The following is a 72,089-nucleotide window of genomic DNA, read 5'->3' as shown; positions in this document are numbered from 1 at the left end:
TTCTGGCTTCTCCATTCATTTTTTTTTTATTGTGCATTTCCAAAATTAGCATTAAAGAGGTTGGAAACCCTTCACACACAGGCAGAGAGAGAGAGAGAGAGAGAGGGAGTTGAGGTTGAGATATTTGGCTTTAGCCCTGGTTGCCCGGCAGACGCTCTTCTATCTTCCATGAGCGTGGAGAAAAAAAAATCTGCCACTTTCTCTCTCTCTCCTAATTATCCAACCGGTCTCAATTAAAACTCCCATTCTCGATGCAGATGAAAAGCTTTTTTTATTATTTTATTTGAAAATGCTTCTCTTTTCACCTCCCTGCCTTTATGTTTCAGATGGGACTCCCTGTCTAGAAACTGATCAGGCATTTTTTAACCCCTCCTTCTCTTATTCTCTCATTCTCTGATACATTTTTCTCTCTCTCTCCAGGAGTTGTGAATGGTGTGGTTTTTAATTGTGCCTCTGTGATACAGTGTTTTTTTTCTGCAGTGACCGATAGTCTCTCGCTCTTTCTCTGTCTCTTTTTGCCGCTGTTTCAGAGCCACTGGAGCGTCCTCGCCTGGAGCAGAGCGACAGTCAGTAATTAAAATTCTGTTCAGCTTGACAACGCCGTTTCATGGCTCATTTTTCACATGCAGGAAGAATACACAATCAGCAGCACGAACGGGAGGGGGAGACACACACACACACACACACACACACACAGATATACACACGCTCGCTGCTGTCAGACAGTACGTGTAAATGTGCAGTGTTAGGAATTAGGGACGTACACTGTGACCTGACATACTGCTGATGTGAAATTTTACAAGGCTTTTATTCCCACTGATTTTATTCCATCTGTGTGTGTGTGTGTGTGTGTGTGTGTGTGTGTGTGTGTTCGCTGCATCTATGAAATGAAGACTGTTTGTGTGTTTATGGGTGTATTTAGTTCTTTATGAGCCCACTATAGACCCTTTTCACAGTTTTGTATTCGATACAGTCAGAAGCAGGAAGCCATCCTATAGTCAGATGCTACATTTTGAAAACCCCTTGGTCAAATTATGTTTTGTTGACTTTCTATAATAATAATTACAATATTTTTTATTAATATAGCACTTTTCATACCAGTGGCAGCTCAAAGTGCTTTACAGACAGGACATAAAGCTTAGCAGCAATACAAGAAATGCTAAGTTTGACACAGATCAAGTTAAAAGAACAAGTGTGAATATGTTAACACATCCTCTACAGACAAATTAAATATTTTTCTGCAAATCTTAGTGCACTATTTCTATTTATTTGTTGATTTTAATGTATTGGTAAAAATGAAATATAAAATGTGCCATGACTTTTACACAGGCTATAATTCATGCTTTATTTTTTTCCCTCAATATATTAAATTCAGCAAATAAACAAATAAACAAAAATGTGCAGAAGTGTGTTCTCTGTAGGATGTGTTGACTTATTTTCACAAAATCAACAAAACATGTCATTTAACCAGGGACGTTCTTGCACACAACTGTAAGTACTATTCAGATGGTATTAGTTTTAGATGAGGAGGTGGAGTAATGTAATTGAAGGGGATTTATTTTCAGGAATTTGGAAAGTGCATGATATAGTATCATGCATGGTATAGTATACATGGTATATCACTGTTGTCAGAAGAAAACCTCATATCTCCAAAATGATAACTTTACAGGAAAAGGAAAAAAGTTTGGGCGCTCCTGGTCACTGTAACAGTGTTACAAGTAAAAGAAATCAAATACCTTTATCAAGCTCCAAATGTCTGTCTTAGACTAGCTCAAGATGTTCATGGGAATTGTTATTTTAGCACAAAAACATACTACCAGAATCCCATAGAGGTACTAGTAGAAATTAGCATTATTGTAGAGGTGTTTTGTTTTCCTCGAGTTTTGAAATATGTGGCCCAAACTGAAAGTTTCATCTGTTGCTTCAGCACTGGGTGGGCGAGTAGTGAGAACTTAAAGAAAGTAAAAAGCTATCTGTGCATAGGAGAGAGAACATGTGATATTATCTATAAATTAAATAAAAAATAGTGATGCTACCTTAATTAGCTAATGTTAGGTGGAATGTACAGTGAACTGTGGGGAGGGTTATATGTAGCGATTGTGCATCATATTCTGTTTTGATGCTTTTGCCTAGTAAATGTTCACGTTAGTGATATAACTGCTCAAACGCTGAAATATTATGTGTTATAGTGTTGATTAGCTTATATAAGAACATTGACTATGTAAACCTCAGACAGACAGTGTTAGCTGACCTCGTTGGGTAAGTTGTCATTTACTTTTTACCTTTGTAGTCAGGCAGGTAAATCATACTGTGCTGTAAACCCATTTACAAATCTATGCATCCTTAATGAAGACCTGGGGCCAGACTGACAAAAGATTTCCTTAGAAAAAACCTACGAAGGATGTTATGACAAACACTAAGAAGCTCGTAAGAATGGGTCTCATTCACCAATATCTTTCTAAGTTTTTTCTTAAATGAGTTCTTGAGACAGGCCCTAAGAAGAAGTCTACATCAGATTCATGATGTGATCTTAAACCGCAGAACTGTTCACACCTTTGTGCTCTTGAGTGTGTGTAGATTCTGTTTTTACCTAAGAACAAATCCCAAATAAGAAAACATTGATGAATGTCAGAATCATCGTGAAAACTGCGTAAGTGGATTTTAAGAAGAAATTTCTTCCTAAGAACGTTTGCTGAATGAGGCCCACTGTTCTTAAATTCTCTAAATTGTCTAAAGAAAGTTTTCATTATTGTTTTAAGAAAATCTTAATTGTTTTTGTCATATAGACTCTCAATATCATGCTATATTTTACAGATGTTACCAGATATTATGCCATATTTTAGTTAACCACTTATTCAGTTTAACCACATCAGCGCCTGAGAACAGCAAAACGAATCCCCCAGGATGTGGTTAGAACAGTTTGAGAGAAACATGTCACAGGTTTGGGTGACTACTGAATCCTAGTGTTAGCCACTGAATTTCATCACCGCAAAATTTTGGACACCAAACATGTTTTGGCTGTAAATTAGATTTTTCACTGAATCATTTCTCTCATAGAGTGGTCATCAACCCTCCACCTGCAGGTCTGCTTTCCTAGAGAGTTTGGTTTGAACGTGCATCTTACACCACCCCTCCTCTCTCACCCGACACTAGTGCATCTGATTCACCCAATCAAGGGCTTCAGAAGAAGTTAACTAGCTGGAGAAGGTGTGGCAGATTGTGGTTGGATCCAAACTCTCCAGGAAGGTAGATCTCCAGAACTAGAGCTGGAGACCACAGCATTCATAGATGTGCTACAGTGGCGTACAGAGCACAATGGAAATGTCTCAGAAAGACAGGAATGACAAAAATGACTGTGTGTGTGTGTGTGTGTGTGTTTATGTGTGTGTGTGTGTCCTCTGTGCTGATCTGGCTCTGTGTTTATTTGACTGAAGGGGGGGGTCTCTGGGGACGGTGTCCACAGGGTCTGTCAATTACTGTCACTCAGCTGAGCATGTGTTCTCTCCCCGTGTGTGTGTGTGTGTGTGTGTCTCACAGGAACACACTCTGCAGCGTGAGGAGCTTCGCACTGTTTAACCTGATCACACACACACACACACACACACACACACACACACACACACACACACACACACACACTCTCACTCACTCTGTTCCTGCTTCAAAGTCTCGCCGCACCATCGAGAGTTATTACTCACAACAACGACCACAATACAGCCCCCCAGACCTGCTCTTTCTCTCTTCTTTCTCTCTCTTCTCTTTCACTACATCTTTCTCAATTTTGTTTTCTCTCTTTCTGTTCTTTTTTCTTTCTCTCTCTCACTCTCTCCCTTTCTTTCTCTCTTAAACTCTCATTCTCTCTCCCCTTCTCTTCTATTCCTGTTTCTCTCTTTCACTCGTCTTTCCCTCTTTTTCACCCTCCATTGGCTCTGTCTTCTCATTCTTTTCCCTCTTCCACTTTTCTCTTTCTTCTTTCCTTCTCTTTCTCACTGTCTTCCCTTTCTTTCTTTCTTTCTTTCTTCCTTTCTTTACAGTCTATCTTTCTCTTCTCTTCTCTTTCTCACTGTCTCTCCTTTCTTTCTTTCTTTCTTTCTTTCTCTTTGATCTATTTTCTCTCTTCTTTTTTATTTCTCTTCTTTCTCTCTACCTCTATCTTTCTCAGTTCTTTCCAATCTTCTGTTTCTTTCTCTTTCTTCCTCTCCTTTTCCTCTCTCCCCCTCTATCTTTCTCTGTTTCTTTCTTATGCTCTCTCCCTTCTCTCTCTTTTCTCTCTCTCTTTTCTCTCTCTCTCTCTCTCTCTCTCTCTCTCTCTCTCTCTCTCTCTCTCCCTCTATCTTTTGCCTCTCTCTCTCTCTTTCTTTCTTTCTTCTCTCTCTCTGTTGACTGCAAGCTTGTTGGGTTTGTATTACTCTGTGATATTGGAGCTCATGGTATTAAATATGCATGAACCCTGGAGATGAAATTAATTTTGGGGAATGCTCTCTCTTTGAATGTTCAAATGTGCCTTCATCTGCCTTTGTATCAAACCTTGAATATGTAATTTAATTTGGAGCGATAGTGCTCGACTAAAGCATAGAACCATTTGGCTACCGAGCTCGGAGGAAAACAAACGCAACTGAGGGCAGGAATATATGAAGTGTTTTTTATTTGAAAATATGTACATTTTTTGGCCCAAGGTTCTTTCAGTAGATATTAAGGATGTGAAATCTGAAAGACTGAGCTGAATTATGTGTGTTTATAGTGGTTTAACTCCTAGTTAAATCATTTTAAGAGTTTTGACTGTAATTCCCTCTTCACTCAACACAGTGTCCTTAACTACATACACTGTAAGTGCCATGGGCACTTCACTCTAGTGCAGTTGAAAAGTTGAAAGTCTATGTAGAGGGCATTAAGGGCTGTTAGGGACTAGTGTGCTTCTAGTGGAATTTCCACCAGTCCATTATCAGGTTAAAGGAATAATATATAAAAATTGTCACTCACTACACAGTTAATGAAGGTTTTCGTGGCCAAGCAACTTCACACAGGCTTAAGATCATTTTTGTGCAAAGCCAAGCGCTGGCTGGTTTGAAGTTGCAGAGGTCTATAAAGACATCTGATTGGGCACCGCTCAGGTCATTTGCATAAAGTTCACCCAGAACGAGACAGCAAGGACAGGATATGAGTCAGTGATCTCATATGACAGTTATATGTTCTGTTTGATGTAAATTACAAAAAATAAAAAAAAATGAACAAAATAAGCGAATAATTTTGCATGATGCCATCGGTTACGTCACATATACGCTGATTAAAACTTTAGCACCCCCAACTTCAAACACCTTCCCACATCCCTGGTGGCCTGTAAAGAGCTCTGACCTCAACCTACTCATCACCTTTGGTATGAATTAGAATGTCAGTTATGAGTCAGGCCCTCTCGTCCAGCATCAGTGCTTGACCACACAAGTGCTCTTTTGACTGAATGGGCACAAATTCCCACAGACACACTGCAAAAAGTTCCCCTTCCCAAAAAAGTTCGAAGCTGTTACAGCCACAAAGGAGGGCCAACTCCATATTAATGCCCATGGTTTTGGAATGGGACATCCAACAAACTATAGGTGTGATGATCAAGTGTGCACATGCACCACATTCTGGTGTAGATGAGATTGACAGAGCTCAAGACAAACATACATTTTAAGACCTTTGTTTAGCTTTGAGATTTCATTGTCAGCTTAGCAGGTCTACTGAATGAACAGCCAAGTTCACATTCCATTGCTAGTGGCCCAAGTTCAAGGTCTATCACATATTATCAAAATTTATGTTGTTTGTCTACTATATGTCTCACTTAAACCAATTATCTCACCTGATGAATGAAATTTTTCCAAGAATGCGCCGCATATGGCTGCCGTGTTGCGAGCTCCCTTCAGTCCTTTTAGTTTTTTTGTTAATTGTGTGTTTATATGTATATATATACTTTTTTATGTATTTAAGTCCTACAAGGGGGCTTCGCACCTAAGATTTTCACTCACCTTTGCACCTGTATAATGTGATGTGACAATAAACATGATTTGGTTTCATTTGATTTGATGTTTATCTCTGTCTCTCAGCACTGTGGTGGCAAGTCAAAGTCAAAAAATTATTTATGTCGTGCTTTTTACAACAGGCACTGTCACAAAGAAGCTTTACAGAAAAATCCAGGTCCGAGCCTCCATGAGTGCCGCCAATGGTGACAGTGGCAAGGAAAAACTTCCTAAGAGTAAAAGGAAGAAACCTTGAGAGGAACCAAGACTCAACAGGGGAACCCATCCTCCTCTGGTTTACATAGCTAAATGAGTGACTGAGGACGCATTTACTGTAGTTACTTCACTTGAATGTTGTTTAGCAGACAAAATAAAAAAACAAAATAAAAATTGTATTTGGTCAAATGATGCTTATATTTTAACATATTTCACTAACTTGTTTCTGTCTTTCAAAGACAAGATGATGTGCAAAATCTTAGGGATGGACTTTGGCTGTGTTCAGCCTTTACCTAACATTACAGGGGTATGCCATGATTTCCTATAGTATAATATCACATTCATCATTAAGTGATCTTGAACATCATTTTTGTAGTCTGCTTACTTCATGTCCCTATTCATTATTTCTAGAATTATTATTTTTGTCTCTACATTGTGTTTTGAACATGGTAGTTACATTACCTATCGTTTTCTCCCTCAGTCTTGAGTTGTTTGATCTGGTTTTATGTTAGTGAAGGTCACCTATATTAAATTAATAAGTAATTGCCATAGTCACTACTCCACATAAGTGTTCTAGGCCTCTGCTGGGGTCTAAAGGACCACTTCTTTCCTCTGTGCTATATTTTATGTTTGCTTATCCGCTCTGACTCGACCACAGCCACAACATCAATGCACTTCAGCATGTGAAATGTCTTGTAGGTTGAGCGACTGCATGGAGGAACAGGGCCCTAATGGGGCTCACACATACACACACACCAGCAACTACATCTACATAATTGCAGTGGGTAAGAGAGGGAAGTCTCGCCGGAGCCATATTGTGTGGAGACCAGTCAAATCCCCTTTCAAGTAGATAAACTGCACAGGCTGAAAGGCGGCTGAACTCAGAGAGCCCCTTTTGCCTCTGAGTTATAATTGGAAAGGCCTTCCACTCCATATCTTCATCTGGACTGAGATTGCGTGTCTAAACTGGCACCTTGTTCAAGACGGGTCAGTAACAGTGCGAGAAGTAAATGTATGTGTGTGTTGGGGGGGCTCGAAGGCGACCCCTCAGCTCTTATCAGACAAAGTGGTTTTTGATTAGTGTTAATGAGCATTGGTAATGGCCTTTGGCTGTTACATGGATGGTCATGCTTCAAGGCAGAGAGCGATGGGGGGTGTTGTTTGTTGTTGTGAATGCACACACTTAATTGCTTTTCTCAAGGGCACGAAAGCAATGCTTTGTGTGTGTGTGTGTGTGTGTGTGTGTGTGTGTTTACATGTGTGTATGTCTTTGTGTCTGTGTTCTATGACAGTCCCAAGTCCCAAACTCTCATACCTATCGGCAAATTTCCACTGCACAAAGTACAGAAACCTTTAGTACCTGAAAACTGGAACTGTTTTTTTTCACTGGCCGCTGATCCAGTAGTGGCGGTTCAAGTTTTATAGTTTTTGTTAGTGATTGATATAAAAATTTGCACTGGCCACTTGGACCACAAAGCTAATGAATCTTGTGGCCAGAATTATAGAAACATACTTATTTTATGTACAATATTTCCTGTGCCACTGGCTGCCACACATTGCCAAAGCATAATAGATCCACCCCCCCAACTGGTTAAGAATTATGACAAGGTTTTCTTTTCATCAAATGCTCCTCCTTCTTTATATAAATATACCTTTGACGATTATTTGGTGATTAAAAGGTCAATTTTTATCAGTCCACAAATGTCCCTGGCTTATCTATACGTAGATTTGCATACTTCAGACACTTCTGTGATGAGGTTGCAATTAAGCTTCCTTCTAATGACTCTTGTTTAGTTGCCATATGGGGGTTTTGCTTTGCCTTTCTGGCAATGTATTTGAATGTGCAGTTGAAGCTTAGTTCACCATTGAACACAGCTTTACACAAACTAGCTCTTTCTTAGCAACTGCTGCTAGGTTGGACAGGCCAAAAATCCCAATCAGCTAATAGGAAATCATAGCACATTTTTGTCAGAATACCTAAAATTAGACTGTGATATTAATTTGAAATGATATTTGGTATGGATGTGAAAGGTCTATCTAATAGAATGGATTCGATGTAGTTTGTTGTGTACTTGAGCTCTCATTAGCATGGTGGCATTCATTGTCACTTCCAACTTGACTAGTTTTGATTAGTTGCAACACACTTCAGCTCAGTAGCGTACCATCTTACACTGTGACGCTCACAGTATAGCGGTCCAGTTTGAATGATTCAGGCCTACATGTTTAGAGTTGTTCACTGCACATTCATTAGGTTGAATAGAAGCTTTTCGGTAAAGCATGTCCAACCTAGCAACAATTGCGACAAAAAACACATTTGTGAGTGGAGGTCAATTTGGAGTTATTCTGAGTATTCATTCTGAATGCTTCTGGCATTGGAAAACATCTTGGCTATGAAGACTATTCTAGGTTTAGTTGCCAATGCTAAGATTGTGCTTACAATCAGAGGAAGGAAGGCCACTTTCTCCTCATACAGCAGCCTTGAGCCTCAATCCCCCCCCCACCCCACCGTTACATTCCCGCATTTCTGCCTCTCTCTCTTCCAAAAATGCTCAAGCATCTGCGGTGAGATGCGCTCTTGCATGTTAATGCCCTGCTTAATATTATTCTTATGAACTGCCAGTGACTTCACATGTTAGCCAGCACTCTGTCAAATTAATGTCAATTCCATTAATGCTGCCGTCCATTTGCCCCTGCTCTCCCCCGCCGGCCGCTGAAAGTTTTTCTCGGCGGTGCAGTCGCAGCGGGTCTCCTCTCCTCCACTGAAGATGAAAGAGCCGGAGAGAAATGGATGTCCAGGGTCATTTATCAAAAAGCACGACCTAAAAGTGCGGATGAAACCGCAGATGAAAATCGGCCCTGGGATGCGTCTGTGACATATTAACTCCAATATATCAAATCACAGGCCTGCGCTGCACTGTCCTGAACTGGCCACCCTCTACAGGCCTCAGGAGCCAAGTGTAATGGAGCAAAGCTTCTAAGGGCTGGCATTGTAAAGAAGTTACTGACCAAGACTAAGACAAGAGCACCACTGTGCATAGCCTTAGAGGCACAGCTGCCTTTAGGTCACTGAATATCATGTTATAAATGCAGTAGCTCATGAATAGTGTGAGAGAAAGAAATATTGGTAGTCAAACTGGCCATTGTAGCCACTACATGTTGAGGGCATTAACAGTGACCAAGCTAGCACTGAGATAACTCTTACCTCCTTTGTCATGAAACATTATAAAGTAAACAGTAATTCTATCTGTATACAGAACAAAAAGGATGCAAGAGATACTTTTTAAAATTATTTTAGCCAGAGAAAAGAAGCCAAACTGAGGTGAAGTATCTAGATTACAGAGCCCTGCTAATTTCCTGTATAAATTAAAATAATGCGTGGCCACGCTGTATTAATGCATGGGAACGAGATCCTAATGCATGGCCACGACTTAGTAAGTTGTGGGAACAAGATAATTAAGTCGTGGCCATGACTTAGTTAGGCGTAGGAACGAGATTGTGCCTTACTAAGCTGTGGTCAAGGCTTAATTATCTCATTCCCATGGCTTACCAAGTCGTAGTCATGACTTAATTATCTCATTTCATCCGCACTATGTTGTGGCCACGCATTAGCATCTGGTCCTCACACCTTGCTAAGTTGTGGCCATGACTTAATTATCTCATTCCCACACCTTACTAAGCTGTGGCCACAAATTATTTTTATTATTTTATTATAAAGATATCTTCAAAAATGTTTACAAGAGAAGACAAAAACGTTCTTTATTTTGCATGTAATTTAATGTGAAGAGAGATTTTTTATAAGCAATTTTCGAGCACTTCTGTTCATAAAATCTTCACACAATGTATAGGACAGCTGCTGTGCTCCAATGATAAAAAAAAAAATGGAAATACTTGTTTTTTTGGACAGTGATGATATTCACATTCAAAGCAGTAACATTAGCTGTCTGCCTTCTTTCTGCACTCACCAGGTAATAATAATAAAATAAATAAATAAATAAATAAAAACAACCTGCCCCCCAAAATTCACCCCAAAGCAGAGGTAGTTTACCCAAAAGTTCCTCCTACCTTCAAGATACATCATCAGAAGGGACCTTTCCTAGTCTTTAAACCACTCTAGATACTACTGTGACCCCACTGTAGGATGAAGATAAGCATGTCCACAACAATTTAGCCACAGTGTCCCTTTCAGTTATTGCAAACCAGCGAAGAAAACACATTCCATTACAAACATTTTAAAAAGCTATGAGTCTCCAAACTTTTGACAGGAAGCGCTACCCGTTCTAACAGAGTCTAACAATTCTAACATATTCTAACAGATGTCCAAACTTCATTCTAAAATCTGTTTCACGGTCCACAGCCCTGCTGAGTCTCTGCTTCTATGAAACTGCACCTCAAGCACCTCAGCAAGAGCCCAGATTTGATATGTATATCAAATGAAGCCTCTCATCTTTGCCTTGCATGCACTGTTAAATGTAATGAGAAGAAGGCAGACTTAACTGGCTGGTAGATGGCAAAAGGCTAGATAACTGCAACTCCCCTGCGCTCTAGGCCATTATACGCCACATTTGCTAAATTCCGAGAGATAAATTCGGTGCTGAATATGAAGGATGCAGTTCATTGTCCCTCGCACTCACAGGCCGCTGTACCTGGGTGGGGGTGAAGCAGTGTTTCTGATACCATCTCCAATTCCAGTGAGCGAAGCCGAGAGAATCTGCAAGCTTTAATCAATGAGGGGAATCGAGGCTCGGATACTGCACATGCTGTACAATACTGTACAGATTTGTTCAATCAGTCAAGGGGGAAACAGAGGAACTCACATCCATCAGTGCTGTTGCTATTGAGCAGCTATGGCTGTACCATTATGATTGTTTATTTCTGCATCAATATACTCATCCATTATATATGCATACATTGCCTGGCCACTTTACCTCATATCTACACTCATTGTTCATTTTATTAGCTCCACTTTCCATGTAGGTGCAGCTGGTTTTTACCTCATTTGTCAAAGGTCAGGACCACCAGAGGACCACTTTGGAGTAGGTATTATTTGGGTGGTGGGTCATTCTCAGCACTGCCGTAACACTGACATGGTGGCGGTGTGTTAGTGTGTGTTGTGCTGGTATGAGTGGATCAGACACAGCAGTGCTGCTGGAATTTTTAAACATGTCAGTGTCGCTGCTAAAGTGAGAATAGTCCACTACAAATACGCAGCCAACAGTGTCCAGTGACCACCGATTAAATATTAGACCATGACTAACAAATCCTGCGCTGCAACAGATGAGCTATCAAGGCCTTGTCTACACAAATACAGCTATTTTTAAAAAACACAGCTTTCAAAAATAACTTCACTCACACCGACAGTGTTTTTGTGAATCTCTCCATCCACATGAGAAGGAAAAAATGACTGAAAAATGCTCACGTATGAGCATGCCAGCCCAGTAGGGGGTGATAATACCTCATTCAACTAGACGCAATACACCACAAGAAGGACACTGTGAGCATGCATACTGGGAAAAATATAGAAGCTGAAGGTTAGATATTCAACAGTGGCAAACACAGAAAATATACAGAATCAGACCCTCATAATTTGATATTTCACAGTTTCAAAATCCAATTCCTGACAGAAAATAAAAGCTTGCAAAAAGCCTGTTGCATGGTTTCACGGGGCTGTTTATGTTGCCATAGATAGAGAAAGCAGAGAAGTGGAGTTTCTCTTGCTTTTCTAACACCTTTTAATCAAGTCATATATCTTTACAATAATTTAGGTAAGGGGTGTTAAATCATATCCACAAAGGACCCGTGTCGTTTTAGACTGATTAAACAAGTGGAATCAGGTCTGCTCCAGCTTGTTCGGAATGAAAACCTGCAGCCTCACTGGCCCTTTGTAGATAAGATTGGTAACCCCTGATTTATACACCAACCAGCCACTTCATTAAGTACACCTCCTTGTTTCTACACTCATTGTCCATTTTATTGACTCCACTTACCATAAAGGAGCACTTTGTAGTTGTACAATTACAGACTGTAGCCCATTTGTTTCCCATTTGTTAGCCCCCTTTTACCCTGTTCTTCAATGGTCAGGACCCCCACAGGACCACCACTGAGCAGGTATTATTTGTGTGGTGGATCATTCTCAGCACTGCTGTGTCTAATCCACACATACCAGCACATCAAACACTAACACGCCACCACCACGTCAGTGTCACTGCAATGCTGAGAATGATCCACCACCCGAATTATACCTGGTCTGTGGTGGTCCTGTGGGGGTCCTGACCATTGAAGAACAGAATAAAAGGGGACCAATAAAGCATGCAGAGAACAGATGGACTACAGTCTGTAATTGTGGAGCTGGCTACGAAGTGCACCTAAATGGTAAGTGGAGTGGTTAAAATGGACAATGACTGCAGACACAAGGGGAGTGCACTTAATGAAGTGACCAGTCAGAGTATTTGATGTTTGCAATCAAGTTGACACCCATTTAAAAGGACAGTGGATTCTGAAGCACTATGGTTTAGTGAAAAAGTCACTGTCACATTACAGAACACTCAATACAACCCAGTCATCAGCTGTATTTCATGCAGATACATGCAGACCAGGTAGATGTCTCATGGACTGGGCACTGGAGTGGACAGAGTGTTTAAAAACTCCAGCACTAACACACCACCACCACATCAGTGCAGTGCTGAGAATGATCCACCACCCAAATAATACCTGCACTGTGGTGGTCCTGTGGGGGTCCCGATCACTAATGAAGAGGGTAAAAATTATACAGAGAAACATAGACTATAATGTGTGATTCTAGACCCACAAAGTGGCACATATGTGGTAGAAAAGACCTGGTAAAATAGACAATGAGGGGAGATACATGGTAGGTTTTCCTAATAAAGTGGCTGGTGGGTGTATATACATAAACATACACACGCACACATGATTTATCTGAAAGAAAAATATTGCTTTTCTAATATCACAGGCGAAGATTTATTGTCTACCGTTACCATTGTTATTGCAATAGCTTTCAAGTAATCTATTTTTACCACTACGGGTATTCAGCATTTACTGCAGTGGTGTTTGGTCCAGGATCATACATCTTTCTCTGAAAATCCATACGTGTGGTATCAAAGGGAGAAATCTGCTACACAAAGCATTTCAGCCCACGCGGTGGCCTCGAATTAAGAGTCTGTTTAATGGAAATAGTCTATTTGCCAGGCCATTTGAATGCTACAGGCTCGAGGTTTAATTGGTGCGGCGCTTAAGGGGACTGAGGTATTAAATGAAGATAAAGTTGGGGGAGCACACATCTGGCTTTTGCTATGTAACTGCGACCGGCTCCTTTATTTACAAGCCCTAATCAGTCCGACGAGATCAGATCAGAGCCTGATTTAAGGGAGGGAAAGAAAAGAACGAAGGAGAGATGAAATGGTAATTACTATTGATTACCTATGTGCATATGACCCTGCAGGCCTCACTTTGCATTCTTAAATCAACTCAAAAGATTGGATTTGCTCATTTTTTTTCCCCTTCATGCACCAGGGTGCCTGCACTCAAATACCTCTGTGGGTGCAGACAGAGAGGAGAATGAGGTGACGGTGTAAAGAATAATGTCACCTAACGGAGGGAAAAAAAAGTACCTGTCAGCTCTTCACATTAATCACATTAGCATAGTGTTTGATCATTTCTTTATTCCTCACACCACCTCACTGCTGAAGGTGATGCCCTCAGGGTCACTGCTCGCAAAGAAATCTGACATTTGTTCACCATTTAGGCCCACCAACACCACACGTGGGGTTAAATCAGAGACAGACAGGACCTCTTCTGATTCTTATCTGTAGTAAATCCATTTAACTGACACAGTGGTGCAATTACATGTACAAGCTGGCTTTTTTAAGGGCTCCTGGGAAGCCTTTGAATCGGTATGATAAAGATGTGTAATGTGCATGATAAAGATGCACAGGCTTCCAGTAAGTTTGTTTCCAAATGCAGTCCAGAGGTTGCGAAATGTGCCAGAAAGAAGGAAATGAGGCACTGCAGATTTTGGAGCATGCTGCAAAAGCATGGGCGACCATGCTGCAGAGCACGTGCTCAGGTTGTTACATTGAAAGGACTCTGGCACCCTCTGCTGGGCACCAGCAATACAGCCATACTATATCATACTGGCACCACTAGGGATCAGTTTTTTTTTCTAAACATCATGATTATAATCATAATAGAATAATAGTGTTATTTAATGAGTAATGAGCATAAAAAAATGGACAATGCACAGCTTAAAACTGTAGTAGCGGTCACCTGAAGGCCTGGATTTTGTTTATTTTGTCCATTCTTACGGATAACTGCGTTTTAGCTATAGGCAAGTCTTTTTTGAGATTACTTAACAGCCCAAAAGTATTTGAGGTAAACATGTAATGATTCAGGAATGCAGTTTGCACAATACTTACACTGCACAACATCTTCCATTACTTACTAGCTACATTAGCCTTGTAGCTCTAGCGTAAAGAAACAAACTTAAGACACCAAATTTGTTGGCTGATTGACTATATATAGACTTTTTTTTACAAAAACTACTCCTGTAACGTGAAGGATATATGATGGGCTGCAATGCTTTTGAGGGGTCCTCTTAAGGTGTTCTTTGGGAAACAATCTGAATCTCAGACATGTTTTCAGATCATGACCATTTTAGTACCGGTGGTTTGTATTTTGTGATTTGGCAATGTAACGTGCTCAGCATTTATCACTGTGGCCTAGTCTTGACGGCAGTATGTTAACTTCTATGAATTCTAAGGCCAGGACTTAAATCCCACAAGACTCTGCAGTTAGTTGATAAGTGGCATAATCACTTAATATATCACTTAATAGAAGTTGCCAGAATGCCACTTTTTGATGTATTCATAAAAGAACAACTCATAATTTAATCAGAAAATGAAGGGAAATACTAATTAGTTTTAGACTGCAAAGCTGTATGCAAAATGAACTACTGAAATATAAACTTCTGTAACTTTTTTAACCAATATTGGCCTGATATTTTCAACTCTGCGTTAGAAGGAAAGGTTTTGAGAGGCATACGGTTCTATTTTTCCAGTTTCACTGTTACTCAACTCAATTCAAATGTATTTGTATTTTAAGGTTGAACAATTTAGGGAAAATATTTCTTCGTGATTTTTTTGGACCAATAAAGCAACTGCAATTTAAATTGCCATCAGTTTCTATAAATCAAGGCCCAGGTTTGTTTTTTGGCCAAGAATATTCAGTTTTTCTGGTTTGAGGCTTGAACACTGAATGTAATGTACCAGACTGCCAGTTACCTGTGGTTGTGATGTCACAGCTCATGAGTGTTTGGATGCTTCTGATTGGTCTAACTCATGTTCAGGCTGGTTAGAAACTCAGTGTTATAAGGTTTCTGCACTTAAACCTTGTTAAGAAAATGTTGTTGATAACAGGTTATAATTCAAATTGTAGTTCTTGTGATTTAAAAATTGCACTCTAAAATGTGATTTGGATGTAAAATCTTTCAGCTCTAACATTTATAGTGAATTTTCTTTTTTTTTTTTTGCTCTTTCTAGTGCCTCTGACTCTGTTTTGACTTTTTATTCTTCAGTAGACAGTGTTGATTTCATGCTCAAATGAGTGTGGAGTATTTGCAAACCAGTTGTCCGTCTAAAAACAAAGTTACACGAAACAGCATCCTCCAGATAGATGTTTATAATCTTTATTGGTCAAGCAAATAAATGTCAGCACATAATGATGTTCACACATCCACACACCAAACTGTGCTTGAGAGACAGGAGCTGGGTTGCATCGCATTTACAGACGCGCTGCATCATCAGCTGGACACTAACAGGTGGAACTACTCTAGCTGCTGCTCCTGGCGACAGGAAGTCAGCGTGTAGTGGCTCGCAGCATGGACAAACACTAAAAGCCTGAGGACTCAGGACGCGGCCAGTCCCTGGACTCTCCTACGTTCCGTACGGCGCTTTAGTTCTCAGGGGAAAACGACGAGGGGGTGACTGGGGTTTCATAACGACGTGACGAAAAGGACGATGAAGTGCCGGTACACGATAAGAGGAAAGGACGAAGCATCTGCGTCAGCACACGCTTTAACAGACCAGCCTGTCTACAGGGTGAGCTCAGAACTCGCCGTGACCCCTGCAACCTCAGATAGCGGAACTTGTGTCCGACTCCTTGGTGCGGTTGCAGACGACGTGCTCCAGCTGACCAGAGTCGGACACGTCGTAGCTTGTCTTGTACTTCGCCAGGATCTTCATCAAGGGACGAAGCTTCAGCCACCACTGCTCCTTTGGAATCCTGTGACTGAACACCCACACAAACATAGAGCAGCATTAGAACAAGAAAATAACTGTTTCATAAGATTTTCCTTGTTTTTTTTAATTACTCGTTAAAAGCAACCCAAAGTCAGCTGTCACCCAGAATCACAGCAGTCTAAGGTTTTGCTCTACCACCATGAGATGGCAGGTTTGATTTCTGGTGATGTCAAAATCGAAACGTTGGTGATTACTGAGGCATTATCAGGAATATTATCACCGATACTGATAAAACCACTAGTCATTAAAATGAGTTGATATTATGAGACTACTACTTTACTTCATATGCAAAAGTCTGAACACCCCTTTCACATTCATTTGTTCATTTAAGTGAAAGTAAAACTCTCTTATTTTTACTTAGAAAATCAACAAGACATGTAATCTGACCAGAGCTGTTAAAACATTTGCAGACTATAGTTCCTAATTCAGATTAGTAACTGTACCACGATGTACTGTACTGCTCTGTGGAAAAACACCATTAGTTTCATAGCAGGTACTTAATAATGTATTTCAGCTACTGAATAGTCAATTTTAAGATTAATAACTTTAATAACTTATTTTACTATAATATCTTTATAAGCCTGCAGTTCAAGGAAATAACTAACTTTTCTGATTTTAGTTACGTTTAAGGATATCAGCAAACAAATATGCAAAAACAGTTTGTTCTGCTATTTTTATCTAACCATCCCTTTACTCTACACTCCTAAAAATAAATTTCAAAAGGAGTTCTTTAAAGTGATGCCAGAGAAGAACCATATTTGTTCCCTAAAGAACTTTTCTTTTAAAATGCCTCTAAAAATTATTTTAAAACCTGTCAAAATCTTAAAATATAAAAATCACTCATTTGAAAGGTTCTTTAGGAAACCAAAGCGGTTCTTCATTGGCACGCATGTATTTTGAATTCATGTGATCAGACAGTGTTTATGAAGCCGTAGTTCTAGTGTGAGGTTTATGGATAAATTATGGGCTAAATACAAACCACACTAATGCACTGTATTTTATACACAGCGCCTCGCTCAGGATAAGCAGATTTTTCCAATCAGCACTTTTACTGTGGGGATTTATTTTCATCTGTCTAAGCTTGGAGCTTCTAGAGCACAAGGGGGTGAATATTTATGCAGTCAGCGCATTTTCATTCATTCAGTTTCATTTCCTTTAACACATCTGCTGACCAGTCATTTATTTTGGCTTTGAAAATTCGGTGTTTCAGTTTATCAGTTCACAATAAAAACATCTGACTGGAAAAATATACAGTTATGTTCATGTTTTGGCACCCTGGTCACATGACATGGTTTGCTGATTTTCTAAGTGAAAAGAAGTTACACTCTACAGAGAACACACTTCTGCACATTTTAATGCACAATTACTGTTTATTTGCAGAATTCAACATATTGGAAAAAGCTTAAAACTTAAAATGCAATCCTGTGCAAAAGTTAGAGCACATTTTATATTTTATGCTTCATTTTTTTCCCCTATATGTCATATAGCACAGCAAATAAATAGAAATTATGCACTAAAATTTGCTAAAGAAAATACAATGTTTAAGTTCGTTCACTCCGGAGCCCCTAAGGTGACACCATGATTATTTTTTAATAAGACATGGCCACAGTTTAATTTGAGGTCACGTCTTCCAAAAAAAAAAATAATTGTCATGTCACTTTAGGGGCTTAGTTGTTCCCTGTAGAGCAGGGGTCTCAAACTCAACCACTAAAGGGGCCATATTAAAAAATCTCAGCAACTCCATGGGACAGAGGGAAAAAAAAAAACTTGTTTTTATTTCATTTTTAATTAATGTGCTATAAACAAAACTGGCCATTTTTTATTCAAAACAGACAAAAACGTCAACAGTAAGATTTATGCACTTGTTGTAGACCTTGAAATGTTACATGAACACTTGTTTTTAAATCTACCTATTTGCTTGAACTACATGCCTGACATCCTTTCTTTACTGCAAGTTCATTAATACCTGGGCTCAATTTCTGAGCTGCTGAGCTGACGTTAAGTATTTATATTGGCTAAACTGCAGCAGAAATGCAGCTAGTGTGTTTTAGGGTGATATGACTGGTGTGGAATTGTCTAGAATTGTGTAGAACTGATGTGAAACCGCTGTCCCACAGTCTGTTGTTGGGGTAGGAGAGTCAGAACACACATTACGTTGCAGTGCATGCTGGGGACTGTAGTGCATTGCATCGTGAAATGAGCTAATATTAGTAGAAAATTAAAATACTTTTGTGGGCTGGATAGGATTGTGTCACGGGCCTGATCTGTGTTTGTCACCTGGGCTGTAGAGGATGTGCGACTTATTTTCACTTAGAAAATCAACAAAACGTCATTTGACCAGAGGTGTTCACACTTTTGCATATGACTGTATATCACTGGTAATCTAGAAAAAGAATATCATTTTCAAAGGGCTTGAACACTTTGACAAGACGCTGAATATTTGTAACACCCTGAATTCCCAAAATCTTTGTTTGGAGTAATGTTAGCCTCAGTACATCCTCAACCTCATGTTGACCTTAATGTTATAAGGGTGTTATAATAGTGTTAAAAGACGCATGTTCAGAAGGTTATATAGTAAATTCTACGCACACAAAGTCTGTCTCCTCCTTCAGCTGAACCACAGGCTGGAAGACGAGGGCACGGCGACGCATCCCCAACAAACATGCTGAATCCTCTGTGTTAGCAAACACTCTCCCTGCAGGACACGCACACACACACACAAGCCATTTTCAGCATGCACACTTCACATACGTTTATATTAGTGAAGTATTAGCGCTTTCTGAGGCTGGAAGACTTAACAACCATGCTGAAGGGATACGTTTGGGACTAGATATTAAGTCTGACATGCTTATGAATTTGTCACATGTGAGTCAATTCTTAGTTGCACAGCAATATTTTCATAATGTAATTTTATAGAGAGAGAAGTTTTGAAATTTAGTGAAATTTTGCTGGTGGACTTTATTAAAAAAAAACAGACTTGACATGCCAACGACTGTATGAACTGTGATTACCAGAAAGAAAACTTTTCTATTTACTCATAGAATGATAAGAGCTGTACCACTAGGGCTGGGACCACTTATTAACTGATCAATAGTCATTGATAACAACCCTGAAATTGGTAGATAGAATTAATTGTTTTCTTCTTTCCATTTTGTAAGCCTGAGTGTTCTGTGCTTTGATTTGTGAGCTGAAGCTCCAATCCTAGTTTTAGTTCATGTATACAAACAGCAGAGATATGTGTGATTTGGTGTGTACTGCCACATGGGACACGCCATCAAGAAAGAGCATTTTTGTGATGGACTGAAATGAAAATTCTTGATTGAAACCAAAACTTATGACACACTCGTCCACAACCTGAAACCAAAAACCAAAGGAAAGGGTTTTATACTACAATTTGTTGTTGTATTTATACTAAACTAATAAATAATATGTATATGTAATATTTTATTCCCTTTTACTGTTGAAATGATTGATCATTATGGGGCATTAATAAACCGTCTGTCTCCAGTAGAGTAAATTCCCCACTGTATCTGCTCAGGGTTTGCCAGAGTGTGACATACAGTCTGAAAAAACTCTCAGCATAATACTTCATGATTTCCCACCAGCATCTGTAGCTGAATCCCAGAGCACCTCCACCACAGCAACGGAAAACGCATACTGTAATATGTCAGGCACATAGACATGACTGTGGCCACTGCTGCTATTAGCTATTACACGCAATAGTGTGCATTTCGTTTAAAAAGGAGAAAAAGCTGTGAACCCAGGATCTAATGAATTTTAGTTTTGTTTATCTGCAGAAACAACTTTCAAACTTTTCAAAGCCACAGATAAAATAGTCTATTACCAAATGACTATTAAATATTTTAAAGACTTATATAATATAATGTGGAATTTCCATCATGTTTCTGACGTTTTGCAGCAGACCTATTAAATCTGCCTATTAAAAGTGCCTCTTTTGACCATTTTCAGCTGAATATTTTCGGTGGCCAAAATTCTGGTGCATCTCTAGCATTTTTTACTCCTAATGTTTGTTCAATGTCATTGTAAGGTCTTTTCACATCAATTTGAGTTTTACTGTTAAAAAAGCACACGTGATTTTAACCAACTATCACTCCATTGTGCATCTTTGTTAAACACTCGTGTGAAGAAAAGTACTACGTAGTAGAGTTTGCAGCTTCAACTAGATATCTGAGCATTAAGAAGAGCGAACGTAAGCAACCATGACCTGTGATGTGAAACTCAGTGTGAGAAACTCCTGGTCTTTGTTGACCCCCTGGCGCAAATGGAAACTGTTCCAGATAAACAGAATTTGTTAATGTAAAAAAACTGTACTATTTAACAATGAAATAATCATAATACTATTTAAATTTGTTTATTGTCCCAGCCCTACATACCACTGTAATTCCTTCTGTGTGGATTAAAACCTTATCAATGTGATTATATTTGAAATGTAAGTAAACAGTTACCTTCATCTTTAGCCAGCCAGATGCAAAGCAAAAGAAGCAAAAATATACACAAAGTGTCAAACTCAACATTTGCACAGATGTAATTAGTAATTTCAGGTGCATGCACACAGGCACACGCAAACACCTTGAAAGACATGAGACCTCTTAGCTATCATACATTTCAGCAAGCTGGTTCATTCAGTAATCTTCTCTGTCTAGTCGTGTTATTAGTGAGTCTGTACTGCTGTACACCAGAGAGACTGTCTCAGTGGTGTTGTTAGTCTAGCTGCGCACACTGTAGTAGCCTACCTTGCCTGTAGCTTTCTTTCAGCTTCTTCGAGATCCACTGCATGGCCTTGGCGGAGATTTTAGTCCCAAAGTTACGGTCAAATGGAGATGGAGCTCCTCCCTAGAGACAGAGAGAAAACGTCATTGTAAATTCACACAGGAATTGGAACTGTCTTTTCAAAAAACACCTAGAAAATGACTTGAAATATTAAATATTCATTAACATTCATTTAAAAGATCATTTAAAAGCCTTTGCAAAACTATCTACATCACATTCAAAGTAGCCCTGCTTTTCCAATAACACCTATAAAACTCATTAAAATATAATTTCAAGTTCATTAAAAAGCTGCAAACTGCTTCAATCAACCTGTTTTACATTTCATACACTGTCCATTTATGACTAATTGTTTTCAGTGTGCTCCCGCACATTACGTCGTACATCAATTAAATCTGGAGTGTCAGAGCAAGGAAAGCACCACACTGCGCTGTGGCTCTCCAGGACTGTCGTTTCAGAGTCCAGTCTGAGCAGAACGTAAGCGACAGAACAGCTTTTATACGGCAGTTTTGCAAAGAAGCTCAAACACTGTTTCATGTATGTTTAACCAATTGACAATTTCTTCTGCCAAGCAAGAAGATTAACCCCAAGTGCCACACAGAGCCACCACTGTTGTTGCTTAGCAACCAGTGGTCAGTGGAACGATAGAGGCAAGGTGAAAAACAAAAATCTGTTATCAGATATAACCAGGAGTGGAAAAAGTACAGATAAACTGTAAACAAGCGGAGGTACTGTGGGGACTGTGTCAAAACATTACTCAATTAACCCTTTTTCACAGTGCCTGTAAAAAGCATTTTCTAGGTTTGCTAGGTCCCTCAGTTTAACTCTGCATTTTATTTCTTCAGTAACACTGATGCCATATATTGTAATTCAAATGATTTTCAAAAGTGTACTAAAATTATAACACTTACAAAAGTGTCTTTACATTGTTGGAATGAAATGAGGTTTTTTATTGTAGCTGTATATGATTTTTTTTTTTAATCTCAGCACATTTTTCTTGGTAGAGAGGTGTGAATTGGTTTCACAGCAGGGGGTTCTCACCCCTCCCCTTTCGTCCCTCATTGCTTGCTAGCAGCTCAACACAACCTTTCTCACACAAAGAGCCAACAGTGTCCTCGGTAATCTGATAACAGAGATGCAGGCAAAATATTCACACACACATTTTCTAAACCACTCATCCTTCTGGAGCCTATCTCAGCAATCACTGGGTGGAAAGCAGGATGCCACCTGGACAAGCTGCTAGTCCAAAGGAAAAAAGCTTTGTCTTTTCAACAAACTATCTGTGTGGTGCGGTGACTAATGTGTGGTCCTGGTGCTTGTATAAAGATGACAGCATAGTTCTGGGCAGTTTTATGATATTGAAAAATAAATAAATGAATAAATGAAACATACGGAACTGCAACTGGAGGTCTAAATGAAAATGTAATGAGTAATTGTTTTTTTTCTCATTGAAATGTGAGTATGAGTGCAATTATCAAATTTAAAAAAAAATACAGTAATGTTTAAGCCTTGCAAAACGTCAGTACAATCACTTATATGTTCCACCCTGGATATAACAAAACTGGGAAATGCTTGTCAACTAATCAGATTGTGTGGGCAGAACTGTTGTACAAAACTATATAATATATCCGAGAGTAATTTTAGAATGTGTAGCAATCTAGCAATGTTTTCCACTAACTAACAATACAAAACAGTTATGAGTTGTACAGCTATAACAGCTCATGAAAGATTGAACTGTTATTTACAGCATTTCCATTTATTCAAATGACTGTCTGAATTCAATTCAAGACATTCAAATGAATGTCTGGGACCATCGTATCATTATCTCCATGTGCTGTGTGTGGGATCTGTGTGTGTACCTGCTGCATGTGACCCAGTACATTCTTCCTGCAGTCAAAAACACCTCTGCCCTCCTCCGAGTAAAGCTGGTAGATGAAGTCCGTTGTGTAATTCTCATTAGAGTTCTCATTCCTGGATAAAGACATACACAAACACAAACAACTGAGGACAGGCCGAGGCTGCGGGTGACTGACAGTGGGGCCTCTGGGCTCTGTTCTAATAGATTCCAATCAAAACTGCCCCAAAAATACCCTCAGATCTGATCTGATCTGATCTGAAAGGACCACAGAGAGTGTGGGCTTTCACACAGCTCTAAGAATCAGAGCAGAAAGTTCAGGTTTGAGTACTGAACACCCTTCGTTCTATAGCCTTTTCTCAAATGCTGTCTAAAGGAGTATTAAAGGAACAAAAGTAAAAACAAAAGAGCTGCTGGACGAAATCTTTCTACAGCTGCTGAATAGCGGCGTATAAAAAAACTTCGGATTTTAGCAATTCAGATGCAGCGGACTATGGAATGTTATAATCAATTATAATTCATTTTAATTTATTCAATGAAAAGGAAACAGCCAAAATTTTGGCATAATTCATTCATCGAGATGCACATAATGTTATTCAGTGCTTTGATGTGAAGTAGTTCATTGTAAAGAAACGTACTGAATCAGATTTCTGGAACAAAGGGGTCAATAAAATCTACAACACAAATATAGCCAATTTATTTGGCATACAAAATGATTAGTTTTTAGTTGTAGTAATGTTGATAATGGCAACTAGTGATGAATCTGAAAAAAAAAAAAGGTTTTCTTTGGGACTTGCTTTACCTTAAAATACCCTGCATGTACCCCTCCACCATGAATGTACTGAAAAATTAGATTTCAGGCCAAAACATTTTCCCCCAAAATATTATGTGTCAGGTATCAGACAACGTATTTGCAGCCATTTTACACACATTTTACATTTCTGTGAGAGAGCTTTTAAACTCTTCAGACATCTCTTTCTGAAACCAGAAATATGGGTTGAATTGTATTTATTTATATATGGTACATATATGGGCAGTCGTGGGCTGGAGGTTAGGAAACCAGCCTTGTGACCGGAAGGTCGCCCGTTCGTTTACCTCAGCTGACAGTACGTGTCTGAAGTGCTCTTGAGCAAGGCACCTAACCCCCAGTTGCTCCCCGGGCGCTGTGGATAGGGCTGCCCACCGCTCCGGGCAAGTGTGCTCACTGCCCCCTAGTGTGTTTGCTAGAGTGTATGTACGTGGGTGTTTCACTGCACGGATGGGTTAAATGCGGAGGTCTAATTCCTATGTGTGCAAACACAGTAGGCTAATGGTTCTGAATTCTGAAATAAATGGTCTCAGAATGTAGGCTTAGTTTATAGTTTTCATTGTCTGTATTCAGGGTTTGATTTGAGAGTTGATGCAATACCCTGGTCAAAAAAACCTTTTCCTTGATATGTCTATTATTGATATTTTAATTTCACTCATATTTGAGATTTCTGATCTACGTCTTGCACCAAGCTGTTGTTTAAACCCACCATGGCCTTCCATTGTTTTTTTCTGTGATCCTCTATTGCACATTGATTATGTTGCACTACAATGCAAATAATTTATTCAGTCACATTTATGTATTCAATGTATTTTTAGCAGTAATTTCAAACTAAACCAAAATAACAACATCAAATCATGAAGAAATTTGAGATTCCATGATGCACTGAATCATTTCCTAAAGATTTATTATTTTATTGACTTATTGTAAGAAATTATAACCAATTGAGAAACTAATGCTTAGCATTGGGGTGTGAGTTGGCTTTACCTCAGAACGAGTCCTCTCTGAATGCTAGTCTTCATCTTCTCTGTTAAGTGCTCCACATTAGACTGTGAAAGAACACAAAACAAATAATTGTCCATGTGACCAGCAGATGGAGCTAGCACTACACTACTCAGCAACATGAAATACTCAGACAAGACCATCTGAACAGCTGATTTAAAATCCCCTGTCTGAATCTACCTTGAAAAAACACAACATACACTACCATTATAATGTTATTATATAACGTTAACGTTATTCCCAATGTTACGCAGCTTTCGCCGCCATATTAAACTAATCTTTGTTCATTATTCTGGACAATTATCTATAATGTCCCAATGTTTTACAGCTTTCTATAGATCATTTGAAAGCTATACAGTATATCAGAATCATTTAATGCACATACTTGCAACCAAATTGATTCTACATTATTGAAAATAGTGATTCCAAATTTTCGAATGGTAAATGTTGTACAGGTGCATCTGTAGTTACCTGCAGGTCCCGGATGTCGAAGGGCTCTTCATAAATGTAAGCAGCGTCAGCCCCAGCGGCAAGTCCACCCACGCTGGCCAGATAACCACAGTAGCCCCCCATGGTTTCAATGATGAACACACGCCGCTTTGTCCCGCTGGCGGACTGCTTGATACGATCACATGTCTAATAAAACACACATACAAATGGATTATGTCAGCAGGTCTAAAGCTCATGTATTTTCCATGTCTAAGATTATCCAACCCTTACTCTGACTGGGCCATTGAGTCATGATAGAAAATAATTACAGATGGGAAATTCTGCCATAACATTCTCCATTTTTAATAACAGTAGTGAAACAGCTTACTGGTACAAGGAAAACAATAAGACAAAGCCAAGCTTTCAAATAAGCTTTAAGAATAGGAGCGCGTATTACAAGGGATAAAATGTAATATGGATTTTGTTTCAAACTGTAAATAGAACTTTGCTTTTTTGTCTTCCTCCTTTTATTTTTACAGTATCGTCGTCTGTGAATTTAGTCAGTAACCGGACAGAGATTTCTCAAGATTCCCCAAGAAAAATGTTTTTGTAGTGGAGTTTTTTGATTACTGATTTTGATTATCTGTATAAGTCAAAGAATTCACTTCAGCATTATTTTAAAAACCCACCTGGTGGCTGTAATACAACACCATTTTGAAGCAAATAACAAACTCTCAGTGCGAGTTAGTACGGCTAAACTGCAGCCTCCACTTAGCAGGGTTAGCTTGGCAGGGTTAGCTCTTACTTGTTAAAACTAAGCTTTCCAATATAAACAATAATAGTATTCAACATCCCCCCATTTAAATTTATAACAGTTATTTTTTTACTTGTTATTAACAGATTCATCAAGAATACTATAGGTGTAAAGTTAATAAAACATTTTGAGGTCAGGTGCTGTTTATACAGTGTCAAAATTTCATGATGGAAGGACAAACAGAAGCGGCCCAAAATCACTGTGAATAAAATATCATTCAATTATCCTACATTGAAAGTTCCGAACGTTCTTCTCTCTTCTGTTTTTTATTTTTTTTTGGAGATACGAGGTTTATATATAGCGTACGCTGTAAATACGACACTAAAGAGATAAAGTTTCTTATACATTCATTCCTTAGTTTGTCAGCTAGCAGAGTTTAATGTAGTCTTGAGCTGAATTTAAAAACACTATAGCAATCAGTAAGGTTAGTTTAAGTCAATTTCAGATTGCTAGCATAAATATCTGAATACTACTAGGGCTCAAAAGATATGCAGTCATGCGTGAAAGTTTTGTCGCCCTGGTCAAATGACGTTTTGTTGATTTTCTAGGTGGAAAAAAAAGAACACTTCTGCACATTTTAATGCACTAATTGTTTTTAACATACAGAAAACATAAAAACGGCCTGTGCAAAACTTTTTATATTTTTTTTAGTTTTTCCAATATGTTAAACTCGGCAAACACACAGAATTAGTGCACTTATAAATAAAAAAAATAAACCTTCCTTGTAGTGAATGTGCTTACTTATTTTCTATTAGAACATCAACAAACTATGTCATTTGACTGGGCGTGTTCAAACTTTTGCCTATGACTTCACAGTTTGTCCCGTAAAATGAACCGTTATTAAGATTCCATGGATTTATTAGCATTAACTGAATTCCAATAGACAACATCTGGTAACAGAAATATGATACAATACCACACAAAAGTTAAGGGAGCGAAAGTGTCACACTAGATTCTGCTATTTTTTAACTATTTAAAATTATATCAGGCCGATAATATTGGTACTGGAATGTATAGCTCCTTAAACTCAGCATCATATAGGTGTACCAGTACTACATCCCTCAAAACAAGGCATAACTCCCAGTAAAATATATAATACCCATATTTTCACAGGTTATAGAAATACAGATTAAGGTTAAAAGAAAATTATTAATATATTATTAATATGAGAAATGACCATAGTGGCGGTTTGTCCCTTACCTCCACGATGGCATTAAGGGCAGTGTCTGCCCCAATACTAAGGTCAGTGCCAGGTACATTGTTACTAATGGTGGCAGGCAGCATACACATCGGGATGCAAAACTCCTCACAGGTGGCCCGAGCATCATACAGCTGCAGCAGACACTCAACAGCCTGAGACGACCCCGTAACACACACACACACACACACACACCAAGCAGACACCACAGGACAGCACAGCACAATGCAGGTCTCGTTAGAGCGGTCGGGGGTGCTCTGCTGTAGGAGTGACCCTGTACTTCACACGCCGTCCGCGTGATAGCCACGACATCTTCCCATTGGCTGAGAGAAAGAGGAGGAGGGGCCGAAACGTAACTCACTCATGCACACTGTGTGAGAGCGTGCACAATGTGTGATATGCGATCGCGTGATGCAAAAAGAGCAAAACACGCAAACGATGGGCAACTCGTCGTCATGACAACAGCAGCAGCAGCAGCAGCAACAGCAGCGGGATGACATCAGAGAGCACACCAACATGTGGCCACTTCGAGGATGAGGATGGACCAAGGATGAAGAGTGGAAAATGCCCTCCTTCTCACTGACACTGTATCACTAGATTATGATATATTTAATGATAAAATTTTAATCATTTCTTTCTACAGATAAATAGGGGCCTGGGACCAATTATCAATGAATCAACTGTTATCAATAACAGCATGAAATCTAAAACTAGAACTTATTGTCTGTTTCTTTCCTCTCGTGTGAAAGATGGCATTAGTGCTAATACTTATGTTTTCACAACTTTACTTTCAATTTATTTTTTATTCAGTACAACTGGGACTCACTGTGAAAAGGCCTTAAGGCTTGGTTGCACCCTTCGGCATAAAAAAGGAAGCTGTCCTAGATTTATAGAATACGTTAATGTAAAATTATGGTATTACTATGGTATTAACCAATGAAATTATCAATTCTTATTAATAATTTAGTCCCAACAGACATGCTACCTGAAGAGAAAAGTATGAGCCATGGTTTCTTCTGATCCATTTTATCCAAACTATATTTGAAGTGAATTAGGAGTAAGTGCTCTGAGGATGTTTGTATGGTTTGAACTGAAGCTGTCTATCTGTTTTCATCTGTAATTCGGGGAAATGGGCTCTGATAGGGCTAATGGTGGTGTGTTCACAGTCAACGGCAAAGACCGCAGGCACAAAACCAACAACATGCCTTCATGTCATCAGCACCATCACCATCATCATCACCACTTACCTGTGAGCTATCAGTTTGCCTTTGAGTTTACCAGCTAAAGCCCGGTTGAGTCACTGCAGTTCATAATGCTACCTGAACCTTTGTAACCTTCACTACAGCGGGCAGTTATGGCTCAGATTTTGTGAATGGACCTAAAATGAGATCATATTATTAAATCTTCCATTTAAATCTGGTCAAATAATGATTTATATGATCATTAACTAAGGTACCGACTACAAATTGGTTTAGGAGTCTTCCTTTTTGAATTCTTAAAGCAGCATTCCGGCACGTTATTGTCATGTTAGGTAGTCTTCTATAGCACAGCAATTCTCAGCATTCTGTTTCACAATTATCCATCTTTGTTCTCTCACTAGTCACACTCAAAGATATATGACTGCAATACAATTTTTGGCTTTCTAGCAGCAGCTTCCTTCCGTCTTAGCAAGTTAGCCAGCTACAAAAATGCCAGGCAGATAACCTTCTAACTCCTTGTTGTGGCTCAACCAGGCATTTCTTTTGATTGAGTAATCCAAGCTCTCTATTTTAATGATGACTTCAAGACAGCAAAGCTGCATGATTGCAACAAAATACTCAGCTTTCTAGCAGTAGCTTCTTTCAGCATTAGCCACTATCAGCTAGAGCCAGCTACCAAAAGGCTAGCCCAGCAGATAACTTGCTAACTTCATATTTTAGCTCTAGCAGTCATTTATTTTGCTTGAGTCATACATGCTCTCCAGTGTAATGTTGATTTGAAGAAAGTTAAATGATTGCAATAAAACATTCAGTTTTCTAGCAATTGCTTCCTTCAGTATAAGCTCAGTGGCTTGTTAGCCAGCGAATGAGAAAGCTGTGCTTAGAAGTTTTCTTCCATGCTCAAGATACATCTTCAGGAGGGAGTTTTCCCAGTATTCAGATCAAGAAATCTCACTCTAGAGACTTCTATGAAACTAAGAGGTAAGAAGGCATATTTTCAACAGATGTACTGATGATTACATTATTTTATTTTGGCCAGAATGTCCCTTTAAGAATGGTCGCATGTTTCCTTTTAACTGTTCAAAATGCAATCAGCTTCTTTCTATCTCTGTCTGATCTGCATTCTGATTGGCAGTGAGCTGGTAAACAGAAGGCTTAGTCCCTTTTGTTTTTGGCTGGCGGAGGTGTAGGTGGGCTGCCCAGCCGGACTTACATCAGTGATGGCGTTCAGAGCGGTGTCTGCGCCAATGCTGAGATCTGAGCCCGGCACATTGTTGGAGACTGTGGCTGGCACCATGACCATGGGCACACACAACTCATCATATGTTCCGCGAGCTGCTAACAACTCCATGATCCCCAGGTAGGCCTGCAGGGCGGGGCAGAGCCAGGGCTTTAGTGGACTGCTGCTGCTGGGATTGGCCATGGGAAGGGAAGAGTATGCAAAAGGAAGTGGGCGAGGGGATAGGGCGCGAAAGGGAATGGAGGCAGGTTTGAAACAGAGCCGAGGGAAGAGCCAGGTCTACCACAACGGACAACATGGGACAGACAGGGGTACCACTCCAACCACATCAAAACAAAATTCACTTTCATATATAAAGCCCCATTTGAGCCACAACAGTTGTACCTAGGGAGGAACTATAATATAACCCCTTTTCACTGTAGCCATAAATGCAATGTCCACATGTTACAGAAGTCCCTAAGTTTTTGTGAAATGCTATTTATTTTTGTAATTATTTTTCTCTGTTAGCCTCTGACAGGGTGGCCTCCAACTTTCTACACAGAAACCGACTGATGTCCCTTCGCTGTTTTTGAATGCTGTCACCTAAAAAGGTGAGCCTACAGCAGCACGTATTTTCAGCCAAATTCATTACATCCAGACATCCGTTTACAAACTCCTACGAAACTCGAACATTAAAATTAGTCGAAATGCACATCCGTAGTTCTCACTGCTCCTCTTTCATCCCTCATTGCTCACTAGCAGCTCAACATTGACTCACAACATTTCACACACAGAGAGCCAACCATGTCCTAGCTAATCTGATAACAAAGTTACAGAGGAAATCTATTTTCTTGTTCATATTAATTTTGAAAAAATTAACAGTAGATTTCCATTTTGCTGGCAGAATGGCCACCAGGGCCAGCAGAAAGAGGCTCCGCAATTACAGTGGAGATTTGTAATTCCAGTCCAACACAAACATGCAATGTCTGACAAGTTATAACTCTGTTCAAACTGAAATCACAGTAATGTAATACCAATACTTAGTAACAGAACACCTCTTTTAGTGGCTGGACACCAAGGTGTAGACTACACTGCTCAAGTGGAGCATGACTTCACAGTTTCTTTAATGTCAATAAAGGAATACTTTCGTTTTTTTTTTTTTTTAAAGCCTAATTAAAAGGAAAAGGAAATGGAAATTAGGTGGCATTTGCTAAACTGAATGACTCTAATTTGCTATCTTTATTAGATCTTGGACTAGAGAATGCTGACCAACTGCATGTTTTATTACAAACAGAGCATCATTAGTCCTGCTTAATTGAATTTAGTGCAGCATAGTGTATGACATGTTAAATAAAAACACAGTTCACAGTTTTTGAGAAAATTACATACCGCATATACTTTACTCTGTACGAACTGGCCATTCAAATCACATGGATTATTTTACAGAACCTCCACAGGTAAAACTAACCCAGCTCAAATAGTGCTCAGGACTGATCTATACAGGGAAAACACACAGTCTCACTCAATGACACACGTTCTAACATACCTCATCCACCCACAAAGACAGACAGAGGGGGGGTGAGGCTGTACAGAGAAGCATGAAATGACTCTGAAGAGCAGATGAACTCGAACAAAAATAACAGGTCATTTTTTTTTAGGATTTTTCACTCATGGATGGTTCATTTCTCACCCCTGCTGTCTGAATGCTTCTCATCTGAGTGCAGTTGAATGTGCTCATCAGTCAGACTGAAAGAGCAGGGGTGAAAAATTAACCAAGGAGGCCAGAATAAAAGGAGGCAAGTGAGCCAGATGTGCATTAAAACACTCTTGATGAAGAGAAGAAGAGAGCAGGAGGTCGTGTGAGCTTTAGGTGACACTACAGAGGAAAAACTTCATGGAAAGGAGTGAGAGTTAACACAACATCTCTGTACAACTGACAAGTTATAAAATGCAGTATATGGTTAAAACAATTACATTAGATTTAATATTTATATACATCTTTCATACAATTCAACCACTGATAAATATTACTGCTAAGCTAACACAAGTTAATCTCTAACATACATGACATGTTTATTATAATCACAATTTATGCTACACTAACTATCAAAAACACCCGCATACCTCAAATCCTCCAATGACCAGTAGTGCATTTATGTTGTATTTTCGCATCTGCTCTGCGATTTTGTCAACGTGCTTTGCGGGAAGTGTCCTAAAAAAAGAGGGCAAGGTTGACTCAAGAACACCAAGTTAAATATATCAAGAATGTTTTGGCATGGACATTCATCACAAGCACATAGCAAATGCCTGTATATCTTAATAATTACCTTTTAGTTCCCAGCAAGGACCCTCCCTGACCTGTCCAGCCACCTACATCTCCCCATTTAATCTCTCTTATCTGATAAAAGAGCAGAACAGAAAATGGTTAAAATGGTTAAATTACATACTGGAGAGAACAGAACTGTACACAAAAGGTAGAAAAAGTTACTAAACCCAACAACAACTAACTGCCATCAACAATGTCGCTGAACAAAATTTTTAAAGAAAAAAAGTCATATTGCGATAAATATCATCATACAACAAAAACTATTTCTATATAGAGCTAAATATCACTCTAGCAATGAAAAAGGTGTGTTTAGAAGGACAATTACCATAGTAGTGTTGTAGATACTATATTTGGTGTTACATAAAGAGTTTTATTCTCAATATTGTCTTCATTTTTAATAACGTCTGTATATCAATGTGTTTGAAATGAATACCAGCTCATGTATAATGCACTGTCAATATTTTGCTAATAAAGATGATGTTAATCATAAAATAGCATAATACAGCAATATTTGTTGTATGTGTAAAGCCCACCCAAAAGAAAACAACTGAAAGTGTTATTTACTGTAATTTGGAATGAAACAAATATAGAATCAAGTCTAGAACATATAAATATATTACACATATAGAAATACCACATTGCAGTCCTACTGATACACATTGTGATACACTTTCCAATATTTTAAAAATATACTAGTCAATGTATGTAAATGTCTTAAGTTTTGACATCACAATGACATCACAAAAACAATTAATTCATCATGGGCTATTTTTGTAGCATAGTTTCCATACATGGACTGTACAGACTGGAGAGTGAAAGGTACACCTTGAAACTGTACCACTGTTTACAAACTACATTAAAGTCTTGTTTTAAAAACATGAGGGAAATTTGATTTTCCATTATATCAGCACTACTCCACCCAGCAACACTGCTAATAATGTGGATATCAGTTAGCACTATATAAATTAGATTGTGCTAACTGGTCCTTGCTGCTTGTTATTCATTGCAAGCCATGTTAGCATTAATGAGTTAAATGTTCCTAAGAGTCTAAGAGACAGAACACGGGCAAAAACCTCAGCTCTTACAGGTGTATAAAAGAAATCTCTCAGGCTTCTGTTTGTCTTTACACACAACAAAGAGAAGCTCAGCTGACTGCACTGCTGTTAGTGTACAGTAAACACACACACACAGAATGCCCATGTTTACATGAAGCAGGCCTGAGAGGGGTGTAATATGGGGAACTGGATCAGACTGGCTCATCAACATGCTCAATGGGGTGAATTCATCTGTGTCTAGGTCAAACCAACCATCCTGGTTTAGAAAATGGATCAATTTTAGCGATCAATTTCGTACTGAACGTGAGCACTGAAGGTTAATGTATGGCACTGCTTAGTCTAAACACTCTCACTTCTCTTTTTCGATTGTCCCAGCCAGATTAACAGAGGATTAAGATTTTATCTACTCCAGTGACAGAGTAATTAATGTAATCGGCAAGCAATTACTTTAACCATATCCATTTTTATAGCGCTCACAGCTCGCTGAGCAGATCACATGACTGCCGCTCATCGCCCCCTATCAGCAGGAACCGGTACTGGAGAGGAGGCTGAGAGTGTAATTGGTTTAGAGTAATCCTGCTGTGTTATCTGGCTGACCTAGCAAAGAGCAGAAGCGTGGGGTCAGTGGTCACAGTGCAGCAGCAGTGCAGCAGCTTTGCCCTTCAGCTCACTGTTTTCCTCCTGTCCCTTTTCCACTTTCACATTCCATTAGAGTAGGACTTTGTAGGACACTGTGTAGGTTTTGTTCTTTTTAGGCGTAGTTTTCACATTTCATATGAGGTGAGGAATTTGCTGTTGCATAAGGATTCAGCCAAATCAGCTTTCAGTCTTTATCTAACAGTCATTCTGTAGCTGCACTGTACACTACAGAGGCACTAAAGCACAAATCTCAAAATACCAGCTTGTAGTCTTATACAGTCTCATATATGATTAAAATTCAAATTTGAATTCATAAAATTAATACTTTTTCCTGGATATTTAAAACCAGCCCCCCCTTGGAAAAGACCACCTGGCTAGTGCCCCCCAGGTAATTTGAATTAGAGACCCCTGCACACTGCAAAACATTGTCTCTTGTCAAGTGAAATCATCTTAATTCTAGTTGATATATCTAATATTTCTTATTTTGAGATGGTTGTGCACTTAGTATTAGATTTTGTTGGCTTATTTCTAGACATTTTTACATGTTTTAAGTAATTTTATTGAGTAAAATGATCTCACTATACTGGCAGATACTTTTGCTGGTTTCAAGCACGTGTCTTAAAACAAGCTAAATTATCTGCCAATATAGTGAGATAATTTTACTTAATAAAATTACTTAAAACAAGTAAAATGTTTGGAAATTAGTTAAATAATCCTAAAATAAGCTTACAACAATCTCAACAGGAGAAATATTGGATATATCGACTAGATTTAAGATAATTTTACTTGACAAGACAGTGTACTCGGTGCCAGACAACTGAAACTGGATTCTTTTTAGTGTTTTCTGTGCATTTGAGTCATATTTTTAGACATTATCTATAAAAATGGTGTTTTTTAAAGGCCTGTACTGAAACTGTTAGCATTTAGCTCTATCAACCCACAGTTAAGGTTACTATTCTTACCTAGGCTAACTTAGCAACTGATTTCTAGGCAATGCTAAAGCTTGGCCTTGTGGCTTTCTGGATACCATAAATAAAGGGGTGTGTTACCTTGTATTCAATTAAATGTAATTTAGCAAAAATGAATAAATAGATTTTTTTGAGATTTTACAGGTCTGCAACGCACATGTACACATCCTGGCTAAACTGACCAGATTCTGCCTGCAGAGAAGGCAGGGAAGTGTTTACCTGTCCCTTATAGAATCCTTCGAAACCATCGTTGATGGCGAACATCTTGTGTCCCTCAGAGATGCCCACTCTGACTGCAGAGCGCACGGCCGCGTTCATGCCCGCCGCAGGAGCCCCAACATTCAACACTGCCACATTGAAGTTGCTCTAAAGGGGAGAGAACACAGTTTGTTTCTGTGATGATGTGATGTTTCCGTTTTACTGTTTCAACTCATTTAGTCGTCGGGGTCTGTATGTGGACCTGCACTTCAATGTTCTGCTCTTATGACTATATAAATTATCTTGGTTTTTATAGTAGATACTGAATAATAAGCCTTAAGATTTGGGATGTGCAGCAATTAAAATATTCATGATCAATTGCGTCATTTGGTGAAGTGCTATTAATATATGTAGATGCTATTAATCATTTTTGTCTTATTTTGTCAAATTTGCCCAGATCATTTTCCCATTTGAAAGCAGTGCATTTTTGTTACAGCTATACGAGTCATATATACAGTCAATAGTTCCAACGATTGGTTATTTTGATGGTAGCATCATGCTCTTCTTCATATAGCTTGTGGATTCTTGTTACAGTGGAAAGTTCTTGAGGGGAACTGGAATATTCCACTTCGCTGTTGCTTTTGTTTAGCTTAGTCTGCTGAAGGTGCTGAAGATGCTTTAGAAGCCTTTTAAAAGCTGTTTTTTAATGGTCACAGATTCTATCAAAACAACATACAGGGAATGAGCAGCTGGGCTTCAGCCACCACTACTACAGATGGTTTGAAGGATCAAACTAGGAAAATGAGTGAACAGCACTAAAAAAATAGCATGGTTAATAATTTGAGTAACAACTGCATGGTAAGCTCTGAGCTTGATCACTATCCTGCAGTATTTTGGGCTTTTCTCAACAAATAGTCATTTCACAGGCATCACTATCTGCCCTCAGAACTCAGAGGAACTAATGCATGTAAAGCTAACTCTATTCTATGAATAATATCTTGTGATACAGACTGTATTTTATTAGCTCTGTGCTAAAGGCAGAAGAGCAGTGTAGACGGATGATAAGATCAGATCATATTGGGGGTGTCCAAGCTTAAAACCTTGCAAATCTATTTTTCACAGATTTCATACACAAACATTGGCAGCGTATTCTACAACTCTGATAGCAGAGCATCTTGATATATTGTGACTGGGAGGTCAAAGCAGGATTAAATAAGAAAGTTGTTCATTTCTCTGTTGTCATTTTCCGAAACAGAGTTGTTTTTAGCTTGTAGATGGCACATGGGTGTGATCACAGACAGAATCCAATGTTTCTCTGGAGGAGGTCCAGATTTCTGACTCATTTCTGTTCCATCCACTTTCAAATGAGCACCTCTCGAGAAGTGACTCATCTGCTGGAATGGTACAGTGTTCAGAATCAGTATAAGAATCTTAACTGGTTTTGATTAGCCAAGTAAGCTGTCACAGGAATTCATCTTGCCAGTAAGTCACATTAAATAAATATAATTAAATAGAATAAAAGAGAAAAAACACATATATAAAAAAGAGCTGTGATTTTAGCTGATATTTCAAACCAATATGAATTTTTTCAGGACTTGTAACTCTACAGAAATAGATGCTATATTTCTGTTTTGCTAATCCAGTTGGATCTAGTCCAAAATTCTTTAAAATTTCCTACTTCTATGAACGTTAATGTCTCAGCATTGGCAGGTATGTACATGAAAAATATCAGACATCAGCATCAGCCCACAATTCCTATATCAGTGCATATGATCAAACATTATGTACATACTGTACTGAGAAACATGCATTGAGGAATTTGCAACAACTTGGTATCAAACCTTTCATTTTTTAATAAAATTAAAATCTAATTCAATAAAATTTACAAAGAGTAAACAAGCACTTTCTTGCTGTTGTTATTGTGCCACTGCTGCTCTATAAAACAGACTGTGAACAGCTCTGCTGACTGGGCATTTTAAGTGCTTGTAAATAGTTTAAGTAACATTATAAAACTACTCTCAGTGAAAAACAGTCTTACTCTGTGAGAGTCTAACTTTCACACTGAGACTAGAGAGAGGGAGAGAGAGAGGTGAGGGGGTGACATCAGAGATGGAGAAAAAAGATGAAAAGAGGAAAATTAAAAAGTGAAAGAGAGAGAGAGAGAGAGATCGAAGAGAGAGAGATACAAACTGAGAGTGAGAGACAGATTGAGAGTGAGAGACAGACTAAGAGCAAGAGAGAGAGTGAGACAGAGAGAGAGAGAAAGTAAAACGGGGAGGGGAGAATGTCAGAGAAAAAAGAGAAAAAGAGGAAAAGAAAAAATAGAGACAATGAGAGAAAGAAAAAAGAGAAAAAAAGAAAGAGAGGAAAAATTAGTAGAAAGGAGTGTGAGCATAAAGAAAGAAAGAAAGAAAGGAAGGAAGGAAGAAAGGAAGGAAGGAAGGAAGGTGGATAATACAACACTTTTTCAAAAAAGTTAGAACTTTGCCGGCACCAATTCAAAATGGGCATATATTTATCAAAAAACAATAAAATTCCTCAGTCTTTGTATTATTTCCAATTAAGTTTAAGGTTTATATGATTGGTATTTCATTGCACTCCATTTTTATTCACATTTTGCACAGCGTCCCAACTTTTTTTGGAAACAGGGCTGTACTACTTTCAGACTTTAGTGATACTGTAGCTAAGATACGGGTGTTAACAGTGTGAACAGCGACACAGTGTTGTCAGTGAACCCACTCTAAAACTGTTGCTCCACTATTAGACACATTAGGAAGTGTCTGAGGCACATTAGGAACATTAGGATGCGATAAACAAGGTTAAACGTAGTTGCTGGTGTGACTCAGTCTGTTTGGTGTTGGGAGACAGAGAGACACTGTGACTCAACTTAACAAACATCCCTTCTTCCCCGAGTTATGAATCACAGGAAGACTCACTTGTGGAAGTTCAGATTCCGGTTTGCGGTGGGCCAGCAGTTTATAGGTCCTGAGATTGTTCTCAAAACTCCTACAGTAAAATACAGCACAACAAAATGCATCTTCAGAACAAAACTGACCAGATGTAGTGGGAATCTTCACTGTCCACATCCAAAAATGTTTAGTTTTTAATCGTGTTTATTACACCTTCATTAATTTATAAACGTTTTAGTCCATTGTTATGTTTAATTGGTCAGACATGTACAAGAAACTATTAATCGTGCATGAGAGAATCAGCTTATTTACTACCTACAATTCTATCTGCAGTCCTTGTGCAGTGAATTTAAAGCATTACAATATAATAAATACAATTTCATCATACCTGCCACGGAGCCTTACAGCCTCTTCAAACTTCTTTTCATCCATGGCCTTCTGGACCTCTTGCGTCTGTTAGGATAAAGTGAGAGTTTTCATTTTTAAGCATTTCTTATAGCAGAATGTAAATTTTTGCTTAGTTTTTGATGGTAAAGACTCATCATAGAATGATGGTTTAACCCCTAAAAATCCCAGACTTATTAGATACTAAGGTTTAATGTTCAGTAACTACAGGAACTTCAGTGCAAACTGGCTGAGCTATTCTTAGTTTATAGAAGTGTGTAATAAAACTTTGGGCCTGCTGACGCGCCTTGGCCATTTAAGGGTTTAACCCATAAAAGTCTGGCACTCAGACAGGGCGTTTTGCCATGCAGTTAAAGAGCCTATATTGTGTAAAACACAAGTTATTTCACTTATTTAAATCAAGAGTTTGATATGGTATGTACACAAAGATAATAAATCCACATAAATGTCATAAGAAGAATAAAAGTAGAGGAAAAAAAGTTGCATTTGTGGCCTTTACTGCATGACGTTTTAGATAAATGGCTCAATAAAGGCATGTAGCATAGTTGCTTTCAGTTAATTACCAATCCACACAGTCACAAGAACATTATACTAGATAGATCCTAGTTTTCAGTGTGATTGGCTGAGAGTGCCAGTACGTCCCGATAACGGCACTCCAAACGAATCTCTAAAGTATCACTCCACCTCATATACTTGCAGCATTATGACAACGAGCTGTTAAAAAAGTAACAGCCACAACTTTAAGTATCAAGAATGCTGAAAAGAACTATAACGATAGCAAGCAAGCGACAAAACGACAAAACTAAAATGCTTCTACTGTAATCAACAAAGCAGTTTTGTGATAAGATACTTTATTTAATAATGTTTATATGCAGCAACGCTAGATTGGAGCCATTTTTCCTATTTTTCTTCTGCGGAGTGTAAATAAACACTCTTATTAATCAGTTTTTGTATCATAATTGTCTCAAAGCATAATAAAATTCAATAATGAATAATGAAACTGTGGTATAATCTGCGCTTTAATTGCAATAATACATGAGAGGAAGTGCTATATCGTGAGATACTGGCACCGATGTGCTGATCTACTCAAGCTTCGGCCTCGTGACTTCAACCGCAGCACACCACTGCCAACACTGCACGCTATAGCACTCTCTCTCATGTATCACTGCATAAATATAACACACTCATCCTGCTGCTAAACTGTGTAACTTTATGTGTCTGACTGTGTGGGGAGTTACACACACTCACTCACTTCTAAAGCCTGGCCAGCATCCAGAACTTACCATCTGCACACACTCCATGAGAGGCAGCCTCACAGCCTGGTTTCCACACAGAGACACGACGCAGGCTGCTGTATTAGCTGTGGTCTCTAGCAGAGCCAGAACGGCCTCCACGCCCATACGACTGGCCTGCATACAAACACAGACATTTGAGACATACAACTATGACAAGTATTTATCATTACAGTTCCATCCGGCCTGCTGAGGAAACATTCACAGTCAGTACAGTTATATCAGTTATATACTGCGACAAACCCTTCTGAACAAAAACATTTGCTAACTTTAGAGAATGAAGTAAGTACATTATCAATCATTAATATAACATGGTTTGGTTCCAAGCAATTTTGAAATTAAAAAAAAAAAAAGAAAAATGGGGTTTGGGAATTTAATATGGCAGCAGTAATATATTCATAACACATAACAACAACTTACATACCATTACTGTTAATACTAATGATCAGAAGGAAATATGGTCAAAATGTATCTGTGAAAAATGTAAACATGTCGTAAACACGCCTACTGGCCTCCTACAGTGGTGCCAAAGTAGCCCTGAGAAAGAGATTTCCTGGTTTAAGGACTACTGATGTCTCTTGGAGGTAGGAGGAACTTTTAAAAGACTACAAACTGGCTAATATAGAATGAAGCCAGGCTGGATGTGTGTCTGTATTTGTTACCCTTTACTTCAGTGCACTGTTTAGTGCTTTAAAATGTTTGTTCAGTCCATGCTGGATATTGTAGAGAGAACACTAATGGAGAAAATGCAAAAAAGCATATAAAATCTTGAATTCGGTCCAACCAATGAGGCTGAGATATGCAATGCTGTGCTACAGAATATTATACAACATGACAACATATCAAATGCTACTTGTAGGCTGGGACCCCCTTTAATTATTATATAGCGTTTTTCACTTCACAGACATAAATATTTATTTCAGATTCTTTATTTCATTTGACTATGTTTAGTTTCAGAATAACTATAAAAGGTCAAAGCTCAGGACAAAGAACATAAAACACGTGTCTGTAAAATTTTAAGACTCCAAATCCCTCTTTCCGCCTCACAGGCTGCCCTTGCAGTGTTTTTCTTTTGGATTTGAGGCACTGTGGAAACGGCTCGGTTGGGTGGAGGATTTAGCCCGGCGTTACCACAGCTGAGCATGTGTGGTGTACAGGCACAAAATCTGTTAATGTGCTTAGACTGAAAGCACCAGCTCTTCCACCAAATGCCTAGTAAGCACAGACAAGCAGGCATTACTCATTCACTCTCTCTCTCTCTCTCTCTCTCTCTCACTCTCTGTCTCTCTCTCTCTCACCAGGATTCTGTCAAAGGCCGAAGGGGTTCCTCCTCTTTGGACGTGGCCCAAGATAGTCACGCGCGTATCAAAGCCGAGATGCCGGACCACCAACTGGAGAGCAGACAAGCAAGAATCAGAACGGACTCTTTAAAAATGAAATGTACACTTCTTTATGGAATTATAATTTGGTTTTCTGGGTTGGCAGTCAAATTCTGAAAACTTCAAGGAATACTTCAGCATTTTTCAACCTAACCTCTATCTGCTACCTCAGTACTGTTTGGTCAATAAACTCAGACAATAATTTTGACTATAATGTTTTCCTGTGAGCCAAAGGGCAGCTGCTTAAGCACCTGTAATTGGGTGCACTGTAAAAGATCTTGATCTTGACAAGTACACCTAATTACAGATGCTGAAGCAACTGAAGTTTGTTTTACACCAGCTGGTCTCATATTCTTTTACTAAGTATACAGGAAAGTGTCAAAGTACTGTCTGCCGTAACTGACCACATGATACACATGGAGATTAGCCTGGAAAACACTGGAGAACTGTTTTCTCTGATATAACAGGATTACATAATATCATATTCCAAAATAAAGAAGATTCTAGACCTGTTACAATCACAAAATTATAACTGACGATTGTGATATAAACAATTGTAATTAACAATACCATTGTATTTTTGTTGATTGTATTCAACTATTAACGTACAAGCCTAAAATACTTAGTAGCTCACAAATGATGACTGCCACAGCTCTATAAATATGGCTTTTTAGATACATTTACAGCTGTATGCAAAAGTTTGAATACTCCTGGTTAAATTACACATTCTGATTTTCTATGTGAAAATAAGTTAACACATCCTGTACAGAGAAGGCACTAATATATGGCATTTATCTGCAAATTCTAGTGCACAATTTCTATTTATTTGCTGAGTTTAACGTATTGGAAAAAAAAAATTATATATGAAATGTGATTGATATAGTGATATACTTTTGCGCATTCTATGGTCACATTTTATTTCACCCCCAATTTGTTAAATTCAGCAAATTAACAGTAATTTCGCATTAAAATGTGCAGAAGTGTGCTCTGTGTGGAGGACTTGATTTAACTTATTTTCACTTAGACATCAACAAAACATCTCATTTTGACCAGGGGTGCTCAAACTTTTGCACACAACCATACATGCCTCAACCCACTGGATGAAAATGCACCCAATTCACATTCTGAAAGCTAAAAGAATTGTGGTCAGCTCAAATAATTGCCATCGGGTGATTACGGAATAATTGTGACAGGCCTAGAAGACTCACAACTAAACATTTCTTTGAAAAGGTTACACTTTATTCTACCACGATCACACTTTAAGGTTTCAATGACTCAACAAGGGGAAAAATAATTTGAGCAATCAAAGCACTAGTGAGGAATAGTAACAGTCAAAGACACGAGCATGCAGTAGCAGAGAGTTTTACTAGAAAGCTGCCATGCATGTGCAAACTGAAAATTTACATTAACGCAGCAACTGGAGCATGCTTACTGTTTCTAAAGCAAGGTGGCAAGCACAAGTTCTACTCCTGCAAGGCCTGTTTAGCTAGGACTGAGTTTTGCTATCATTTTGGTTGATTTGAGCAGAAATACAGGATATCTTCCAGTAGTGCTGCTCAAATCTAGTCACAGAATGCCACAGCACTGCACACTTTAGACCAGTGGATCCCAATCCCAGTCCTGGGGGCCCAGTACTCCACATGCTTGTGTTGTGCCTAATCTAGCACACCTGGCACAGCATATGAGGAAATTATTAATAAGGAAATTAATTGAATCAGGTGTGCAAGAAGAGGGAAAACACAAAAATGTGTTAACTATGGGCTACTCAGGACTGAGAATGGCAACCACTGCTTTATGATTTTATCTGCTCCAACAAGCATGCTGGAATTTATCAGCTTATTATGAACCACTTCTTTTATAGTTGAAGAAAAGGCACAGTGCTTTGGCCTGTCAGACTGGTAAGAAAATAGCTTAAAAGTGTGAAGATTTCAACTAATTTTCAACTAAATCGCTAAACAAACCAGATAGCAAGCATATATCGGTTCGCTGGCTTGATCAGGTTGGCACCCCGCTGACTGGATGCCGCTGCTGGTCCAGTGGTCTGCCCAGAAAACGCTGAGCAAAAAGCCAGTGGGCTGCCAGCTTTGCTGTCAGCAGGCCAACAGTGGCCCTCTATGCTCTTGTTATATTGGAATGGATGTAAAGAGCTATACTATCTATTAACTGATGTCAAAAATCAAATTCACACAAGTTCTCCTTTCTTCTTATGCTAAATGTAGTTGATCAGCCAAGAGCTTTTTGGTGTTAAAAATTTACTTCTTTAGTTTTGCAAAGGAGCTGTGAAGATAACATGGCTAACAAGTAATGCTTAAATCATCAAACTGGCTAAATGATTAAACACTTGCCTAAAATTTAGTTAACTAGTCTAAAATAGACATGCTTAAGTGATTTATGACACTGTATGAACCACAGTAATCTCTAAAAAACAGACAAAAATGCATGAGCAAAAGTGCTGAGCAAATAGCTAGCATATAATGCCAGCTATAAACAGTAGCAGTAGCCATCTTGAAGCCTGCATTCTGTCTGTAATTTTGCCCTTTCTTTATAAATAACAGAGTTAGAAACCTCATACGTAAATCTGTTTGAGACTATTTAACACTTTGACATGGTTTGAGTTACATGTTTGACGATTTAGACATGCAGTTTGCACAATTCTGTATGTACAAGCTTCTATTGATTGTTAGCTGCATTAGCCTTGTAGCTCCAGCCCAAAACTAATGAGGAAAACGTCAGACACCAAACCTACATCTAAGGTTTACGTCTAAGAGGAATTTTGTGTAAATTCAAACTAGTGCTAACAAAGAAACAAAAAAAAAACATGAAGTAGCCTGCTATCAAGTCCAAACAATAGTAGAGGACTGGATAACAGACAAAAATAGAATCTGTCTGCACTTAGGCGCGCTTAGTCCGCTGGGCAGCTAATGGGACACTGATAACACTTCTATGCTATAAATATGTGGGCGAACAGTGTGGCCGGCGTGAATGAGCGATGGGAGGAGAGCGCAGAGGTTGCTGTTAGCTCCACAGTGATCCCAGACACCTACAGAGCTTACTGCAGCTACCTTACCACACACAGCGTGTGTTTGAGCTTCCCACACAGGTCAAAGCCAGACAGTGAAGCCACACGAGAGGTCAGAGAGGTCAGAGGTCAGTGCAGGAGCTGTGCCACCAACAAGCCTGATGTACTTACATCCTTCACATGTTCAGTGGTAATAGGCTTGTTGTTACGATCAATGGCGCCCTCAGCTACTATTATGATATTCAGCCTTTTCATTCCTGCCCGATTCTACGTGAAGGAGGGGCGAGAGACACATTACAGGAAACTGACAAAAAAACACAGTGTCAGGGGGTTCCAAAGATGGAGACCATACTGTGGAAGCTCTATGTTAGACCTTGAGAAATTGCTCAAAATTGTTAAGATGAAATATTTATCCATTTCCTTCGATATCGATAAATAACGATTAGAAATTTATAATATCAATTATTATTCTATAATACTCTATTTTAGGTCTAAATAGTACTCTGAGACCTGAATAAAACAAAATGCTTGTTCTGATGTAATATACTAGCATAAATAAATTATGATCAAGACAATAAATAAAGTAATTTTGAGGACAGTGCACTTTTACCAGACCTTTACATTCAACATTCATGGCTTTCTTACCAAATCAACACTGTAATAGTCAGCTAGCTAACACTACAAACTGACCCAAATAACATTATTAAAATAAATTCTTCAAAGTTGAAACCTTTGATGCTAGTAATGGTTTGAGAAATGAAACAATACCTCATTTATCGATATCGAAGAAATGTCATATTTGTTCGATTTGAATAATTATTGCTATGGTTTTAACACAGACCACACAGCGCTGTCACTGTAAGATAGATAAGATTTGCTCATCTTTGATATTGCATGAGCTCTAAAGACTGGAGTTTGACTTTTCACTCCAGAGCTGCTTCCACGTCTGCAGGTCCCCATGTGTTTGGTCTCCCCTGACATCACGTTACAGTACTCACATCCTTCACTGTACTAGAGGTAATTGCTTTTCCATGTCTGTCAATGGCTCCCTCTGCCACTATGATTATGTTCAACCTTGAACCTCGGGATCGAGTCTGGGGTCATGAACACATTCATAATTCCACATAACATATGTATAAAACAACCATACAGGAAGGATACATCAGCGAATCCATCAGAAGAGGTTACTTCACAGTATGATGATATGTAACATATTCATAACATATAAAAATACATTGTAAAAATTAAATTCTGGCATCTGAAATGTAGACAGTATATCTAATATTCCTCATTATGAGACTGTTGTAGGAATAAGATTACATTTATAAGCTTATGTTACTGCATGGGCAGATATTCTTGCTTGATGTAAGAAATCATGCCTGGAGGATATGAAAATGATTTGTTAGAGCAGTAAGATTGTTTCATTTGATACAACTTTGTCAATGTCTAGAACTAGTTAAACGATCTTGTAATATGAGTCAAACAATCTTACAATGGGATTACATTACAAGATACTATCACTTGCTAAGTTATCACTATTTGCCATGTAATATCACCAACCGGTTCACATACTGTCATCAGCTCAAGCAGTAAACATTAAAAGGTTCAAATACAGTTGTTTCTATAGAAATGGAACGTGTTAAAAGTCTTGGAAGGTGAGGTCTAGGTTGTTTTACCGCAGAGAGTTTCTCACACATCTTCTCCTCCCAGCCGTCTTCAGGGGGCATCTCAGGAATCAAAACCCAGTCAGCTCCACATGCCAGAGCACTCACCAGTGCTAGGTAGCTGCCCACACACATAGCAAGACAAACACCATCTCACAAGTTTTCATTGAATCAGCCGACTCCGACTTCAGGTCTTGAACGTGCTAAGTGAAGTGGTGCGTTAGTTTAGCTGTAAAGCAGAGCAGCAGAGCACTCTAACGTGATGTTGTGAGAACGCTGCACTCAGACTGAATTAAACAGTAGGATACATCAGTATAAAAGCTGAAAAACACCCACAGGAATGGGTCATTTTGCTGATGATAAATGTGACGCTGAGACAAATGATGAATTTATTTCCAAATGGATGTTCCTCTTACCCACAGTGTCTGCCCATCACCTCCAGAACAAACGTCCTCTGATGGCTGAAAGCACACACAGTAATAGTAATTAGTTTAGAAACGGTTTATAGTGAACAATTATAAAACAGGGATAATGGCTAAGCTAAAGTAGTGTTACCACATGACTTCATATTCACTAATACCATGTTTTTCTGATCTGTTCAGAATCTATGGCCTTCTTCCATTTATGTTTCTTAGGTTTTACATATGGGAAAAATAAATTTTAAAACATCAAATGTGTCATAACTTTGCAGAGGCCACATTCCATGTTTTATTTATTTTTGAATTTTATTTAATATGTTAAATTCAGCAAAATAACAGTGATTGTCCATAAAATTGTGCAGAAGAGTAAATTGACCAAGGGTGCACAAACTTTTGGATACAACTGTATGTTCACAGTAACGTTAATCCAGGTGCATTTAGTCCCAATTCATACATTTCATAAATGTTTATATATATATATATATATATATATATTAATTAATTAAAAAAATATATATATTTTTTTATAGGCCTAATAATGAGTGAATATGTTAGTAAATAATATTGTATAATTTAAATATTATATATTATACATTATTACAATAGATACCAACATTTCAAAATTGTTATAGCTGAATTTGTTCATATTTCTTTCCTTCTAGTATATGTGGCAGTAGCATGAAATGTTATACTCGAGACTAACTCAGCTCTAACCTCTGAGCGGTGGTCATAATGGCGTCCACCACTTCAATAATTCTGTGGAGAGCCGAGTCTGTTCCAATGGTCATGTCGGTGCCACAGAAGTCGTTGTCAATGGATCCCACCATGCCCACAATGTGGAGCGCTGAGTACCGCTGTACAGCGTCTTCTTCAATTAGACCTAGAAAACAGCACACAGACCATATTTAACATGTTGAATGGAGCACAGAACATGTTCAGAGTAAGAGAAATACTCCAGTATCTCAATATCTTGCATTTAACTGAAAGAGAGAAAATAATACTGAGAGCTAAAATAGATTTCGCTCTGACAGATGCAAGGATGTGATTATTCCCCAGACTCAAAGGAAACGCTTTAAAAACAAATAAAGACATCAATCACCCCCATGGCTCTCATCACTCACATACTGAATCATTTCAGATGAAAAAAAAAGCACAAAGGAAGCTTCAAGTGTTCTGACCTCACATCTCTAATACCCTGCTACGTGGGCGAGAAGGACGTTAACAGATTACGCATCAAGGAATGTCTCAATATCAGATTAAGTCTGATCTTATGATATGCTATCCTATACATTGAGATTCATTGTGGCAAAATCATTCTACTCTAATCTGTGTCTGGAAAACTGCCAGCCAGTGTCCTGATCTCTCAGCATGGTCCCAGTCATAAAGCAGCATTCTCCATTCCCAAGACGGCTACTCAGCATTAATCTCCTCACTGTAAGAACACAAATACAGGCACAGACACACGCACGCTAGGGCTGCACGATATATTGTTTGTGAATTGTTATTGTGATATTGCCACATCACAAAAATGATAGCCTCTTTTCTCTTCTTTTTTCAATAATCACTATTGTATACTTATTGCCAACTCTTTATTTTTTCATTCATGAGATCATCATGATAAGTTAACAAACATGAATTAATTTGGTCAAAACTAATGCAGGCGAATCCTTAATCGCATATCTCATCAAGAATTCACTAATGTGTTTTCAATATACTGTAAGTTGTAAGTTATATCATAACTGCAATATACAGTGATATAATTGAAACACTGCACAGCAATAAATGGGAATTCCACAAGTCAAACTTCTGCATAATTAAATGGTTAAGATGCAGCCAAAGTCTTTCAGAGTGTTTTGATGTGATATTAGCCATTCATGAGGAGCTTACCAGAAAGCAGACGTCAGAAGTTTTCAACACCACTTAAAGCTACCTCAAAAAAGATTTTACACAAAATGGTTACAAATGCACAGCCTGACAATGTTTTTAAGGCCAGCAAACAGTCGTCAAAGAAAACTTTTTTTTTTTCCTTTTCAGATTTACCTTAGTCAACATTACATAAAAATACTCATAAGATAAATGTAAGTTCATTTTGGATAGTAACTAAAATGCCTATATTTGTGTTGACACCACCACTGTGAAGAAACCTGAGCTTCACTGCAATGTACCATTTCACATCAAAACCCAAATACACACACACTGTAGAGCTTACCCTGCTGGACGAGTTCAGCCAGTAGTCCACTCCACTCCTCCCTGAACAGGTTGGCCCCTGTAAGACTGCCGTCTCCACCAATCACGCACAGGTTGGTGATGCCGCGCTGCACCAGGTTATGGGCTGCCTTCAGACGCCCCTCGTGTGTGCGGAACTCTTTGCACCGCGCGCTGCCGATCACAGTACCACCCTGGAGGAGGCAGGATATTAAAACGTAGTTCAAAAACGTAGTTCAATTTCAGTTTAAATGTAAAAAGTAGTCTTCAAAGTTTATGTACATTTGTGTGTCACAAGCAACCAGTGACCACCTTTTTTCACATAAATAACAAATAATTATGTTTTTCTATTAAACAATTTTATTCTATTATCTTGTTTTTGACTGTAAAAATCACTTGACAATTTTACACTATTATTAATATAAGGATAACTTAGGCAACAGGCAAACAGGCAAAGCTGTGTTCTGTAATGAGCTGACAATAGAAGTCCCCAGTCATGTAGTATCGTCAGTAAGGTATCTTTGAAAACAGAAAGTGGAAAACAAATCTGAACGCAACAAAATAATTGACCAGAATTTATGGGTGACATGTATAAGAATAGATTTCCCATATCTCAGACTTTTACAGCCGTACACCTTCAAAATAGTTGATAAAGCCACATTTTATACACGTAAATCACATGGGTTGACATCTATGAGATAAAACGGTGTCAAATGTAAGTGATGGATTGCTAATGAAGCAAGATTCATACAAACAGCCATGCATTTAATGGTTAAATGCACAGTGTTTGCACAAGTGCCCAGAAAGAGTTGTTTTCCTGGAGAAATACTCTACTGACACCAAAAGACTAAAGTAGTTTTTAATGCCTAAACATACAGAGGCGGTTGCCTTGGAAATCAGTAACCTTGCCCCCCCGTCTAGCTCTAAGAAGAGCAGCTGTATGTCTAGCTCTGTGTGTGTTTCTGATGGCTGCCTCAGTGTGTCTCTGTGTGTGTGAGAGTTTCTGTCTCTGAGGGCCACCAGCTTCTCATGACACTCACCACTTGCAGCATGCTGGAGACACTCTCCCATGTGGCCTCCTTTATGTTATCACCCCCATCCACCATACCCTGATATCCCTGTGGGTCAGCACGTACACACACACACACACACACACACACACACAGACACAAACACACACACTGCATTTTATTAAATACATTTATTATAATATGCATTTTCATATATTTATTATACATTTCTATTATTAATGTACAAGTGACACTACATATTGTTGCATGTAAATGTTATGTTTTGTTAATTTTACAAATGGAAATTTCTAAATACCAAATGTGGCATAGATTGAAAGTTCAACAACTGCGCATTCAAAACAATTTTCCTTTTCCAATAAGCTACAAGTGAGAACTTTTTTACGTCATGATTACATCAAGCTTTTGTTATAAATGTGACTTTTAAAGGTTAGTCTGATCACTGTGACAGACGCACACAGTGGTACATATAGAATAGAAGCCACAGCATATGGTCTCTGCTGTATGTGCTGCGTATGTATGGAGGAACATGCGTGCGTGATTGAGCTTTAATGCCTTCAGGCTGTTATATAAGCATGAGTGAAGACCCCCACGTACACGCATGCAGCCACTGGTGCTGGGTCAGCACCGATTAGCCACACAGCTTCAAACAATCCATTTAACGCAATAAGGATTGGATTGCTTAGCAGAACGCTTCGCTAAGACGGCTTTGTATATGAGGACAAAAATGAATGACTCTTCTTAGGGATGCACTGATACGGGAATTGTAAGCCTCTATCGATATAAAACATTTTTCATGCCCATATCTGATGATGTCAATACATTAACATTTAAAAAATATAGCAATAGGAGCTAAATTAGCTTTAAAGAGAAATATAACATTCATTTGTAAGGTGTTAAAAATGCAGTGAAAGGAAAATGAATAAAATACAGATGTTTTAGCACAGTAGCCCAAAAATCTGCTCTTCTATACAATCGTAGAATACAATAAATACATCAGTTTGAAAAACTGGTCAAATCTGAACATCTGCCCAATTACCCAGATTTTATATAATTATATATGCATTAGAATACATTACTGCATATGTCTATATTGTGCTTTTATTATTATTCACAAATAAATTTCACAGCCCTAAAAGGTGCAATTTTCTGGTAATTTATTTTTCTCCCCTGAAGTCTGCCTATAACATTAGTGTGGTTTTATATACCAAAAACAGCTGTTTTTGTTACTGTGCCTTTAAGACTGATATATGTCATAATCATTATGTTGCAATTATGTAATGAATGGTTGTCCTGTATTGAGCCACTTTCAAAAAGCAGAGTAAGTTGAAACATTCCTTATAACTTCTGCATGACTGGGTGAGGCTAAACTAACATCACAAAAACAATGAATTCAAACAGGCTATTTTGGCAGCTTAGTTTCATATATGGACTGTATGGACTGGGAAGTTAAAAGTATGTTTTGAAACTTTAACGGCAATAAATGTTTGGTTGCCCATGATATGGGCACTTTAATAAATATGAATATTGATTTTACGGATTTTGTTTGTTTGGCCATTTCATACATAACCGCTTATGATGAAAAAAAAATACACATTTACTAGGATTAGCGGATTATTTTTTGCAGATAGTTTTGTTTTATAACAAAAAGGAATCATTTTAAGCATTAATATTTTACTAATATATGTATATTAACCTATATCACACACTCTTCACTGGAAAAAACCATCAATTATTACCTTTTTGTTTCAATGCTTACTTTATTTTAATGAACAGATTATAAATAAAAAAACAATAAATCAGCAAATAAACAAACACATACAAAACTGTGTGACCACTATCGAAGCCATATCTGCAAGATCTTATGCAGTGCACAACACACAATGCCTATGTCTGCAGTGCAGTGCAAACAGAACCCCTTATCATGTTGCACAGCCAGTGTTTACAATTCACATATTGTAAATAAACTGTGCAGACAGCCTAATGTGTATTGTAGTCTATAAAACTGCATGACTAATATGTGTCGACTGACACGGGTCTCATCAGGTCAAAGTCCTCTTCCTATTCACCACTTGTCAGATAAGGCTCTGTTTATTTCCTTTTCTCTTTACTTGCAGTAAACATTACTTGTGCATAGTCTAAACAATCTCACCTCATGAATGAAGTAAACTTTGGCTCCCACATAGATTCCCATTCGGACCACAGCCCGCACCGCTGCATTCATCCCTGGATACATAAAAAACAAAGACATGTAATGTGAGGATGGGCACACATTAAAGGAATAGTTCGATTAGTAATGCTAATGTTGTTAACAATAAATGGAAATGAATAGTTAACAATTAGCAGCACTTCAGTGACATACTAATTAGTGGTAAAATGTCTACAGTACTAAACAGTTAATCTATAAAAAAAATCTCATTCAGTGCGGTCTGACATGAAACGCTCTGTTCTAGAGAAACTTACAGAGGCAGAATTGTTCACAGTGGTGGTGATAGGAACCAGACGTCTGAAGAGTTTAACACCTTTAAAATCTCCCTCACAGAAAGTTATTATACAAAACGATTACAAATAGAGAGACACTGTTTTATAGTGATAAGTGATCATTTTAGTGATAGCTTTTGGCTTACATCATATTTTTAAAATACTGTGAAGGTCATTGTAAAGCAAAATAGTCCCAAAAAGAAAACTCAGAAAACTTTTTTTCAAATTCACCACTATTTTGCCAACATCACCATTACATATAAACACTTCGAAGACATGTGTAGGTTCACTGGTGGTTTTAGATAGCAAATAAAATGGCTATATTTGTGTTGTAGTGATTGTGACCCCTGGGTCCCATCACCACCACTGTGAAGAAATCGGAGTCGGTGAGCTGTTTCACATCAAACCACTCTGAATGACTTTGTTTACATATCAACCACTGAATTATGCAGAGATATAAGGAATAGTAGAATACAGGAGTAGAAGTAGAAGTAGGCCTTATTAGTGCAACCACTGCGCTACATTTTGCGATTGCAATAGAACTCAAAGGGAGATGCAACTTGGACTACCATACATGTGGCAACATTTCCTTGTCACGTAGGCCTCTCTCATCTCATATTTCACCTATAAGAAGGGCACTGTGCTTACCTTGAATGGGTGTCTAAGCTACAGGCGTTTAAATTTAAGTTTGGTGGACACTACTGTAATGTCTGTCCAAATGTTTATACGATATGCATGCCCAAGTAAAGGGCTTAAACACGGCATTTGTAGAAGGCTTATTTTATAGCTGGAAATTCACTGATTTTTTAACATGTCAGCATAATTCTATGGTTAGGATGTAAATAAACTTATTCAGAGTGGTTTGACGTGAAATGCTCTGCTCTAGAGAAACTCACTGAGTCAGAACTGTTCACAATGGTCGTGATGGGAACCAAGTGTTGAAAGCGCAATTATAGCCATCTTATTAATTATTCAAAATGACCATTGAACCTACACAGGTGCTCTTTTACCTAGGTGATACTGATGATGGTAAAACAGTGGAAATTTTTTTTAAAAAGTATGTTTTTTTGGGTACTATTTGCATGCCCTGCATGTACCTCTCTGCCATGAATGGATTAAAAAAATACATTTTAGGCTAAAACCTCGCAAAACCATCATAAAACAATGTCTCAGGCATCAGTCACCACATTCATACCCACTCTGTGTAATAAAACATTCTACAAGTTAGCTTTTAGAAAAAAAAAATGGATGGAATTTTCCTTTAAAGACTGTATGTATGAGTGCACAAGCGTCTGTGTTTTCTGTCTCAGTTCTCTCTCCCTTCCTTCCTTGTTTGGTAAAACTCCCACAAGCTCCTCCTTTATCATGACTCTGTCTTTCTGAGGCTCTTGCGGAAGTTAATTGCTGGGTTAGCTGAGAGCAGTGGAGGAAAAAAATACCAGCCTGCTGTACCTCTTAAAATGGAGCACAGTCTTCTGCAGTGCAGTATAAATAATTGCATTAAAGGTTTTGCTTTCACACCACTTGCCAAACTGTCCCACACTGAAACAGTAGATGACGTGTAATGGTGTTACTAGGCAACACGTTGAGCCAAACCAAGACTAAACATTAGGACCAGTGTAGGCAGCACCGCTCTGTTCCTCAGAAACTGAAGCTTCAGGATGAGCAGTGCTAATGTAAATAGCATTACAAATGTAAATACATCAGCCAAAGTCAGCTGTGAGCGTCAATACAGATTTGCATACATCAAAGATAAAACTCCTTTTAAAGACATCACAGAGTGGGGAAACCGTGGCATTATGAGAACTCCATCCAAACCACAGAAACAAACTGCTGTTCTGAAGGACAGAACAGTGAGTCTGACGTTTCATTTAGATATGCAGTCGATTATTTATCATATGTGATATTTGCACTATTTGTCTAAAAGTTTGTCCAATGTTTCTTGTGAGAGCAATGGAATTAAAGGGCCCATACATTTCATTTTCTTTGTATTTCCTTGTGTAACATTTGTGTAGGTTTATGCACCAAAACAGGCCAACCCCTCTGTATCCTTGAGAATTAAACAGACTGCATTATCTTGTCTTTAAGACTGCTATATGTAAACAAGCTGTGCTCTGATTGGCTGTCCTTAAATGTGCTTCATTCAAAACACTGTCTGGCTGAAACACTCTTTAAAACTTCAGCGTCAATTGGCTGAGCTAAACTGCTGTAGACTGAATAAGTGGGTATATGTAAATGTGTCTGTTTCCAAGACATCACAGAAACAATTAATTCAAAAAAGGATTAGTTCCCATACATGGACTGTGTAAACTGGGGAATGTGTAGTGGTAACATTTTAACTTTAACATAGTAAATCACACTATTTTATCTCAATGAAGCTGGAAAAATGTTTTCCATGACAGGGTCCTTTAACCGGGGGCTTGTCCCCCTTTGCTACAGTAACAGCCTCTGCTCTTCTGGGAAGGCTTTACACTAGATGTTGGAACATTCCTGTGAGTATTTGATTGCATTCAGGTACAAGAGCATCAATGAGGTCATGTACTGATGTTGGATTATCAGTTCTGGATCACTACAACTCAGCCGAAAGGTACATTGATGGAGCTCCATCACTCCAGAGAACACAGTTCCACTGCTCTACAGCCCAGTACTGGGGGGCTTTATATCCCTCTAGCCGATGCATGGCATTGTACATGGTGACCTTAGGCTCATGTGTGACTCCTCCAGAGCTTCCCATTCTATTAGCAATGCTTTCTATGGAGACTGTGTGTGCATAACACCTGTATCAGCAATGGGTGCACCTTAAAAAGAAGTTGTAATTTCCTTATTAAAAGGATACTTTGGGATAGCATACGTACTTTAATTATGGAGGCACTACTGACATGTGACCTTTAGTTCAAACGGCTTTCAGTATATTAACCCTATAACCTGCCTACCAAAACACAAAATGATACAATTTATTATAATTTCACTCTCAGATTCCTCGGCCTTCGCTCATTTTCTGTGAAGAACATATAAAATAACCCATTTTCAATGACTTCACACTGTTCACACATTTATATTACACATGTGGTGTTGTGGTGACCCCACGGGGAATAAATGTGTGGAGGTGCTGTGTCCCTTCACTGTGTTCTCCTCCTACATGGCCTGCTGTTAGTGTGTGTGTCTGTGTGTGTGTATGTGTTTGTATATGCATGTGTGTGAGGGTGGACACCATGGACAGGCTGCTTACTGGCTACAGCTGCTAAAGGAGAACCCTATGCTGGCCACGTGTGTTATTTTAAACATCTGGTATTTTTACATCAATTGCTATTGATTGATGGTATTGATTTAAGAAACCAATAACGTAGTGGGTTCAACAGACCCACTGAGTAATAAAAACATGAACACCACACAAGGGTTAACTTCTTTTGTTGAACAGGTACATGACTCTCACTTTTTTCACCCTTGCAGATTACACTAACTAATACTTTTCCAGCTTTAGATTTTTTCTAAATGTAACTACTAGTCTTATTTTAGACTGACTGTGCCTTTTACTGCTCTCACTAAATGTCATGGCTTCAGTGCTTTATAGATTTATTGAGTCCCCAGTGATGCTCCAGCTGAGACGCCTAACGCCTACAGAAGCTCATCAGTGATGTTATCAGACCTTAACAGGGCTCAAATCAGTACATACTGCCTGAATCTTCATTAGTCACCATCTTAAGCGCTGCCGAAAAACCTCAAGACTGGATTGAAATGCAACAATCATTTGAATGTGAGACTACTAGACATCATGGTGCTAGTCGGTCTTAAGGGCACAGCAACAAATACAGCCTGTTTCATTCTAAGGGATAAAGAAAATGCATGTAAAAATGCATTGACTCTACATAAACCCAAGCAAATGTCATACTTGGACCTAAGGGAACAGAACAGAATGCAAGAAAATATAGGATTGGCTCCTTTAATTTGCTAAAATCTACAACAAATTAATACATTTAACCAAAAAGATGAATTCAGGGTGGCAGTGACTTGAAATTATGCACATTTACGTTTATTAATTTAGCAGACCTTCTCATCCAGAGTGTTAAAAATCTAAAAGAGGCCTAACCATAGCTTGATCTATGTAGCTATAAGAGTAATAGAAGAGTTGAGTCAAAAGCTTTCATAGGTTTGCCCCAAATGAAATGTGGAATTTCCATATTTCCTTGTTCATTTAAATGTGTAGTACCCCGACTTCTCTTTACCAGAAGCAACTAAACTTGTTTAATCTCTCTTTTTTCCTACTCTTTATGGCACAAATATTCCTTCCCAAGGAATTCCCTTTCCCATAGCCACTCTGCATGTAGACACATGGAACCTTTGACTCTGATCTCTGGTTGGTTCAAATAAACACATGGCATTAAATTTTAGTGACAAAATGCCAGCCCTCAGGCTTTTCCTCCATGAGTTGTGAGCCAGGAGTCACGTAAACGAGCACGTAAGCTAATCCACAGCTGTTTTCATTTAAATTAGAGTTAAATATAAAGCAGTGAGTGGTAGAACAGCTCCACTGCACTGTTGTACTATCATAACCACAAACTGCTTATTTGTTTGACATGTTACGAACTACTAATGCTTTTTCTCACAGAAATATCTTCTACACCACGTGTTTAACGTGCCTAAGTGAGGTTTTATGGAGAAATACCACAGAATCCTACAGCATATATGTCATAGAAACAGCTCAAAAGTTGCCCAAACACCTGAAATTTTATGATGAGTTGGGGCTGGACGATATACCATTTATACTAGTGTACCAGGACACTGCTTTTCAGTTTTATTGATATTTAGTCATGTATTTCATAGACAATTAGAATTACATCTATGACATAAAGTGATTAAACAGCAGTGCCTCTGTTGCCAAACAGTTTGTCTTAAGGTTTTTAATTCTACGTTATGCTCTTTACTCCTGGCATCCAGGACCTGACAGTTAACTGCAGAAAATGCTGACTGAGGTGACTAAGGTGCTTCAGCCTTTAAAACATTTAAAATATGTAAATGAATCCTGGGTTTCCTATCTAGAAATGTGCTTTCTGGCTGGTCAGTCCATCCAAAAAACTCTCTCAGGTTTTACTAATTCTAACTTTTTAACTTGGTTATGAAACTGTTCTAATAAAGCAAGCAAGCAAAGTTTATTTATATAGTGCTTTTACAACAGGTGTTGTCACAAAGCAGCTTTACAGAAAGAAAAAAAAAATCAGCATTGCATAAAGAAAATCCAGGTCCGAGCCCCCAATGAGCGTCGCCAGTGGCGACAGTGGCAAGGAAAAACTCCCAAGAGAAGGAGGAAGAAACCTTGAGAGGAACCAAGACTCTGAAGGGGAACCCATCCTCCTCTAATAAAGAGGAAAAAAGATATTAATGCAGTGTTATTGTCCAACTATCATCTGAGACTGTGATATCATAATATCTGCCATTTATTTATTTCAAGCAATTTTGGACCATTCATTTTTAAGCTCGGGGCTCACACACTAGCTTATGGCTAGAACATTAAAATGGGACTCAACTTGTTATTTTTCTCTACTACAAGATGTAGCCCTGACCTCTGTAGTCATGAAGGTCTTTAAATGCCTGGTAGTAGACCACCAAAAGACCATTACAAGCCCTCTGCTGGATCCCATGCAGTTTGCACACAGAGCTAACAGGTTTGTTGATGATGTAGTCAAGTTGGCCCAGCACTTCATGCTACAGCATCTCGACAGTCCTGTGACCTACGCTAGAGTTCTGTTTGAGGACTTCAGCTCGGCATTCAACACCATAGTGCCAGAGCTGCTACAGGTCAGACTGCGCCAGTTATCTGGGCCAGATCCCATCTGCCGGTGGTTCATGGCTTTCCTCATAAACAGGAGACAGTAGGCGCAGCTTGGGAAACATATGTAAGACCATCAGACCCTCAGTACCGGTGTACTACAGATTACCCTCCCCCCTCAACATCAATGACTCTGTGGTTTCCACTGTGGAGTCATGCAAATTCCTGAGTACCTCTATATCCAGGGACCTGAATGAGAGAGGAAAGCGGTCTCCATAGCCAAGAAAGCCGGCAGAGAATGGGCTTTATTCACCAAATTTCTTCTTAAAACTTCCTAAAATGCTAGAAAAACCAAAAGCCATTAAAGCCAGCACAACCAGACACGCCAACAGCTTTTCCCCCAGAGATGTAGAGCTCATCAACCATGGTGGACACCTTGCACTACTGTATTACAGTAAAACTGATGTTTATTTTTCACACGTATATATCATTCTGTAGCATTCTGTATAGTTATTATAGTATATATCTAATACTCAGACCTGCATATTTACAGATATTTACATGTTTCTTCAGCTCCTTTCACATCAGCTCGTTATTATTCAACTCTATTCATTGTATACTTGAAATAAAATGAAATGAACCTTTTAGCCAACTGTGCCTGAACACATCAGAATTAGACCTCCGCATTTAAACCATCCATGCAGTGAAACACCACATACACACTAGTGAACACACACACACACACACACACACACTAGGGGGCAGTGAGCACACTTGCCCGGAGCAGTGGGCAGCCCTATCCACAGCACCTGGGGAGCAGTTGGGGGTTAGGTGCCTTGCTCAAGGGCACTTTAGTCACATACTGTCAGCTGAAGGGATCGAACCGGTGACCTTCCGGTCATAAGGCTGGTTCCCTTACCTCCAGCCCACGACTGCCCCTATTTGTCCCTTATGTTACCTTAACAACATACTTATTTGTCCCTTAGATAGTTGTTAGCAGTCTGCGTGCTCGTCTAGTCTGTTCAGTATGTCATACATGTCTTCACCCACCAAGACAAATTCCCTGTATGTATAACATATTTGGAGAAATAGTGATTCTGATGTCTTGAGGTATCATGTTATGATCTTTCTGCCATATCAGAAACCTTTAAAGGTAAAGCGTTTTCAGGCACTCCTTATTTTTGTATCAAAAAATGTATCAAACTCTAGTAGCTGAAGTTTTCAAATTACTCAATAAATAAATTAATTAAGATACAAGGTGACGATATGGGAAACATAATGACAGTGAATTTTATCAATATCGCCCAGCCCTATAGTGAGCACACTAGGAGTATCAGGTTATTCTATTCATCTCTGTGCCAATGCAGCTCTTCTGGGCTCATCTAATACAATGTAATACAATACTCCACACACAAAACAGGGTCCACCTTTGCGCCACAGCTCTTCTCAGAGCTCACTTCTTCTAGATGTGAGTGACTAAGCCTTCCTCACTGCCTCAGTCTGAGGGTGATGCACGCGGTGACGTCACGGCGGGCTTCCTCTGACGCCACCCTCCTCGAGGGTTAAATATCACTTTTGCTCATCCTCCACCATTGAAGCCGTGACTACCGGCTCACAGGTCCATAGCTGCCCTCACTGCGCCTGCGCAGGCTGGCAGTGCGGCAGCAAGACGGCACTGAGCTGACTTCCTGGTAGCCTCTCTGAGGAAGGCACGGTGAAGTAAAAAGGAAGAGAAAGAAAAAGTGAAGGGCAGGACATTTATTTTCTTCTTCTAACACGTTTACGCGTGGGACGCAGGTTCGGTACGTGAAGGCACGTGATGCTGCGTGACGGCCGCATGGGGGATAAAAAAAAGACTCCGCAATGCAGTGTCTGAGGAGAGTTACTACAGGACGAGGATGGACTGTTACAGTATTAAAGGCTAGGATGTGCACTGGACCCTCACATACTTACGCAGATGATTTTGGATGGTTTCATCACCAATATAAGCCTAAAAGACATAGCTGCATAGATTAGACCTGGTACCTAGCACATTAAATGACTTAAATGACACCGCACACCTTGGCACGCGCCGGCTCGCGCTCACCCATGAGTGAATTAGTCATTTGTCTAGTCATGGGTCAGACCTGGCTCGACACATAAAGCTAGGAGGCTGAAGTTGGTATCTTCTTATTCGAACTCTCCGGTCCACCTTAAAAGGTGCATCAGTTACATTCTGGCGTCTCAGGCGCCACAATGTAACCACTGCACCTTTTAAGGTGGACCGGCGAGTTCGAACCAGAAGCCGGAGAATAAGAACGAAACCCCCAGCCTCGTGGCTTGACAGCATCAAGAACTGACACGAACTGTCACTTCTGGCTACTAAGAGCCAAGATGACACTGTTTTACAACCCCCGCTTCGTGCCAGAGCGCCTTCGCCCTCTAGGAGCCGCGGCAATGTCACAGACCGATGGCAGTTACCTTGAGCATCTCCTCCGCTCGTCAGCACCGCGATGGCTTTCCCGGCTCCGGTGAGATTCTCGAAGAACTTCTTGTTGTCCGGCTGCGCCATGTCTCCACAGCTCACACACACGGAACACAGACAGACACAGAGAGCAAGTGTGATGAAAGGCGAACAGAAAGAAAGAAAAACCAGGAGGGTACCAAAAGGAGAGAACCAGTTATATGTGCTGAAGTCGTGCCGGTAGAGGGACCCTACAGTCCGCCCCCCCTTTTCCTTTCTGCCTGTATCCGTGCGCGCTCCGGCACGTCCTCCACACCCTGCCTGTCAATCCGCATCAGCCTGAGTGACGGCTGAAGCCAGCCAATGGCGAGCCGGATCACGTAGGCTGTGGGTTTTTTTTAGACCAATGAGAACCTTGGTAAGGAGGACGTGTGGGCGGGGCTAGAAATGCGCCTCTACTATAGGTTTGGTGCCGGTGGTTTGCATGTGTAGGCCTATGTGAAAGCCCCCCTGCTATGGGGGCTTGAAAGCTGCAGGTAGGCAGTTCAAGGAAAGCATCTCACTTGAAACGTTGTATTTTTCAAATATAAACAGCTATTTAGTACAATTTTAGATAGAGGCCACTCTAAGCAAGGCCAAAATGCTTAGCAACCATGACTAGCTTAATGCAGAAGTATGGCAGTTTTCTCAATTTATGGAAACACAGTGACCCCAAGATAAAAGCAGCCTCACAATAGTCTCACAAAATGATATTCCCCTTCAGTCAGTTGGCTGTGCTCCCTCATTCATCTCTCTGCAGTTCTCCTGGGCTCTTCTAATACAAGGTAATACAATACCCCTAACACAAGAAGGGCACAGCCGCTTCTCCTATGTGTGTGAATAAACTTGCATGTGTATGTGAAAGCCTCTCTCCAGGGTTTTAAAGCTGCAGGTAGGCAGTTTAATGAAAGTACCTCATTGAAACACTATTTTTCAAATATACACAACTATTTAGTACAATTTTTAGATAGAGGCAACTCTAAGCAAGGCCAAAATGCTTAGCAACCATGACTAGCTCAATGCAGACTCAATTTATGGCAATTTTCCCAAATTTGGCAAACCCAATGACCCCAAAATAAAAGCAGACTCACAAAATCAGATCCCTCTTTATCAACTAAACCCATCGGTTAGCCACAATTGAACCTGAGCAGAGCTGTTAGCAGTCCAGCTAAGCTAACTCTAAGCAGCTCCTCTCTCCTAGTTAGCATCACTGTTCAGCAGCTGTTGTCAGACTGGTGGTTGAAAATCGTGCACTGTCTTCATTTATTTGATTTGACCATGTTGGCAAACTGAACTTTTTGTTGGGTTGTTTTGAAACGATGTAAGATGTGGTAGCACAAAAGCAGCATATAAATGTTGAACCACTCAGTGAATGTAGTCATCAAGCCATATCCTGCCCAAATGGCTCTGCGGCCCTGAGCACACTGAATATTTTTCGCGCATACAACTTTTCTTATCTCCAAAGCTTCAGAGATCTTTAGAAGTAACTGCAAAAAAAAGCCAAGCCAAGATATGCTTCACATAGATTCAAATCTGCTGTGCTGAACCCAAGGGAACCCAATGAGCTCGAGAACAGCCAACAGCAAACCACTCACTTCGCAAAATCACAGTATTGTCCTTTAGGTGCTCAGATGAGGTCTACACAACTGAAGTGATTTAACATGCTTTGTGACCGAGTGCAAGATTAAACATGTAGGTACCTACTTCGACATTTGGCACACGCTAACTTCCAGAGCAAATTACTGGCTGAGCCTGTTGAGCTTTTGCTGCCAGATTATGCTGTGGTTGTGGTGATGATACAAATATAGCTGTACATATATTATTTTGGATACACTTTATTTTTTTAATTCCCCTAGCTTCTATTGGTACATCTCAAGTGAAAACCAATACCCTTGGTGTCCAAGACATGTTTGAAAGGGAATCTTGAAATTCTTTTCTTTCTAGAGAAATGTAGTCAGAATTGTTCAAAATGGAAGTAAAGGGAAGGGAGGGATAAAATCCAGGGTGTTGTAAGGCAAAATAATCCCCAAAGAAAGTGTATTTATTCAGCTTTACCACTATTTTGCCATCATCAACATTACATATAAAAACTCAGAATACATGTGCAGGTTCACTTGTGGTTTGGGATAATAAATACTGTGTTTGTGTTGTAGACATCACAACGCCCTGCTTCCTATCAACACCAGAGTAAAGAGTCTTTAAGTTTCTTTACAATGAACCATTTCACATCAAACCACTCTGAAAGACTCTTTAGTGATTGAATTGCGCAGTTTTGAGAAATCTGTGGAATTCCCCATCAGCGCAGCTTCAGATTTTCTGAACTTATGGAAACCCAGTGATCATAAGAGAAACATGTGCTATACTTCCTTAAATCAGGTAATCAAACTGGGTCAGCACAAGCGAAGAGATTTAAAATGCTGTGTGGCAGAATTAAAGAAACTTCATGTAACCTTCTTCTTTTGGACTATGTCACTATGTTGCTAGTGAAAACACAAGCCAGAATCTTTGTAAGCAAATGTCTCTGGCTGCATGATCCCCCTGTCCAAGTTGTTTCTGTGCACTCCTGCCATTTGTAGCAAAACACAATGCAAGTTTGGCATGAGTGACTAGCCTGACTAGCCTTTTAGAAACAGCTAGATGAGCTTTGGAGATATGTGTTGGATAATGATGCTCATGTATTGTTCTCAACTGATTTGTTATATGTATCATTCATTAAGTGTAACTAAAATGATTACAAATCTTCTTAACGATAAATTAATAGTAACACTGCAGTGGTATTGGTATGACCTTCACAGAAAGCCATGTCAAACACAGTAGTTCAATAAATTGACATGCTTTGGACAATTCAGGGTGATATTTCAGCAATCTGTCAACCTAATAACCAGACATCACATAACTGAAGGAGTGCAGATGGAAAGGATGGCAGAATGGAAAAGATGTCCTTGGACATGCTTTAAAATGGAGCCACAGGTATAACCAGGCCAAACCAGCAGGTGGAGCTGTTGGGCAAGGTCACTGAGGTCGTCAAAGCTGTCTTTTTTTCAAAAGTGAAGCCTGCATTAGGCTTATGGATTGAGTCAAATCAAAACAGGAACTGAAACTTTTTCTTTTTTTTTGTCTTTCAGAATCACAAAAGGAGTTTTGATTGTTTGGGAGCAAAAATATTGTTATTTTTACAACATTTACACTTGATATGCAAGTATAAATGCAGCTGATGGATGTATCTGTAATAGTAGTAATAATTTTAAACGATCATACATAAATTGATTTCTTTTTTTTTCCACATTTTGATTCTTTTTTTCATATAATGCAATCCTGTTATCAATCAAGAATTGATCCTAAAAATGAAATTGAACAAATCAGTGAAATTAAACATTATACAATACAGTTTATTCCCAATAAATAGTAATAGGAAGATCTTAATAAACACATACAACCACTGCTTGATATAGTCCTACATAGTCATTATTGTAAGTGGATCAAACTGATCCAATCATATTTAATTCTTAAGAACAGTCTGATGTTTTGATTTAATCCTGGCTTACCGAATCCAGGCAATTGTCATTCAGATAGAACATTTTGGGGAAAAAAATGACTGCAGATGATGTAAGCTTACCTGGGGCTTTTGTCTAATAGCTAAATCGGAAAAAGAGCATCACAGCTCACGTTCACTTGATATTTCCACCTGGAAAAACCCATCTGGAGATCTCGTGGGGGTGAACAGACTTCTCCTTTGAGAGTAACACATGGCTAGTTGTTGTATTGTTCCCCAGACAGGCCCACTCGAGTGCTGCTTTGGTTAAGCACATTCCCAGACAAAATACATTATCCTGAAACTATACAATTAGAAAAAGAACACTCTGCACTGAAGAGAGACTGAAGCCCTTCATTCTTCATCCTCAGTGGAACTGACTTGTTAATGTGAGTCAGCACTACACTGTAGTGTAAAGTGTAAGCTATTAAAAGCCCTTCTTATTAAACTGACAGCACACAGATTTAGAGCAGGTCACTCTGTAGGAAACCCACAGGAGCTGTTTTTTTACAGAGATAGTAATAAAACACACATACAGTTTTTAAAGTAACAAAAATAAAGCTAGCTTTTCATTTAACACTGCTGAACATTTTGGACAAAGCCACACTCTTAAGTTTGAGGGGAGATATGTCACAAATCATGAGGTTTTTATTTAGACAGTAACAAAGAACCCCAGGCTCAGGTCAGAGGTTTCTTCTGAATAACCTTGCCTTTCAGCGTTGACGCCTATTCTGCTGTAAACACTGCAAAAATATTATTAGATGAAAGGACATCATAAACATATTATGGAAGTACTGCTAAAAACCTTTATTGGCTCTATTAAGTAAAGATCGCAATCTCTAACAGTTAATCTTTAATTCAAACCTCCGAAGTGCTAATCAACCCTAAAGAATTAAATCTGCTCCTTTCTGAAGCTTTCTGAGGAACACATTGTTTTCAATTCTTTGGTTTTATCAAGCATATATAACTAAGCTAACATTTGCTGTAGAGAGAATATATCGCTGCTGTCGGAAGAAAACCTCATATCTTCATTTTTGTCGTTTTTCAGTTTTTGACATAATTTAAAAATGCATTTTTGTACTAACAATGTTTACTATCCGGTGTCGACCAGAGGAGGATGGGTTCCCCTTCTGAGTCTTGGTTCCTCTCAAGGTTTATTCCTGTTTCCTAGGGAGTTTTTCCTTGCCACTGTCGCCACTGGCGACGCTCATGGGGGCTCAGACCCGGATTTCTTTCTGTAATGCTGATTTCCTTGTAAAGCTGCTTTGTGACAACACCTATTGTAAAAAGCGCTATATAAATAAACTTTACTTACTTACTTACTTACTTACCTGTTGCCGTTTATATTGTGTGTCAATTTCATGCCGAATGGACCAAAAGAAACGACCCAAAATGATTGGAAAAAACTCCGGTTCCATTGACTTACATTAAAAGTAAAGTAGGTTTTTTCCTTTTCCTGTAAAGTTATCATTTTGGAAATACAAGGTTTTTTTTTCCAACAACAGTGATATACAGTTTTATGCAAAAGTTTAGATTCTCCTGGTCAAATTACAGGGTGTATTGATGGTCTGGTCTTACAGTGAAAATAAGTAAACACATCCTCCACAGAGGACACACTTCTGGAAAATATGGCACATTTTTCCCTCTAGTATGTTAAACTCAGCTAGTATATAGAAAGTCTTTCCTAAATTAGCAAAAATGAGAAAATGCCATATATTAATTTGTTCCCCATAGTGGATGTTTTCACTAAAGCGTCATTTGACGGGGGTTTATGCAAATTTGTTCATATAACTGTACATTTTGTCGGCTACACATTATTTGTGGACTTTGCTGCTGCTTCAAAGTCAATAGATTTATATAAAAAGATCTAATAAAATATTATGATTTATCAGAAATACTGGAGGTGATGTCTGGTGATTGTGGATGTAGTAGCTGTTCCTACTCCAGTAGGGGGTAGTGATGCACAGACTAATTTTAAAAAAGGGAAAACTAAGCTGTAGAGGCATGTAAAATTGGTACAGATGGGGCCTGGAAACCTCTGAGCCCAAAGGGCTGTAGGTTTTTAAATTTGTATTTATTTATTTTTACATAGTTGAAATGACAGGAGTAGAGAGGTGGATCAATGCCTGTAAGGTGTTTCTGTCCTGCATGAACCCTCCATTTTCATGATTTAAAGCCATTGAGCACAACTGCTTGTGCATGTTTAAAATATAGCAGTTTATAAATAAACGCTTATCAACGTCTTATTGGCTTTGCAGGGATGGTATAATTGGATCAGGCAACACTAACCTTAGCCTGTTGCTAGCACTAATAATGTTCTGTAATACTAATCATCCATGTTTGTGTGTTGTGGTTTTCTGAATTTTAATGATGTAATTAGCAAATCATTTAATGTTGTCTTCAGATGTAAAAGGCCATTAATAAAATTTAAAACTCTAAAACATGGGAATTAGTAACTGCATGTCTCCATCGGTTACAGGTGCCTTGCATTAACATGTGTTATTGGTGATTAGATCATGTTTGGAATTTACTTAACTGCATGAGTTGCCAGGTGTGAACACCCCAGGACGCATTGTGAGCAGATTAGGATCGGATCACTCAAACCACATTTGAAGGTGGCGAGAGACAGATTTTGACCACATTTAACAAAAGTGTCAGTGAAACGCGTCTTTTGTTATCCGTTTACAGTGACATGAGCAGAAAAGAGTGCTGACTAACAAGTGTGAGAACAAACAATGAAATGAAGGATGGAGGACGTATGAGGCTGACGTTCGCCAAACCAAGAGCCTTCTTTCTCTCTGGGCCGATAAAAGCCTTCAAGCCAAGCTTGAATTGTAACAGGACAAAAAAGTGAACCAAAGTAAAACAAAAATGTCTTGTCATACGTCGTGTTGCTTTTTTCACAGGAAAAGAAAATATGGTCAAGCTGGGAATGCATTTCAGTGAAAAGTGGAGATGGAATCCTGCCAAAGTATATCCAGATGCAAAATACATGTAAATGCAAAGTGTAAACAGCCTCAATAAGACCCCCAATATGTAAGGTAGCTTAGCTAACCTGCAGGCGACTTTACAATCAGAGTAAGGTAAGTGAACACTAGCTAGTGTAAGCTTACCTTTCCTGATGGTAGATTGGTCTGCAGGTTAGCAAAGTGTGGCTTTGCTGTTATCAGTTAGCTACCCTCCCAAATTTTGTGGCTGAAACTATAATATCTTCTCTGGTACCTCTTCACCACAATGTTGAGAGCAGAAATCTGCATCTCAGGATATGGCCCTGCCTGAAGTATATGGTTTTGTAGACTCCCTCCTTTGACCCAAATAGAGAGACAGAGGGGCTGCCGATAGAAACTTCTCTCAACCCTTTTGAGAGTCAGAATGAACTTCGAGGTGGCAGCAGGGATTCCCTGAAGTGCAGAGGGGAAGTCCAGGACTGCTTTTTTGTCAAGAAACGTAAAGACCAGCCTACTCATTGACTTGCTCAGTAGGTTGACCTGACAGTTTACCTACTAGGATAAAACCTGAAAAGTCAAGCCACTCTGGGGCCAACTAGCGAACTGCTATGCTATCAGTCATAATATTTAATTAATATTGTTACTTTAGCCTGATAGCTTAGCCTGTGGGAAGGGTTATTAAGTGTCATTGGCATGTCTGCTCTGAAAAGAATCTGAGAGTGGGTTTTTTTTTTTTTTAAAGAAAACAAGAGCTCTGGCAAATCATCACAGTAAGTCAGGAGAGAAGCCACTCAGTTAATAGTAGCTGATGGCAAATGAATAGCAAACAGTTTAGCACTTTAGTTTAAAAAAATGCAGATCTACCATAACTTGTAATCAGCATGAACAGATACAGATATGCATATCTAGTTGAATATTAGCTTAAAATACACAGCTAGAAATTTTACAAACAATGTAAATGTATCCACAAAGGTACAGCAGTGGTTTTAAGGTTCAATTGTAAACCTTAAATAAGGTTTTTCCAGGTGAAAAGTATGGATTTGTACCTTTTCATAACCGAATGTTTTAAAACAGAACAATGAAATAAAAAGCCTGGAGGCAAGACGGCGTGTGTGGAGTACAGCTTGGAAAATATCATTTCAATGGATTATGGTACAATTATTTCCCTGACTAAAGGCACTGAGATGTACCCTTGAGCGTACCACCCCAGTGACAAGAGGGGTCCTGCCCAAGTGAGAGATTCATACCTTTATTTCTGAGCCAATATTGCGTGGTTGATGAGGTAACTGATGAGGTAATTTGTAGTATCTTCAGTTCTACATAGTCCATCTACAGAGCTGTGTCTGTACCAAGTGCAAATAATCAGGCATTTCAGAGAATAACAGCTGGATTGTAGCTGCATGCAACACAAGTTGGGGAGTAGGGGAGTGTGTGTATGTGTGTGTTTGAAGGAAAGTATGAAGGAAATAAGGGGGGAAAGATTGTTTTGATTTTTATTAGTACTGAATTTCCTAGACAGCACACACTCTTTGTGTGTTGGTGATTTGTTCAGATATTGGTCTATTTTATCTGCATGAAAAAATTGTCTAGTTGAGATTAACAGAACATCAGTGTTCCATGAAAATATTTAAAATTCCCACAGAAAGTAACTATATTGGACCAAAGACCAAAAAGTACAATAAGAAAGTTGGATGCTGTAGTCAAACCGCTTGACCAATTTCCATTTTGTTTTCAGATTTGTGCTCAGTGGAGCTCTTAGAACTGCTGTAGTGAAAGAAATTACTGGAAATTCCAGTATGGACATAAGAGAGTTAATCAGCCACAGCATCTTATGTCTGTTTACCATCTAATATTACTGTTTTTTCCTTTCCTTTTCCATGATGGAAACACGTTTGATAAATAAATACTGTAAATGTGATGCCCTGACAAAATTTGTAGAAAAAAGTAGTTCTGTAGTTTTTCTCTAGAGAGTTTCTGGTCACAATCAACAGAAGCTATGTAAAGCTATAAATGAGACACTTTTGGATCTGTGTGTAACATTGCAGGCATGTAAGTTGGTTACATGTACGAAGTGGCTTTACTTGGGTAGGTCCAGTGTTTGAAATCTATACAGGCAGGGATCAAAACACAGGGAAGCAATTTCTGAGACATATCCGTAATAAAAAAACCCAGAAAGACAAGCAGGGGTCAAAACACAGAAACAAAGGGAAAACGCTGCCAGGACTCAGCTTAGCAACACAGAGACTTAACAACAAACAGGTCAAACAAAGGTCTTAAATGTCTGTGAAATGAGCTGCAGGTGTGGGTAGTGGAGGAGAGTGGGAGTAGCCAAGTAGTCTTCCCAGAAGGGGGAGACATCATGACACTGTGTGAAGGTGTTATTGTTGCAGCATATCTGTTTTGTTTGTTGTTCCTGAGTTTTCAGTGCAAGCTCAGGATGCTTACAGTTTAAATAGATGATGATCCTCAGTTTGGCACTGTGGATCATTGATTTCTTTGTGACACAGAATCAAAATCAGAATCTTTATTCGCCAAGTATCAGACATCCAAGGAATTTCTTATTTTTAGAGACACTGTGGTGGAGCTAGTAGGCAACTTTCTTTTTCCCAAGTAAGACTTGGAAAAATAGACATACATAAACATCCATACTGGAGCGAGATCTGATCCGTAAGACCTTTGCTCCAGATCATTTGGAGGCATTAGTTATCTGCAAACAAAAATATTTGAAACCATGGGAAGAAAATGCTTTAACAATAACATGAAAATACTGCACTAGGTTATATAAAGGACTCTCGACCTATGTCTTGGGGTATATGTTTTAGGCATTGTTTACATAAATCCTATTAATATGTAAACAAGGCTGTTCTTAACATTATATATTTAAAAAAAAAAATGACACAGAGGTTCCCTGGACATTTTAGATATAGTGACTAGTGCTGTAGATGCCTTGACCTCTGGTTCCTATCACCACCACTGTAAAGAAAAAAGGCCCAATCCCATTTCTTCTTTTTACCCCTACCTCTTGTTTTCGAGTGTCACCCAAGTGTAGTTGTTGAAAACAACCCTCAAATGAAAAAAAAACAAACAAAAAAAACTTTGCTTCATTAACAGGCTACTAGCGGTGCTCTGTAGGCGATCCAGCCCGTCTTTAGTGATAGCAGAGAAGGGAAAAGTTCAGCTGCTGGGCTTTAGTTACATTTAGGGCATCATATGCTTTCAAAGAGGGGGGATAAGACAAATATTTATTATCGCCCACCGCTATTTCTTCAGTGATATGACGCTGAAGTCAGCTGTTCAAAACAGAGTCCAGCTTCTTGTTTGAATTTTCTCGTTCCACCTTAAATGGTGCAGCAGTTAGCTACATTCTGGTGCTTGAGGGCTGAAATGGGACTGGGCCTAAGTTTCTTTACAATGAGCCGTTTCATATCAGACCACTTTGAATTAATTTGTTTAACTTACATGTCAGTTATTGAATTATGTCGAATTATGTTTGGAAAAAAAATCACGTTTCCAATTTAATTTCCTGTTGGTGTTTCTTTCCCATTCTGACTGGTGTAACAGGAATCGGTAATGACTTAGTTGAAAGCACTGCAGTTCTTTCACCAGGGCATTGTGGGCTCAGTGGAATATGATGTTCAGTGCAGGCATAAATTCATGAAGTATCTTGAGTGAATGGAAGGACTTGCCTTGGTCCATTTGTTTGCAGTGAACAGGGAGAGAGAATGATGATGTTTTTTATGTAATAAACCCATAACAAAATCGGCAAATGAAACACACCAGAATGATGTAAATATTCTTAAAGCAGAACCGTGATTCTTAGGAGTCTTTAGATAAATATTACATTTTAAATATTAAAAGGACAAAAGATTAAGGAATTATAGCTTAGAACAAGGAATAACATTTTAACCATGAAGCCCAGCACTAAGTTGGATTTCTTTCTGCTTCTGAAAGATATTTACAGACTGTTCCCATGTGTAACTAAGAACACGAGAGAATGAGCAGGATCTAAGAGTGGAGATTAATTAGCAAAAACCAAAAACGGCTAAATCCAAATACAGGGAAGCAGCAGAAATGACACAGAAATGCACCAGAATGTTCAGGATTTGCAGCTGACAACAGCAGGATGCAGTTTACATAATGAGTGCCATACAGATCTACAGTTCTACAGTTAAAACTGAGACAGTGGCAGCATCTGGATGGAAATCTAGGCATTCTGCTACCACAAGCCTGATACTGTGAATCAGCAAATATGCAAATAAAAAGTAAAAATGTTTAAGTTCCTTAGATCTGCAGTTTACAGCCTTCGGCTAAAAATTTGTTTCATTCTGTCATTGCACTTCTAAACCTTTTCTTACCTTTCACAAATAGACAGTCACATTTAAAAAAGCATATGTTTTAATTTAGCTTTTATTAAAAATCATAACACTGCCACTTAATCTTTTCACTGCATCTTCTGTGGTGTTTTACTTAATTTTAGGTTATTTTGTAATGTTTTTTATTTTATGTCTGCTTTTATTTTTAACTTGGTATTTCATTTTAAAGCACGTTGACCTGCTGCATGTATGATGATGATGATGAAGATTATTATTATTATTATTATTATTATTATTATTATTATTATTATTGAAGGTAGCTTTCAACTTATAAATATTTAAAATTTGAATATTTCTTCACTGCTTTTTTATTTGGCATCTTCAACCCCTTAAACCCCAGACTTGATATTGTTTTTTTAATCTTAAAATAAGATACTTATTTAGTAATGAATGTAAGAAAATTCAGTAACTTCTATAAAACATGTAAGTTATGTAGCTAAGTGAGAGACTGAAGTGGGTGCTGGAGCTCTTTATAAACAAAGCAAAGAATTTTAGGAACAATCCTGAAAGGTCTGGGAAGATGGAGGTAATACTGTCAGTGTATAATTCATCAGTATTTTTGTATGAGTTTTCCATTTTAGTTTCTTTAACAGTTGCATAGTGTAAAGAAATGAAAAAATCAGTTTTTCTGAACATTAAAACAGCATCATTACTAAATCCTGAGAGAGGTCTGTTGAAAACACTTAGAATGCTGTCCTGCTGCTCCACTATCCTCCACACGGTGGCAGTAAAGCATTTCCACTGCGTCATAAATCCTCTTTTTTTCCACCTGTACTTGTTTCCTCTCTAGAGGTCTGGAATGCTTTTTGTGGAGAGCAGTTATCATATTTATAGCTGCTAAGATTGAAGTTTAGTTGTAAGGGTTCAGTCCAGTGTCTAATAATTTAAACTTCATTATCGTTAGGCTTCATTAACACCTGAATTCACGAAAAGCAAGAATGAAACACCAGCTTGTGTATTGACTGCAGCAGACACATCAAGAATTTCATAAAAAAACACTTTATTTAGTGTTGTCCTGCACAAAGTATTGGTTTAGGTTTAAACATTCAAGTTGAATCCATGGTAAACAATGAGATATTGTTATAAACACATAAAACAGAATTATTATATAGAACGCATGTGTTCTTAAAATGTGAATACATGAGACCAAAAAGAAGAAAACATCAAAAACA

General features: G+C 38.7%; 1 protein-coding gene across 8 annotated transcripts; it reads right to left on the bottom strand.

The window, feature by feature from the left end:
* Nucleotides 1–15,883: 15,883 nt before the first annotated feature.
* On the bottom strand, nucleotides 15,884–60,358 carry pfkpa (phosphofructokinase, platelet a). 8 transcript variants are annotated; one of them, XM_036582389.1, is made up of 23 exons: nucleotides 60,043–60,358; nucleotides 51,490–51,563; nucleotides 49,350–49,427; nucleotides 48,314–48,503; nucleotides 46,819–46,984; nucleotides 46,102–46,146; nucleotides 45,698–45,806; nucleotides 45,020–45,115; nucleotides 40,922–41,014; nucleotides 39,615–39,740; nucleotides 38,315–38,379; nucleotides 37,954–38,023; nucleotides 35,039–35,185; nucleotides 32,159–32,229; nucleotides 31,956–32,043; nucleotides 29,826–29,978; nucleotides 25,444–25,608; nucleotides 24,958–25,019; nucleotides 23,167–23,278; nucleotides 21,274–21,373; nucleotides 20,986–20,991; nucleotides 19,109–19,214; nucleotides 15,884–16,508 (listed from the first exon to the last, which is right to left on the bottom strand). In XM_036582389.1, the coding sequence occupies exons 1-23, from the start codon at nucleotides 60,131–60,133 to the stop codon at nucleotides 16,352–16,354; spliced, it is 2,370 nt and encodes a 789-aa protein (XP_036438282.1). In that variant the 5' UTR covers nucleotides 60,134–60,358; the 3' UTR covers nucleotides 15,884–16,351. The 8 variants fall into 8 exon arrangements, with proteins under 8 accessions (XP_036438282.1, XP_036438264.1, XP_036438272.1 ...); XM_036582371.1 differs by lacking the exon at nucleotides 29,826–29,978 and adding an exon at nucleotides 27,416–27,568; XM_036582379.1 differs by lacking the exon at nucleotides 45,020–45,115 and adding an exon at nucleotides 44,193–44,288.
* Nucleotides 60,359–72,089: the final 11,731 nt, after the last annotated feature.

This window comes from Colossoma macropomum, unplaced genomic scaffold (assembly GCF_904425465.1).
Source record: "Colossoma macropomum unplaced genomic scaffold, Colossoma_macropomum, whole genome shotgun sequence".
Taxonomy (NCBI): domain Eukaryota; kingdom Metazoa; phylum Chordata; class Actinopteri; order Characiformes; family Serrasalmidae; genus Colossoma; species Colossoma macropomum.
Note: the sequence above shows the minus strand (reverse complement) of the source record. Positions and strands in the feature narration are given on the sequence as shown.

Excerpts from the sequence above, each read along its gene's own strand:
- pfkpa (XM_036582389.1), bottom strand. The coding sequence starts at position 60,133 with ATGGCGCAGCCGGACAACAAGAAGTTCTTCGAGAATCTCACCGGAGCC. Across the intron at positions 45,116-45,697 it reads TGTGTGAGAAACTCTCTGCG|ACTCGATCCCGAGGTTCAAG; the intron begins GTAAAACAACCT and ends TCATGACCCCAG. Across the intron at positions 21,374-23,166 it reads TACTGGGTCACATGCAGCAG|GGAGGAGCTCCATCTCCATT; the intron begins GTACACACACAG and ends CTCTGTCTCTAG.